This window comes from Saccopteryx bilineata, chromosome 8 (assembly GCF_036850765.1).
Source record: "Saccopteryx bilineata isolate mSacBil1 chromosome 8, mSacBil1_pri_phased_curated, whole genome shotgun sequence".
Taxonomy (NCBI): Eukaryota; Metazoa; Chordata; class Mammalia; order Chiroptera; family Emballonuridae; genus Saccopteryx; species Saccopteryx bilineata.
In genome coordinates, this window is record NC_089497.1 from 97,387,728 (window position 1) to 97,459,816 (window position 72,089).

General features: G+C 38.1%; 1 protein-coding gene across 5 annotated transcripts; it reads right to left on the reverse strand.

The window, feature by feature from the left end:
• Window positions 1-3,393: 3,393 nt before the first annotated feature.
• NMD3 (NMD3 ribosome export adaptor) lies at window positions 3,394-49,849 on the reverse strand. 5 transcript variants are annotated; one of them, XM_066241374.1, is made up of 16 exons: window positions 49,743-49,849; window positions 49,278-49,335; window positions 48,358-48,492; window positions 44,863-44,959; window positions 41,066-41,146; window positions 32,991-33,119; window positions 32,625-32,715; window positions 24,818-24,896; window positions 23,534-23,630; window positions 20,978-21,095; window positions 19,380-19,525; window positions 10,606-10,718; window positions 9,098-9,170; window positions 7,113-7,219; window positions 6,054-6,124; window positions 3,394-5,117 (listed from the first exon to the last, which is right to left on the reverse strand). In XM_066241374.1, the coding sequence occupies exons 2-16, from the start codon at window positions 49,319-49,321 to the stop codon at window positions 4,987-4,989; spliced, it is 1,512 nt and encodes a 503-aa protein (XP_066097471.1). In that variant the 5' UTR covers window positions 49,322-49,335; window positions 49,743-49,849; the 3' UTR covers window positions 3,394-4,986. The 5 variants fall into 5 exon arrangements, with proteins under 5 accessions (XP_066097471.1, XP_066097472.1, XP_066097470.1 ...); XM_066241375.1 differs by having other exon boundaries at window positions 49,278-49,332; window positions 49,743-49,837; XM_066241373.1 differs by having other exon boundaries at window positions 49,278-49,332; window positions 49,702-49,837.
• Window positions 49,850-72,089: the final 22,240 nt, after the last annotated feature.

A 72,089-nucleotide genomic window follows, 5' to 3' on the forward strand; every position in this document is an offset into this window, starting at 1 on the left:
TTAACTCAAAATGGATCAAAGATCTAAACATAAGACCTGAAACAATTAAGTACATAGAAGAAGACATAGGTACTCAACTCATGGACCTGGGTTTTAAAGAGCATTTTATGAATTTGACTCCACAGGCAAGAGAAGTGAAGGCAAAAATTAATGAATGGGACTACATCAGACTAAGAAGTTTTTGCTCAGCAAGAGAAACTGATAACAAAATAAACAGAAAGCCAACTAAATGGGAAATGATATTTTCAAACAACAGCTCAGATAAGGGCCTAATATCCAAAATATACAAAGAACTCATAAAACTCAACAAGAAACAAACAATCCAATAAAAAAATGGGAAGAGGATATGAATAGACACTTCTCCCAGGAAGAAATACAAATGGCCAACAGATATATGAAAAGATGTTCATCTTCTTTAGCTATTAGAGAAATGCAAATCAAAACGGCAATGAGATACCACCTCACACCTGTTCGATTAGCTGTTATTAGCAAGTCAGGTAATAGCAAGTGTTGGAGAGGCTGTGGAGAAAAAGGAACCCTCATACACTGTTGGTGGGAATGTAAAGTAGTACAACCATTATGGAAGAAAGTATGGTGGTTCCTCAAAAAACTGAAAATAGAACTACCTTATGACCCAGCAATCCCTCTACTGGGTATATATCCCCAAAACTCAGAAACATTGATAAGACACATGCAGCCCCATGTTTATTGCAGCATTGTTCACAGTGGCCAGGACATGGAAACAACCACAAAGCCCATCAATAGATGACTGGATAAAGAAGATGTGGCACATATACACTATGGAATACTACTCAGCCATAAGAAATGATGACATCGGAACATTTACAGCAAAATGGTGGGATCTTGATAACATGATACGAAGCAAAATAAGTAAATCAGAAAAAAACAGGAACTGTATTATTCCATACGTAGGTGGGACATAATAGTGAAACTAAGAGACATTGATAAGAGTGTGGTGGTTACGGGGGGGAGGGGGGAATGGGAGAGGGATAGGGGGTGGGGAGGGGCACAAAGAAAACAAGATAGAAGGTGACAGAGGACAATCTGACTTTGGGTGGTGGGTATGCAACATAATTGAACGACAAGATAACCTGGACTTGTTATCTTTGAATATATGTATCCTAATTTATTGATGTCACCCCATTAAAAAAATAAAATTATAAAAAAAAAATAAAAAATAAAAAAACATAAAACTCAGTAATTGGGCCTGACCAGGCGGTGACGCAGTGGATAGTGTCGGACTGGGATGCAGAGGACCCAGGTTCGAGACCCCTAAGCCGCCAGTTTGAGCGCAGGCTCATCTGGTTTGAGCAAAGCTCAGCAGCTTGAGCCCAAGGTCGCTGGCTTGAGCAAGGGGTCATATGCTCTGCTGAAGCCCCCCATCAAGGCACATGAGAAAACAATCACTCCCTTCCTGTCTGTCCGTCCATATCTGTCCCTCTCTGATTCTATCTCTGCCACCAAAAAAAAAACAAAAAAAAACCAAAAAAACAAACCTCAGTAATTGGTCCAAATAAAAGTCTAAAAAGATAAGAGAACCCAATGCAATGCACAATGTTGGATTTATTTTTTTTTATAAAGGACTTTATAGTTGGAACAATTGATAAAATATCAATATGGTTCTCAATTAGATAATAGTGTGTTAATTTCCTAATTTTGACCAGTGCACTATGGTTATATAAAAAAATCCCTTGGAAGAGGAAACACTGACATAATTAGGGTTAATTTTAAATTATTCAGGAAGAAATTAGAGAAAGCAAACAAGGCAAGGGCTCCGTTGGCAAATGCGAATGAAGGGTATCCAGAAATTCTTTGTGCCAATCTTCCAACTTTTGTCTGAAAATGTCAAAATTAAAAATTTATTAATAAAACATCTCTTGGGTTAAAATACAGATAATCTAAAAAATAAAATTAGGTTTGAGCGTCGGCCCTGGGCAATGAAGATAGCTTGGTTGGTCCATGCACATCAGCCTCAGGCACTAAAAATAAAAATAGCTCAGTTGATTCCAGCATCAGCCCCAGACAGAGGTTGCCGGGGAAGATCAGTTAGAGTACATGTGGGAGTCTGTCTCACAATCTCCCTTCTTCTTACTTAATAAAGTAAATAAATAAATAAAATACAATGAACACATTTACATTTAGTAAAATTAAGAGCCTAGACCAGTGGTAGTCAACCTGGTCCCTACCGCCCACTAGTGGGCATTCCAGCTTTCATGGTGGGCGGTAGCGGAGCAACCAAAGTATTAATAAAAAGATAGATTTAACTATAGTAAGTTGTTTTACAAAGATTTATTCTTCCAAACTTAGCAAAAATCCGACATAAAGTACTTGGTAAGTAATTATTATTATATGCTTTAACTTGCTGTAACTCTGCTTTATAAATTTTATAAAGTAAAGTTACTTCCCTACTTTATAAATCACCATTACTGTGGAACTGGTGGGCAGTTAAAAAATGTTACTACTAACAGAGATACAGAAATGGGTGGTAGGTATAAAAAGGTTGACTACCCCTGGTCTAGAACAAGCACTGCCATGGACTCAGTACTGATGAGATAGGTGTATCCCGCAGACAGCTTCAAGTCCTGGGTTCTGCTGTGGCAAAGAATTAGCTTGATGCTGTTACACATATGAATTACACAAGCAACAATCTCCCCACCTGTTTCCTTGTTCTTTGACCTTTATCTATAAAACAGCAGCTTTGAGTGCAGATTTTGCTTCAAAGACAACTGACCTTACTGACTTAGAAATTATTCAAATTTATAAATTGGGTTATAAATCAGCTTCCTATTTGATTACTGCCAGCATTCTCAAATTGTATGAACAAGAGTATTTTGCAACCCATAAGCCTAAAAACTATACTTAAATGGTAGATTTATGAGGGCTGTGTAATTGTGCAACTCTTGACTACCAGCTTTTAAGTGATAGGAGGGGAGATAGACTCTACCATGTACCCAGCCCAGGATCCACCCAGTGGCTGACCCATGAACCAAACAAGCCACTGGCTGCGGGAAGGAAATAGAGAAGGGGAAGAGAAGCAAATGGTCACTTCTCACATGTGCCATGACTGGGAATAGAACCCAGGACGTCCACACACTGGGCCAATGCTCTACTGAGCTGACCAGCCAGGGCCTAACAGCTTTTCTCTTAGCTACATTCCTGCCTCTGCCACAGCCTTATTTTAACCAATAAGTTTCATTACTCAGAAGACATAACATCTAAAAGAGTAAGACTAAATAAGGTTAATGGGAAACTAATTTTCAGTGGGAAAAGCATATGACAAGTACTTAAAAACCATAATTTTAGTTTGAAAAACTGCATGAGATACTCGGTCATTTAAATGTGACACTGATGCAGTCACCTCAAGGACACAGAAAAGAGAGAAAATGTTTTTATTTTCATGCTTTTTAAAAGTCTTGACATAAAACAAGTAAACACAGACTACAAGTGAAAACTTTAAATATGTAGACAGAAGAGGAGCAAAATAGAAATTTCAAGCCTTTATTCATAACTTCAGAATTAAGAAGTCCAATTTTAAAAAAGGAAAATCCATTCAGCACTTACTCAGTATCTTTATTTAGTGGTATACCTACAATTTTTAAATTGGTTCTTATTTCTGAAATACTTAAGAAGTATCATCTTGCTTATAAAAATAGGATCTTACTATTTTATTCCCAGAACACTTTAAAACCCAAGCTAACTCCTTTCTTTCAAGGATGTGGAAGGCATTCCTCCACTCATATCTAAGCATGAAGATCATTTTTATTACTTCACCATCTATATGCTGGATTGTAACATTCTTTGTGATGGTTATTGTAAGGTATTTTTCCCCGCTGAGAAGGAAGAAACGGGCCAGAGCCGCAAAGTGTGGAATAATAAACGGCTTTATTGAGTATAGAGCGCACAACCCGCCCGGCAAGGTTCCGTGGCCCCGAGGAAAGAAAGATGGAGGCTAGGGAAGTTGCATGGATTAAACCGCATGGGAGATATTTAAAGGGTCCCTCTAGGGAAGTGGAGCTACTATGACGTGGTGAAATTTCTCTGGCTGGCAGACGATCGCTTCTTTCCAAATGGTTCCTGGGAAGCTTCCTTTGGCGGGCTTGATTGTGGGCGGTCCTAGCCAAAGTGGGCGGGTCTGAGTCCCTACGTCACCATCCCTCTATCCACCGACCTTACATTTATGTGTTCAATATCAGAAACTTATATAAAGAAAAATCTTTCCCTTCAATTTGTAAACCAAAAATTTTAAAGCAACATCCTTGCATTGATAGGAAGACATTTTTATGACATAAGCAGCTACTGCCCTAACCTGCTGACACAGGCAAAAGTTACAAATTGTTATTTAACCTTTAAATAATTAGTCCATGTTTACTACAAATCCAAATAATTTAAATATATATATTTTCTTCTGCAATAAAAATTAAGATAAACCCCAATATATCAACTTTTAAAAATGTTAATTAAAGAAATTAACTTTCCTCCTGAATGCCCAGTGATAAACTGACCTCCAATTTCCCTACCCAAGGACATAAAACTAATCTAAAGTAGATCCAAGTGCATAAAAAGTTCATATTAAAAATGACTCTTCACATGCTTTTACTAAAGCAATCAGTACACAAAGAATGTGAAGGCTTCTTTTATGCTTGCAGGGTTAGATAACTTCCAAGGAATCACAACTTTTAAATCCAGAGCTAATGTTACGTGAAAATACGTTTCACAAGAAAAGCAAACCAATAAAAGCCTACATATAAAATGGTCTAAATATCAATAATAACAGTAGTCTGATCTTTTATCTAAAATCTCAAAGTTATCAATCTTTTCGATACTTTTAGTGAGCAATCAAAACAGTCATATTTATTCAGATTGAAAACTAAATTTCTCCTCTATGAGGCATAGTGGAATAGAAAAGGTTATTTTGTCCAATGCCCTGAGCCTACAGATGTGGAAACCATCTACAACATGATCTCATTATGTCATCATCGATCCACCTTCTTCACCAGTGGCATCTTGAGAAACGTGAAGGTCTTCGAGCATCTCAGCCAGACTGATTCGAGGTGTTCCTTCATCATCTGTGTCATTTTCCACAGGAATGGCTGAATCTAAGAAAAAATATAAGGAGAATTTCAAATACATACAAATCCAAAAAATGCAAATTTCTGCCCCCACCATCATTATTGTTATTTAACCATATTTATCCACAGATCTTTTATTGTATCTAGAACAGGCATTTAACCATTCATTGAATGACTGAACTGCATAAATATATGAACAAATATCTACTAGTGTAGGGGTCAACAACTTGAGGGATCATACCAGGATATAAATAGTATCAAATGTGGTATAACAGACATTTAAACAAGTTTTTCTGTTTTGCAAGTATTTTTAAAAAATAAATGTTTAACTAGAAGAGTTTTAAAAACACACAATAAAAGTCATTTATGAAATCAAAGTTTAAGATACCAGAATAATCACTGTGGGAGAATATATCTATATACAGGGTGAGACAAAATTAGGTTTTCAGTTGTTTGTATGGAAAATAATACAATAATTAATAAAGAATCATACAAGAATTGTATTTTGCAGGCCCTGGCCGGTTGGCTCAGTGGTAGAGCGTCGGCCTGGCGTGCAGAAGTCCCGGGTTTGATTCCCGGCCAGGGCACACAGGAGAAGCGCCCATCTGCTTCTCCACCCCTCCCCCTCTCCTTCCTCTCTGTCTCTTTCTTCCCCTCCCGCAGCAAGGCTCCATTGGAGCAAGGATGGCCCAGGCGCTGCGGATGGCTCCTTGGCCTCTGCCCCAGGCCCTGGAGTGGCTCTGGTCGCAACAGAGCGACGCCCCAGAGGGGCAGAGCATCACCCCCTGGTGGGCATGCCGGGTGGATCCCAGTCAGGCATATGCGGGAGTCTGTCTGACTGTCTCTCCCCATTTCCAGCTTCAGAAAAATACAAAAAAAAAATTGTATTTTGCATACTCACAGCTGTAAACCTAGTTTTGCCCCACCCTATACAAAAGATAACTTAAACACTCAAACACCAACCTCTGTAAATGTTTACATTTTTTCTAATTGCCTCATCTTCTTCAAGATCTTCAAGGAAATCTTGGTATTGCCTACAAAAGCATAAAGAAACATTTAAATACTGCATCTTTACTAAGTATGACATTATCTTTTCTTCATTTTCAGTACTGCAAGATGTGTTAGAAGTATTAAAATATTTAAAATATCTGGTTGTCAAGTATGCATGTTAAATACTCTAAGTTTTTTCTTTCAAAATTACATGATAAAAACATACAACTGAACATAAGGTAAAGTTAATTTTAATATAACACAATGAGAAAGCTCCTTCCCAATTTACTTCTCCCAGAAAAGTCCTATGGCCAAGTTGAAATACTTATATTTTTAAGAACACAGGTAAATTACTCAAATGTGTCCTTATAATATCAAATTAATTTAACATTACATATTTAATACATACTCATTTTAAATTACATTGAGATATTTTAGAAATACGATGTTCATGAAAGAAAAATAAATTGTAAAATGAATAAATAATCTTAAACAATACAAATCTTTTAAGATCATCATGATCTCCTATTATGACCCAGTTGGAAATATCTACTCATATTTAATGGGGCAATTTTATTTAAACTCTTTATTTTTTCAGACATCATTGTCTTTATCATCATTAAGGCCACTTTTCAAATCATCTAGAACACAGTATCTCCATTTCTCCTTAAATTGTTTGAAAAATAGCATATTTGATATCAATAAGCTATTCTCTTTTTATCCTAAGTACTCATTTGCTATTTGTAATATCCACAACATAATTACTTATTATATTTTGACTTTTCAAATAAAGTGTTTACAATAACACTGGAACTGTCAGGTCATTACCTAGAAAATAATAACAAAATTCTGTGTTAAATGTCATTATACTCTGTTATACTGATTCTATCAACACATTGGTAAGAACACAAAATTAATACTGAGCCCAAGAAACAACTGTGTGATGACTGCCTCTTTACAATATAGAAACCATAAAAACCTTATCATAAGGATTTCCTTTAGACACATACAAAGTTTAAAGAAAATTCGGACCTTTCATTATCTGTATCCATGTTTTCTCTCTCTCTTGCAAGCTCTTTCAGTTTCCAGTTTCTACGACGTTGACGTTTGGTACGGTCATAGCTTTTCTTGATTAATACCTAAAAGTAACAAAAGTATTTGCAAAGTTACCATGTAAACAAGGTAACACCTGAAATCCAATAAAGCTAAAAAATGAAAAGTTATGGAAATGTCAGGAAGTCACCAAACTGATGCTAGTAGTTACATGTTAGGGAAAGGAGTAGGGAGGGATCAAAAGGTAGTATCAAGAGAATGTCTATTGTTCTCCATGTACTGTATTTATTATTTCACGAGAATGCATCCAGCCAGCATTTGTGTAATTGATAAAATTTACTAACTGAAATTTTTCTGTGATTGAAAATTTTTTTCTTTATACCTAAAACTTCAGGTTTCTGGTGTGTTTTTTTACACTATTGTTCAGTTTTTAGCTACCACTCACATAAGTCATTCTGAAACATTATCATAGACACTTTTTCTCCCTTTTGTTCCACTAATAAGTGGGAACAAAATATACTTATAGAACTATATATATACTTTTTTCACAATTGTATGCCCTAGAACAGTTTAATAAATTTCGGAATGAATGAAAAATATAATACAAAATCTCATAACATCATGATTTCCTGTTATGACCTAGTTAGAAATACCTACTTAGACTTTCTATTTCCTAATTTATTAACTAACAAAAGCACAACTGGTAGTAAGGAGTCCTTATACCATGACTTTATTTTTGCCCAGAGCTAAGAAGATCAATGTTTATTTTACAAGATTAGGAAGCAGGAGATAAGGTCTTTTTGACATTTGACATTCACTGTTGCTGAGTCTTACAAGCTCAAGTTAGAATTTAACAGGTTTTTTCAAAAGTCAGAGTCTTTCTCTAAGACTTGCTATTTGAAGATTTACAACTGTAATTATTTTAACTTTTTTCATTAAGAGAAGCAAGGAGACAGAGAGACAGACTCCTGTATATGCCCCAATAGGGATTCACCTGGCAACTCTGTCTGGGGCTGATGCTCTGCCCACCTGGGTCCACTGCTCCACTGCTCAGCAACCAAGCTATTTTTAATGTCTGAGGCGAGGCAATGGAGCCATCCTCAGTGCCTCAAAGCATTAGAGCCATGGCTACAGGAGGGCAAAAGTGAATGAGAGAGTGAGGGAGAGCGGGAAGGGAGGAAAAACAGATGTTTGCTTCTCCTGTGTGCCGTGACAGGGAATCAAACCCAGTACTTCCACACGTTGGGCCAATGCTCTACTGCTGAGCCAACTGGCCAGGGATCAATTATAATCAAACTAAAAAAGTTTAATTCTCAGTGTCTTCTTAACTGAACAATAAATGAAATACTGAGACTATAAAAATGAACCGGAATAAACTGTAAAGATCATTAATTTTAGCTGTAATTTCCCCCCCCCTCCACAGATAGTCCCAAGCATTTTAAAAGAATGTGAAAATGTGATTATAAGAGCAAAAAAAAAAAAAAACCTCTTTAAATCTTGTATTTTTTCCACTAATAAAAATAATTTAAACAACAATTTTCTATCTTTTTCATCTCATGGCAAACATAAACTAATTAAAATACTGCAACACACCAAAAATATACATTTTTGCCAATCTGACAAAAAAAAAGTATAATTTTAATTTCTTCACATCAAACAGTTACTGTTGTATTGGCTTTGTCATTTTTTATTTGACAATCTATGCTAAAAGAAGTCAATGCCCATGGCTACTCAGGTACTACTACAATACATGTTTTAAAACACATAGTTTTAAACCAGTACACTGGTTGAAAACCGATTTAAAATGAAGGCCTTTGTTATTATACTTTTATGTGCAATTTCAAAAAAACTCTCTAAATTGACTTGTTATTTTAAAAACTGAACTTGTGCATCTCACCCATAAGAGTTATATCAATCCTGTTTAACACAAGAAAAAAACAAAAAGAAAAAATCCGAAGCCTTACCACATCTGGGACTCTATCTGGGTTCATTTTGTTGACATGCTCATCATTTAAGTTGCAGTTTGCTAAATCAAACCTGAAATGAAAATAATGAAACATTTAATGGCAATAACCTATTCTTTTATTTTATAGATGATCACCTAAAAGTTCCTCTTAAGATCAAACATTTAATATGAATTCCTATATCAAAAGTTTTATAGCCTGACCTGTGGTGGCGCAGTGGATAAAGCGTCAACCTGGAAATACTGAGGTTGCCGGTTCAAAACCCTGGGCTTGCCTGGTCAAGGCACATATGGGAGTTGATGCTTCTTGCTCCTCCCCTCTCCTCTCTCTCTCTTCCCTCTCTATAATGAATAAAATATTAAAAAAAAAATAATTTTACAGTTCACAGTGAACTTCTACAGATTACATACTAAAGATAACAATGCACTCTATCTCTGAGTCTCACATATCCATTACTGTCTACTTCATTACATATTTGTAAAGAAGCAAAACAGACTTATAGGATTCCGTTAGATGGTTCCATTATTTTACAACAAAACAATTCAAAACAACATGCTCATTCTCTAGTAAAAAAAACTAAAACCCTAAGAGCAAAAGTAGTAATGTTTAAGGCTCTGCAGAATAGACTGCCCTATGCCTATAAAAACCCTTTACATACATGGCTGCCATTTTTTTATTGACTTTAGAGAGAGGAGAAAGGGGGGAAAGGAGGAGGAAGCAGCAGATCACAGCAGTTGCTTCTCAAATATGCCCTGACCAGACAAGCCAGGGGTTTTGAACTAGCAACCTCAGCATTCCAGGCTGATGCATTATCCACTGTGTCACCACAAGTCAGACTATAGATGCCATTTTTAAAAAGTGAAATATTTGAGGCCCTGGCTGGCAGGCTCAGTGGTAGAGCATCGGCCCGGCTTGTAAAAGTCCCGGGTTTGATTCCTGACCACGGCACACAGGAGAAGTGCCCACCTTCTTCTCCACCCCTCCCCCTCTCCTTTCTCTATAGCTATCTTTTCCCCTCCCGTAGCCAAGGCTCCACTGGCCCCGGCACTGAGGATGGCTCCAGTTGCAATGGAGCAACACCCTAGATGGGCAGAGCATCGCCCCCTAGTGGGCATGCCGGGTGGATCCCGGTTGGGCTCAAGTGGGAGTCTCTATGCCTCCTCACTTCAGAAAATTATTAAAAAAAAAAAAAAAAAAGTTCAATATCTGAGCAGTAACACCCCCCTACACCATTACAAATACAATCTAATCAAACAACTTCAGAGTTCAGTTACTCAAAATCTTGGAACAAATGATGCTTTAAGATGATGGCCATAATGGAGTATGGGTTTCTGTGCAATCTACAGTTTAATTTACTTAGTAATAGTAAAATGAGCTACAAGGCTCTCGAGAACCCTTAAATTCTTTTCTGAATAAACAACTTTAGTATTTTAGATAGCTTTGCTGGCTCCTGAAAAAAAACTGCAATACTAATTGACAGTTTTAAAATACTATAAAGTAATACAAACCCCAACACCAGGTCTCCGGGATTCAGAAGATGTCCCAAATGGGTGCGACAAAAATATTGTTTATCTGTATTCATTTCAGATGTTTTCTGTACCCAGACTTCCCCAAGGGTATGCTTAACAGGAAAGAAAATGGAACTCAAAACTCATTTCATAGGCACTTAAATACAATACTGACTTTGTTTTAATTTTCATTAAAAAAAAAAAGATTATTTTATTTTTTCAGATTTCTGAAACACTGTAAAAAAGTTAACAAATTACTTAATTATGAGTATAGAAAAACTCACAAGGAATTCATAAAATAAATATTTTTGTTAAGATTTTAGTCAAGCCTTTTATAAAATATTACCAATGTCACCTAAAACAGACATCTGTAGAATTTCTGTAAGAAATATTTTCACAGGCTGATGGGCCAATACAGACTGAGCAAAAAACATGTTGCAGAAACAACATCCCAAGTTTGAAATATTAAACTAGAAAACCATTCAAGTCCCCTTCCAACAGAAAATTTTACAAGCAATTGTAATTGACATTCAGACTACCAGACTGAATTAACTGCAGCATATACCAATAGCCTTTATTAACAAAAGCAGACCCATTGAGATCAAGAGCAATACTAAAATTTGCCTTGACTGGATAGATGACTTGGTTGGTTAGAGCACCTTCCTGAAACACAGAGGTTATGGGTTTGATCCTGGCTCAGGGCACATGCTGGAAAAGATCAATGTTCCTGTCTCTCTCTTTCCCTGAATCAATAAAATAAACATTAAAAAAAAAGCAATACTAAGAGTTATGGATAGGACTACGGAAGATCAAAGAAATAAAAAGTAAAGGTAAAAGGAGAAGAAATGAAAAAAAAAGTGAATTACCAGAAAGAGACTAAATCCTATGTAACAGGACACACTTTTTGGATAACTTAAATCGCATCTATTCATAAGAGACTTACAAATCTATTTTAGTTAAGTATTTTGAAAACCAAAAATATATAGTATCTCGTTTTATGTATACCTAAGAGAAAGTGGTATTCTTCTACGTTTATTATAAATGATGTTTGCTCTTTACCATATTTTTTTTATTTTAAATAAAAATGTGAAAATTAATTTGTCTTCTATCTCCATTGGTTTCCCAAATTATCAGAAGTTATTTTGTCTCAAAACACAGTATCACCTCTGTGTAAATAAGGACCATTAGTTTACAAAATGGGGATCTCTAAACACCAATTCATAGTAAAGGAAATCACACTCATAGCTTTGAAGAAATGCCTGATTTCAGATATGGGGTAATAAATATACAAATGTGATTCTGGAACATCTAAACATTGTGATGTACCAGAAACTAAGGATGCTTTCAAACACTGGGAAAGTCATGTCAAAAGGACAAAGGAATAGACCTCTATCTATTAAAGAAATTGAATCAACAAATAATAACCTTTCAAACAGAAAGCACCAGGTCCAGATGGATTCCCTGATAACCAAACATTTAAGGAAGATATTATATTAAATCTCTATAATCTCTTCCAGAAGAGAGAAGACAGAATACTTCCTACCACATTTACATGGACAATATTACCCTAATACCAAAACCAGGCCTTCATGGACATTACCAGGCAAGCAGACTGGTGCGCTCTTATGAGCATGGATGCAAAAATCTTCAACAAAATATTAAAAAATTGTACACTATGACCAAGTGAGATTTAACCCAATGTATGTAAAACCAGTTCAATATGCAAAAATCAATTAAGGTAATCCATCAATCACTTCAAATAAATCCAACACACTAATCATGTTAAAAATTAAAAACTCTTACAAAGTAGGAACAGAAGGAAACTTCTTCAACTTGACAGACAAAAAACAGCTAATATTATACCTAATGGTGAGAAACTTGAAGATTTCCCACCAAGATCAAATACAAGCCAAGGATGACCCCTCTTACCACTGTTTCTTTTTTCCTGTATATTTTTTCTGAAGTGAGAAGCGGAGAGGCAGAGAGACAGACTCCTGCATGCGCCTGACCGGGATTCACCAGGAAAGCCCACTAGGGAGTGATGCTCTGCCATCTGGGGTGTTACTCCATTGTAACTGGAGCCATTATTTTTAGCGCCTGAGGCAGAGGCCATGAAGCCACCCTCAGCACCCAGGCCAACTTTGCTCCCACAGAGCCTTGGCTTGTGGGGGGGGGGGGGGGGGGGGAGGGAGGAAGGAAATGGGGAGGGTGGAGAACCAGATGGGCACTTCTCCTGTGTGCCCTGGCCAGGAATCAAACCCGGGACTTCCACAAGTGGACCGATGCTCTACTGCTGAGCCAACCAGCCAGGGCCCAGTTGTTTTTTGTTTTCTTTTTATTAATTTTACTTTATTGTGTTAACATGGATTCAAGTGTTCCACTCAATATAACACCCTTATCCCTACCACCGTGTTCCCCATTATACCCCCTCTGGCCCCTCTCCCTGACTCCCTCCGCCTTCCCTGTAGCATTTGCTTTCTTATTTTCTGTATCTCTGTGTTATGTATAATATATTTAATTTCACTAATCCCTTCACCTTTTCTAATCCCATCCCTCTGACTGCTGTCCCTCTGGTCCCTGTGACCCTGCCTCTGCCTCTAGTCTATTCCTCAGTTCACTTTGTTCTATATAAGTGAGATCATATGATATTTGTCTTTCTCTGCCTGGCTTATTTTACTTAGCATAATAATCTCCAGGTCCATCCATGCTGTCACAAAAGGGAAGATTTCCTTCTTTTCACAGCTACATAGTATTCCATCATGTATAAGTACCACTGCTTTTTTTTTTTTTTTTTTTTTGTATTTTTCTGGAGCTGGAAACGTGGAGAGACAGTCAGACAGACTCCCGCATGCGCCCGACCGGGATCCACCCGGCACGCCCAGCAGGGGCGATGCTCTGCTCACCAGGGGGCGATGCTCCGCCCCTCCGGGGCGTCGCTCTGCCACGACCAGAGCCACTCCAGCGCCTGGGGCAGAGGCCAAGGAGCCATCCCCAGCGCCCGGGCCATCTTTGCTCCAATGGAGCCTTGGCTGCGGGAGGGGAAGAGAGAGACAGAGAGGAAGGAGGGGGTGGGGGGAGGAGAAGCAAATGGGTGCTTCTCCTATGTGCCCTGGCCAGGAATCGAACCCAGGTCCCCTGCACGCCAGGCCAACACTCTACCGCTGAGCCAACCGGCCAGGGCCAGTACTACTGCTTTTTAATCCACTCTTCAACTGACTGACAGATCTTGGCTATTGTAAACAATGCTGCCATAAACATGGGGGAATATTTCTTCTTTTGAATCAGTGATTTGGTATTCTTAGAATATATTCCTAAAAGTGGGATAGCTGGGTCAAAAGGCAGTTCCATTTTTAATTTTTTGAGGAAACACCATACTGTTTACTACAGTGGCTACTGAAGTCCTCTTACCACTGTTTTTCAGTATCCTACTAGAAATCCTAGTCAATACAAAAAAAAAAATAGAAATGAAAATGAAAGATATATAGATTGGGAAGATAAAAATAAAATTATCTTTGTTTGCAAATAACATATGACTATGTATGTAGAAAACCTGAATGAACAAAGAAACTCCTAGAATACAGTGAGTTTACAGGAAACAAGTTATAACTGAAAGTCAAACACTTTTCTACATACCAAAATGAACAAGTGGAATTTGAAATTAGAAACACAGTATCAGAGATTCCAAGATGGCAACAAAACAGGTGGACGTTACAACTGCCACATGCCAGGACCAAACTGGATTATAACCTAGTTTAAAAACAATCATCCTGAAAAAAAAACTTTGGACTAAATAAAAAGGAGTCTGTAACAAAGGAGCACAGAAGCCACATCAAGACTGGTAGGAAGGGCAGAGACACGGAAAGGGCTGCCCCGCTCCCAGGATCAAGTGGCAGCTGAGGGTCTGGAGGAACTCTCACTTTGGGGAGGGTCGCCCTGAGAGGTGTGGCTCAAGCAAGAGGTTACTCGGTTTGCTGAGGGCCCACAGTCAAGGCACATATGAGAAAGCAATCAATGAACAACTAAGGTGTCGCAACGAAAAACTGATGATTGATGCTTCTCATCTCTCTCCGTTCCTGTCTGTCTGTCCCTATCTATCCCTCTCTCTGACTCTCTCTCGTCTCTGTAAAAAAAGAAAAAAAGAAATTGAAACACTTATCAAAAAACTCCCAACAAACAAAAGTCCTGAACAGTATGGCTTCAAAGGTGAATTTTACCAACTATTCAAAGAAGAACTAACACTTCTTCTTCTCAAGGTGTTTCAAAAAATTCAAGAGGAGGGAAGACTTCCAAGCTTGTTTTATGAGGCAAGCGTTATCCTCATTCCAAAATCAGGTAAAGACACTACAAAAAAAAAAGATATATATATAGGCCAAAAGCCCTGATGAACATAGATGCTAAAATTCTCAAAAAAACATTAGCAAACGAGATCCAACAGTACATTAAAAAAGTCATACAACATGATTCAACGAGATAATTCCAGGGAGACAAGGCTAGTACAATAATCCCAAATCAATCAACGTGATTCATCACATAAACAAAAGGAAGGTTAAATATCACATGATTATATCAAAGATGCAAAAAAAGCATTTGATAAAATCCAGCACCCATTTATGATCAAAATTCAGCAAAGTGGGAATACAGGGAACATACCTCAACATGATACAGTCCATCTATGACAAACCCACAGCCAACATCATACTCAATGGGCAAAAATTAAAAGCAATCCCCTTAAGATCAGGAACAAGGCAGAGGTGCCTCCTTTCACCACTCTTACTCAACATAGTTCTGAAAGTCCTAGCCACAGCAATCAGACAAAAAAAAGAAATAAAAGGTATCCAAATTGGAAAAGAAGTAAAACTATCATTATTTGCTGATGACATGATACTGTACATAGAAAACTCAGTCAAAAAACTACTAGACCTGATAAATAAATTTGGCTAAATGGCAAGATATAAAATTTATATTCAGAAATCAGTGGCATTTTCTTATACCAACATTATGAGAAACAAAAGAAACAAAACCCTTCACAATTGCAAAAAATATATACACATATATATAAAAACGTAAGAATAAATTTAACCAAGGAGGTAAAAGACTTGTACTCGGAAAATTATAAGACATTGAAAAAAGAAATCAAGGAAGATACAAACAAGTGGAAATATATACCATGTTCATGGATAGTAAGAATAAATATCATTAAAATGTCTATATTACCCAAAGGAATCTATAAATTCAATGCAATTCCTATTAAAATACAAACGCATACTTCAAAGATATAGAACAAATATTCCAGAAATTTATATGGAACCAAAAAAAGAACATGAATAGCCTCAGCAATCTTGAAAATGAAGAATAAAGTGGGAGGTATCACACTTTCTGATATCAAGTTATACTACAAGGCCATTGTACTCAAAACAGCCTGGTACTGGCATAAGAACAGGCATATAGATCAATTGAACAGAACAGAGAACCCAGAAATAAACCCACTCCTTTATGGTCAATTGATCTTTGACAAAGGAGGTAAGAGTATACAGTGGAGTAAAGACAGTCTCTTTAATAAATGGTGTTGGGATAATTGGACAGGTACTTGTAAAATATATGAAACTAGACCACCAACTCACACAATTCACAAAAATAAACTCAAAATGGATAAAAGACTTATATAAGTCACAAAACTATAAACATCTTGGAAGAAAACATAAGGAGTAAACTCTCTGGTAACTCTTGTAACAGTATTTTGTGCCATTTTATTTCCACAGGCAAGTGAAATAAAGGACAAGATAAACAAATGGGACCACATCAAATGAAAATGCTTTTGCACAGCAAAAAACACCATTAACAAAATTAAAAAGACAACTCACACAAAGGGAGTACATATTTGCCAATAGGTCTGATAAGGGGTTAATAACAAAAATTTATAAAGAACTTCTAAAACTCAACACCAGGAAGATAATTCAATCAAAAAATAGGCAAAAGAAATGAATAGACACTTCTCCAAAGAGGACATACAGATGGCCAATAGGCATATGAAAAAATGCTCAACATCACTAATCTTCAGAGAAATGCAAATTAAAATCACAATGAGCTATCCCCTCACAACTGTCAGAATGGCGCTCATCAACAAAACAACACATAATAAGTGCTGGCAAGGATGTGGAGAAAAGGGAACCCTCCTGCACTGCTGGTGGAAATGCAGACTGGTATAGCCACTGTGGAGAACAGTATGGAGATTCCTCAAAAAATTAAAAACAAAACTGCCTTTTGACCCAGCTATACCACTTTTAGGAATATATCCTAAGAATACCAAATCACTGATTCAAAAGAAGATATGCACCCCCATGTTTATTGCAGCATTGCTTACAATAGCCAAGATCTGGAAACAGCCCAAGTGTCCTTCAGTGGACGAGAAGATTAAAAAGAAGTGGTAGACCCTGGCCAGTTGGCTCAGTGGTAGAGCGTCGGCCTGGCGTGCAGGAGTCCCAGGTTTGATTACTGGCCAAGGCACATAGGAGAAGCGCCCATCTGCTTCTCCACCCCTCCCCCTCTCCTTCCTCTCTGTCTCTCTCTTCCCCTCCCACAGCCAAGGCTCCATTGGAGCAAAGTTGGCCTGGGTGCTGAGGATGGCTCCGTGGCCTCTGCCTCAGGCGATAGAATGGCTCTGGTTGCAACAGAGCAATGCCTCAGATAGGCAGAGCATCACCCCCAGGTGGGCATGCCGGGTGGATCCCGGTCGGGCGCATGTGGGAGTCTGTCTGACTGCCTCCCCGTTTCCAACTTCAGAAAAATACAAAAAAAAGGAAAAAAAAAAAGTAGTGGTAAATATACACAATGGAATTCTACAGGGCTATGAAAAAGAGGGAAATCTTACCTTATGAGATGCTATGGATAACCCTGGAGATTATCGTGCTAAGTAAAATAAGCCAGGCAGAGAAAGAAAAATATCTAATGATCTTTCTTGTATGTGGAATCTAATGAACAAAGTGAACTGAGGAATGGAACAGAGACTGAGACGAGTCAGAGAGCAGAGGGACAGCTGTCAGAGGGAAGGGGGATGAGGGGATGGGATCAGAGAAGGTGAAGGGATTAGTGAAGTTATATATACATAACACATAGATACAGAAATCAGGACAGCAAATTCCAGAGAGAAGGGGGGAGTGAGGGTGAGGAGGGAAAGGAGGTGTAATGGAAGACACGGTGGTGGGGTGTGAGAGTGTTAATTGAGTGGTACATTTGAATCCATGTTATCACAATAAATTAAAATAAAATTTTTTTTTAATTTTTCAAAAAGGTTAAAAAAAAATTACCATTTATATTAGCACCCCCAAAAATGAAACTTAGGTATAAGAACTTTATGAGAAAAACTACAACATTCTGATAAACCAAATCAAAAGAAAACTATATAAATGTAGAGAATACCCATGTACATGTCTAGGAAGTCTGATAGGAGGATATTAATAATGGAAGAGGCTATGTATGCATGTGTAGAGGCAGGGGTATATGGGAAATTTCTTACCTCTTCTTAATTTGCTAAAACTGCTCAGAAATTGTAAAAAAGTCACTAAAATAAATTTTATAAGCCTGACCAGGTGGTGGTTCAGTGCACAGAGCAAGGACCTGGGACGCTGAGGAGCCAGGTTCTAAACCCCAAGGTTGCTGGCTTGAGTGCAGGCTCACCAGTTTGAGAGCAGGGTCGCCAGCTTGAATGTGGGATCACAGACATGAGCACATAGTTACTGGCTTGATTGAGCAAGGGGTCACTGGCTCGGCTGGAGTCTCACGGTCAAGGCACATATGAGAAAGCAATCAATGAAACTCTTCTGAAGGAGTTTCCACTGGCTAAATTTTGGGTAATTTGAGAAAGAGGGAGGAAAGCAGGGAGGGAGAGAGGGAGGAAGGGAGGCCAGCTCGTAATAAGGGGAAAATATCATAATATTACAATAGAGAGATCAGGCTATCAGTGAAATAGCCAAATGTTACCTGTCTGTTGATATACTACAGAAAGTACACAGCATCATCACTGAAATGTTGTGGTCAACAATAATTAACATAAATTTGAGCAAGGCTTTAGATCTACTTTCCAGTTTTAAGGTTAAGAGATTAAGTAGCAAGTTAAATGATATCTTGAGGAAACAATGAGAAAGATCCACAACATAAATGCCCTGGTTGCCTTCAGAGGTTGGTATCATGAAAAATAAGGGAGGGAGCTATTAGTAAATAAAAGATTTAAGACATATAACATTCACATTCAATGTATGGTCCCTAAATAGATACTAGGTTTAAACAATCCATAAAAAGTACAGTGGGACAAAAGAGAAAATTTTAATATAAAAGATAATGTTTATATTGTATGTATGATAATACTTTGATTAGGTAAAAAATATCATCATATCTCAGAAATGTAAACTGATATATTCAGTATGTAGTGATAATACAGCTTATATTTGATTCAAATGTTTGAAAACTTTTAACAAGTCAAAAAAGGTTAGCTTGTTACTTGGTCCTTCTGTACAAAAGCAAGAAAATGCTTTTCCATAATAATAAACATTTTAAAAAATGTTTTCACATTAAACAAAAAAATAAACTTCCCAGATAGTGTAAGTCTGATAATTTTCACCACAATGACCGTATGTTACAAACAAGCAACACACAAACATGAAAGGTATCTGTAAGCTAGTGTGGTGCTAGTTTTATTTGTAAACACCATCTTAGAATTACCAGGACCAAAACAGTAAATTGGAAAAGAAAAAAAAAAAGGTGTGCAGTATAGAACATACCTTTTTTGATATTATTCCAGCACCTGCTTTGCGTTTTAGGTCTCGAACGATGCTGCAATCCATCACTATAAATTCTTCCAGCTGTTTGGGATGGCATAAACTGCTGAAAGGGTGACCCCAGAAAGTGCTCCCATCAATATCTGCAACTAAGAATAAACACAGACTATTAAAGAACAAGAGAAATGAAGTATTTTGTAAGTCAACAAACATAAAAAGAAGAAAAAATTTAATATATACAAACTGGGATACATCAGACCAACAGAAACCACTGTGGCAACTCAGGCTCTAGAGCGAGCACTTATTACTATAAATCAACCCAACCTTCTCACAGCACAAAAGAAATATCAGGTGTCAAATATATATATATATTTTTGAAAAATTTTTCCATTGATTTGAGAGAGAGAGAGAGAGAGAGAGAGAGAGAGAAGAGCATCAACTCGTTTCACTCAGTTGTTCCATTTCATTGTGTACTTAGGCTTCTCATATGTGCCCTGATCAAGGCTTGAACCCACCACCTCTGGAACACCAATCTGATGCTTTACCCACTGTACCACCCAGCCAGGGCCTGAAATATATCTTAAGTATACTGCTTACAAAAATTAGGGAATATTTCAAAATGAATATGAAGCGACAAAAAAAAAAGCATTTGATTTTTTTTTAATTAAATAAGAATATCAGAAAAGCAAACAAGTCAAAGAAAGTTGTTTGTGCAAATGAGATACAAAACCAACTTTTATTTCATTGGTGAAAATGCACTGTGCAAAAGGACTGGAGTATCTGCACCTTTCCTGATTCCCTCATTTTTGTGAGCAGTCATTAGAACACCATAGAGCTAAGTGCCTTTAATACAAATTTAAATCCAATTAGTTGTATAGCAGTTTCCTGTGCTGGCACTTTATTTTAGAAACATCAGTCATCTTAGGTACTTAGTTTACGGAAAATAAAGTTTTATCTAACAGGCAGTCGTCCCAATTTTGTAAAAAAAAAAAAAAGACCTCTGACTGATGAATTATAATCTAACAGAAAAGGATGGTAAATGACTTCCTAGAAAATAGCAAAATAAAGCCATTTTATAAAAGAAAACTTATATTACAGGAAATAAAAAGTAAAAACGATCAAGAAATAGGAAATGCAAACAAGTACTGAGAAGACACCTATCAATACAGGGTCTTCTTTAAAAAATAGTTTTTATCAAGGGAATGTTAAAATTATGTATAGCAATGATAAAAGTAGTTAAAATTCACTTTAAACTAAATGTTCTACTGGATTATAAAGAGTTAAATATCCCAAACTTTAAAATATTTGCCATACACTGAAATTTGGCAGCATACTTAAATATTAGTCACAAAAGTAAAATGAGATAGTCAATTGCAGTAAATAAATGGCATAAAGCTAGTAAATTTTTAAAAGTTCACAGAAGTAAAAAAGTTTCTTCAAGTAAAAAATACAAGAGTAACTTATCAAAAGCTTAAAAAATTAGTGTTTTATAAGAACTAGCTTTTCATAACAATATTATTGAAAATGTTTGATGCAATTAATAACAAAGTATTACCACTTGCCAGACAGAACAGTCAAGGCAAACAGTTCCTAAAATTTACCTTGTAGGGTGTTTGGGTCTATGAGATGGATGGTGCTGGTTACGCGTATACACACACAAATCTGGTTCACATTTCCCAGGCTTTGTGCCAATTTTGGAGACAGACAAACAACATTATCCTAGGTACAAGAACTAACATTTAGAGTGAAGCAAACCCTACAGAACAGTCTCCAAAAAACACTCACCAAAGTTACCCTGATCTGTGTTCATCTGACCAGACCAAAACATTAAATTTTTAATTCTATGTATCAACAAAGGGTCTAAACAAAATCATCTTTAGAAAACAGAAAATAAGCTATAACTTCTTAAAATGGGGATATTTGTCTTAATAAAAATTCTTAAAAAATTTTTCCATATCTTATTCACCAAGCTATTGTGTATTTCAATTTTATTGAAGTGTGAATGCTTATTATTCTATGTTAATAGTGTACACTCTAAGCAAAGTATAAGGTCTATCGGAAAGTTCTGTCCATTTTTGGAATAAAACAAAATACAAATTTTTCTTACTGTCAATAAATTTTATTAAGTAATATAATTGCCATTATTATTAATGATTTCTTGCCAGCATGAGGGCAATTTGTATATCCCATTTTTGAAAAATGTTTTATCTTTTGATGCGAAAAATTGAACCAGTGCTTGTTTGATATTTTCTTCATTTTTGAATTTGTTGCCCTTCAAAAAATTTTGTAAGGACAAAAACCAGTGATAGTCGGAGGGTGCTAAGTCCGGGGAATATGGTGGATGCGACAGACATGCTTCTGTAGCATTTCTTCCTTGTTGAAATTTGTAAAAATTACAGTGGCGTAAATGAACTTTATCAGTAGCCATGGGTACACTATCGCTTCACACATAAGACTGTGAATCAACTCTGTTTTAGTTAATTTGTTATGTCAGTATGTATACATTAAGTGATAAAAATAGAGAGGCACACATGCACCAAATAAACGTGCTTACGTGTCGAAACTTGTTGTGATAGAAATGGACAGAACTTTCCGGTAGACCTTATATTAAACATCAGAAAAAGAGTGACTTTCTAAATCTACTTGTGACTTCTTTCAATCTCCATTAAAAACAAATTTCAGGAGAGCCACATTTCTCTTTCCTGGGTATATGTAACAATATATACTCAAATGTTCAATGCCCCCAAGAGCATACCTCTATGTGTACATTGGAAATACAACCAATAATGGGGTTATCTGTTTTTAAACGGTATTAAAATATAGTATAAAAGAATCTGAATTCTATTTTAAGCTGTATTTATTTGCAATCATAGGCTTCTCCACTGAAAGGACATTCTGTCCAGTCCCTTCTTTAACTTAGTCAAGAGTCTCCCAAGGATTAAAGATACTCCTTTACACAGTGTATGCATCCAGTTACTTGCATGAATCACTCAGAAGCACTTAATATGCAAAGTCTTAAATATTCCCTAACACCTAGATTTATATTTGCCAGGCTCTGTGCCAGTTAAATGTTCAGTTTTATACCAGGAATTTTAAAATATGCCCCTCAGGCCGAATTTATTCCATACCCATTTTTATAGTTTTGCTGGGACACATCCTCAGCCATTCATTTATCTATGGCTATTTTGTGCCACAGCAAAAGAATTGAGTAGTTGCACCAGAGACTATATGGCTTGAAAGTTGAAAATATTTACTACCTGGCCCTTTAGAGAAAACTCTGCTGACTGTGCTTTAAGCCATCATTTCACCACTGATACTGTACTACATCATAAAAAGTGGTAACAGCTTTAAAGCTTAAGAGTCAAAGACCTAGGTACAAATCATTTTCTAGTTATGTAACTTTGATCAAGTCATCTAACATCCCCAAGTTTCAATTTCCTTATCTTCAAAATGATAATATAATTTACTCCAGCTATTGTGAGACATAAAGAAATGAAATATACTCAAGTACTTGGATATTAATAACTTATACAGAAGGCTCACAATAAATTATGGCACTTATCAGTGATTTAAATATCAACATATAAGTTCCTATATGACAGAGACCTTTAGATGCATAAACCATAACCCACAGCCTTCTATAGAGTAGATCCTCAACTAGTCATTAAATTTTAATCCATTTAGGTTTTTCAAGCAGTCTTACCTAGCACAATTAAATGAAATGATAACCTACACTTTAAGTGTTGTTCAGATTATGTTTTTAAATCACAGAAATGACTGTAGGTCTCATTTCCACAATACTGTTTTCATCATGCCAAAATCCAGTTCAAAAGTGGTTCACTGATATTTATTTTAATGTCATTTCCTGTATTCAAAGTTTCATAGAACTGTCATGTGTCCACATTTTAAGAAATATGGACATTAAAAAACTGAAACAAGCCTTTTAATTAGTATACCAAAATAAAGGTGCCAACTTTAAACATAATTACTTTTTAACATCTTTTTAACATGGCTGAGTATATTAGAAATCATTTAAGAAAGTTATTCTACATTTTTAACCAAGCCCAGAAGAAAACCAGGAGCTAATAATTACATATAAACCAATTAATTGCTTGTACTCTTTTATAGACATGGATTAATTAAATATGAAAAAGTACCTTGCATATAGGAACAATTTCCACAGAAAAAGTGCTCTTGTAATTGTATGTGTTATTATGGATATCCTGAGAGATCAGTCTCTGTGAGGCTTTGTATCTATTAAGAGAAAAAGTTGACAGTAATAAAAAGACAAATGCCTTATTTGTAGTCTTGGAATATCAATTTTCATCAAATCAAATCATCACTGTCAAAAGTATGAAAAAGCTTCCTGTTGTCTACTATGATAAATCTAATTTCATCCACTTAAATTACAAGCCTTTGCCAATATGACTACAACCTATTTTCAACTTTATCTACTAAAGACTTCTAAAACATGCCCTTGGTTCAAACCAATCTTATATACAGCATCCTTTAAAAGCTAAACTAAGGCCCTAGCCAGACAGCTTGGTTGGCTGGGTGTTGTCTTGAAGAGCAGAGGTTGCTGGTTCAATCCCCAGTCAGAGAACATACAGGAACAGCTCCTTTCTCTCTGTGTCTCTCTCCTTGCCTCTCTCAAATATATGAATGAATGAATACTAAACTAATACCCCCAAGTCTTTATTCACACTAATCTCATTTTTTCAATATAAACTGTACCTTTTTTTTTTTTTTTACAGGGACAGAGAGAGAGTCAGAAAGAGGACTAGACAGGGACACAGACAGGAACAGAGAGATGAGAAGCATCAATCATCAGTTTTTCGTTGTGACACCTTAGTTGTTCATTGATTGCTTTCTCATATGTGCCTTGACCACGAGCCTTCAGCAGACCGAGTAACCCCTTGCTCGAGCCAGCGGCCTTGGGTCAAAGCTGGTGAGTTTTTTGCTCAAGCCAGATGAGCCTGTGCTCAAGATGGTGACCTCAGGGTCTCGAACCTGGGTCCTTCCACATCCCAGTCTGACACTCTATCGACTGCGCCACTGCCTGGTCTAAACCATACCTTTGAAAATTTCCCATTTTAGGAGCTTAAGTCCTTCCTCGTCTATAAAGTTTCTAACCAAAGCCCTCTACCCCCATCTTTCTTTTCTCTTATTTAAAAGAATTCAATCAATGATCTGGCACTACTGTGCTTATCATCACAAAGTGAGGTCTACATCCCTCAAGTGATTCTTACATGCTCTTAGGCTAATACTTCCCTTCCCTTAAAGAGACTAAAACCAATAGATGTTTACTAATTGTGTAAGTATTCCTACTACAATTTTAAATATTTTAACACAAGAGAGTTGTCTCAGTCTGAAGGATGTATGTTACCTAGATCTACTTCCAGCTCCTTGGACATAATCTTACATTTAGGTTCAGAACATACCTACAGGGAACTGTACATTGAAGAAATTCTACCATCTTCTGTGCATGCTGCTTTGAAGAATAATAGAAATCCAAACCATCTTTAAAAAAAAAAAAAGCCACATGAAAACAATTCTGCATAATGAGATTTTCCTCTACTAACTATGTAACAAATTATCAAATTAAAATATCAAATTATCATAAAATATAGCCACAACAACTAAAGATATATCACTTAAGACTTGTTTAACAAAATCAGACAAATGCGAACAAAAGAAAAAAGATTCACAATTTTAATGTCAAACAAATAATATTCAAAGTCAAGGGGGAGAGGAGGGAAAAACACTAAACAGAACTTAGAAGGTCATTTTATGTAATAAGTGGAACAATGTATGAAGAAGACAATAAAAATGAACTGAGATGCAGAAACAAAACCTATTAAAAAGAAGAAATTAACAAATGTTAATACATGCACAATCAATGTGGGTGACTAGTGTAACACCACCAAAACCAAAATAACCACACTGACCAAAAATAAGGATTCATAGAACTTTAATAACCATTAAAATTAATTCAATTGAGATTACAGAACACGGTCCCAAGAAAAAAAAACCATACAATTTTTAAAAATTCAAAGATTCAAAAAAAACTTCAATAATTTCCAAACAGTAGAAATTACTGCAGACATTATCCTATCACAATGCAACAGCATTAAAAATCAGCAACAAAAGCATAACTAAAACCAAAACTGTCTGCTAAGGAATGTTTAGAAATATTCTTCCACACAACTCTGCTAACTAGTAAAATAAAATAACTCACAATGGGCAAAACTATTTTAAGGATAAACAAATTTATTGGGAACATTACACTTCCCAATTTTAAAACTCAGTAACTTTAAGTAATCAAGACAGTGTGATACAACCTGAGAATAAATTTATGGAACAGATTCGAGAATCCAGAAATAAACCTTTACATTTAGAGACAACAGATCTTTGTTGACAAAGGATTCGTGGCAATTCACTGGGAAAAAAATAATCTTTACCCTGGGAAATCAGGATATTCACACAAAAAAGATGAATTTAGACCCTTCTCTCATACCAATACACAAAAAGTAACTCAAAAGGGTTATTAACTCAAAGCCTAAATATAAGAGCTAAAACAATAAAACATTTAAAAGAAATACAGAAGAAAATCTTGATTAGATATGAGTTCTTAAACATAACACCAAAACCACAAAAAGATAAAAGAAAATATGGCAAACTGGACTTGAAAATTTAAAACTTCTGCAATCCCAAAGATACCATTAAGTATAGACCTCATACTTCTTGATTTCAAAATATATTATAAAGCTACAGAAATCAAAACAGTATGGCACAGACAAAAAGACAGTCATATAGACCAGAGTTTTCTGTCAGAAATTTCTTTCTGGTCCACGAAAGAATTAACCACCCTGATGTTGTACGAAGATTACAGACCCAACGATCTTAGTCAAATTCCCTTATGCTCAGGTTGATTTTGGTCTTAGTGGTCCCCTAAACAATTCTATTTTCATAGGTTCCCAAGTGTAAAAAGGTTGAAAACCACTACACCAATGCAACATAACAGAGAGCCTAGATATCAAACCACACATTTACAGTGAACTAATTTTAAACAAAGGGGCCAAGAATATACAGTGGTGAAAGAAAAGTCTCTTCAATAAATGATACTGGGAAAACTGGATACCCATATGCATAAGAGTGAAACAGAATGTTGTCTTAAACCACATACACAAATAAACTAAACACAACTTAAGACCTGAAACTATAAAATTCCTAGAAGAAAACATAGGAAAACCTTCATAACTGGTTTTAGCAACGACTTCAAGCATACGACACCAAAAGCAAAGGCAACAAAAACAGTTGGGACTACATCAAACTAAGAAGCTTCTGAACAGCAAAAAAGAAAAAAAACATGGTGGAAAGACAATTTACAAAATAGAAGAAAAAGTTACAAACCATTTATCAGAAAAGGGTTAATCTCCAAAATATATTAGGAAGTCCTACTACTCAATAGAATAGCAAAAAAACAAATAAACCCACTAAAATGTGGGCAGAGGAACTGGACATTTCTCTAAAGCCAAGTATATGAAAAATGCTCAGTGTGACTAATAAGCAAAATGCAAATCAAAACCACAATGAGATACAAAAAAGTAACCCACAATGAGAAATAAAATTATTACTGTTAACAGATAATTGTTTATCTAGAAAATCAAGATTATCAACTGTAAAACTTAGTGATATTAAGAAATTTCAGAAAAAGCAATATATAAAATCAATAGCTTTCTACTACATTAGCAATTATGTATTAGAAAATATAACAAAAAAGCTGCTATCTGCACTAACAAATAGTACAGAACAGCTCAACACACCAGTAAGAACATTCAAAATCTTCGTGAAGAACACTATGAAATGCCACTGAAGTACAGAAAAGAACTAATTCTTTTTTGTAAATGTCATTATGCATCAAACACAGTTTTGTGCTTTACACAGATTATTTAATTCTTACAATACTACTATGAGGAAGGTGCTATTTATCCTATTTTATTGATGGAAAAACTGAGGCTCTGAGTAGTTAAATAACTTGCCTAAGGTAAGACAGCAAAACCTGGTAGGACAGAGACTCAAACCCACAAAATATGGTTCTAGAATCCATGCTTTTACTATCAACAAAGTTTTACCCCCTCCCCCCAAAAAAATTGCAACATTTTGGAAAAAAAGATTAGTAAGGGGCAACAGAATTTATATTCTCTGGTAGAAGCAGTGAAACAAAATTAAGAAGTGAGCCATGTATATAAAGGAATTTAGCTTATATAAGAATAAGGAGATACTTCAGATCAGCAAGGAAAAGACAGATTATTTGGTAGGTAGATGAGGTCAGGTTGAAAACCCAAAAGTAAAGTAAAAACTATAGCTTTTTTTTTTTTAAATAATCTTGGGAGTATAGAAGACGTTCGTCTGTAAAACAGAAAAGTCATATGCCATAGCTGTATAATTAAAAAAGAAAAAGAAAATGATAAAAGCCATTACACTACAAAAAGTACCAGCTCTCTTAGCCTCATGCTCAAACACAAGTTCTCAAATGCATGCTTTCTCTATGTATATATACATAATCCTGAATAACAGACAAAATAAATGAGGAAAAACAAATATATGAAGGACAATTCACATTAAACAAATCAATAATACACAAATAAAAATGTTAACCTGCATTAGTAATGAAGGAAATGCAAATTAAAACAAGATGCCATTATTTTCTCCATTAAAACAAAAATTAGAAACGCTAATACAATCTTATGTGGTGCTGGCAAGGTTGGGAAAAATGGAAACTCTCATAAGTGATGGGACAATAAACTGGAACTATTTTGGAAGACAATCCAACAATACATACAAAAATTTTGCATTAGTAAACTCATCTATTAATTTCAACTCTTGAACTCAATTCCACAGAAAAACCACTAAATATGGACAAACATGAGGACTTTTATTTCAATGCTGTTTGCTGCAGCAAAAAAAAAAAAAAAAAAAAAAAGAGTATCTTGTAAGCCAGGGGTCTCAAACTCAACTCAGCATGTGGGCCGCAGAGCAAGATCACAGCCGTTCGGCGGGCCGCACTAGGTCTACAAAAGGCAACTGTTACGCAACACTTTTCTCACTGCAGTTGAAAACAAAAAAAAATCAGTACAACAAGCACAATCATACATGCAGTTTACTCAGTGTCACAAAACGACCAGAAACTGTAGTTCCCATCACAACTGCTGTTAACTAAGCTAATATCTAGCTAGGATGCTAGAGAAATGAAAAATACAAGTAGGCCCCTAGGCTTACTTAATTTTATCCAAAATATTTTGAACTTCGTGGATTAGTCTGCGGGCCGCACAAAATTGTTCGGCGGGCCGCGAGTTTGAGACCCCTGTTATAAGCCAACTAATAGGAATTAATTAAATAAACACTAATGAACACACACATAATGAATTATAAATAATGAAACAGGATTATATGCAATGACATGGAAAGATTTCCAAACATGTAACATAACACGTTAGGTCACAGAAGACTACAGAATGATCCTACACAAGGGAAACCAGTGTCATCACAATGTACTAAATACAGAGCACATACTGTACTATCTTAAGGCACTACCTCTGGGAATAACATGTGGATAAAAGGGACATAGAGCCTGACCAGGCGGTGGCGCAGTGGATAAGCGTTGGACTGGGATGCGAAGGACCCAGGTTCAAGACCCCCAGGTCGCCAGTTTGAGCGTGGGCTCATCTGGTTTGAGCAAAAGCTCACCAGCTTGGACCCAAGGGTCGCTGGCTCGAGCAAGGGGTTACCCAGTCTGCTGAAGGCCCACAGTCAAGGCACATATGAGAAAGCAATCAGTGAACAGCTAGGGTGTTGCAGCAAAAAACTGATGATTGATGCTTCTCATCTCTCTCCGTTCCTGTCTGTCTGTCCCTATCTATCCCTCTGTCTCTGAAAAAATTTAAAAAAAATTTTTTTTTAAAAAAGGGACATAGAGGTCCTTTATTCAGATATACTTCCAAGTTTGAATTATTATTATGATGATTATGATGATGATTTTAAAAACAAAGTTACAGGGTTTTTTTTTTGTTTTTTGTTTGTTTTTTTTTTGAGAGAGAGAGAGGAGGAGAACAGACAGGGACAAGCAGAGAGAAAGGGAGAGAGATGAGAAGTATCAACTCATTGTGGCACCTTAGTTGTTCATTGATTGCTTTCTCTCATATGTCCCTTGACTGGGGGCTCCAGCGGAGCCAGTGACCACCTGCTCCAGCCAGGAACCTTGGGTTCAAGCCAGTGACCTTGGTTTTCAAGCCAGGCACCTTGGAGCTCAAGCCCACAACGATGGGGTCATGTTTATGATCCCATGACAAACCAGTAATCCTTCTGCTCAAGCTGGTGAGCCCCGCTCAAGCTGGCAACCTTGGGGTTTCAAATCTGGGTTCTCAGTGTCCCAGGCCAAAGATCTATAGACTGCACCACCGTCTGTTCAGGCCAAAACATTTTTTTTTTTTTAATTTTATTATTTATTTTTTTTTGTGGCAGAGACAGAGTCAGAGAGAGGAACAAGTAGGGACAGACAGGAAGGGAGAGAGATGAGAAACATCAATTCTTCATTGCAGCTCCTTAGTTATTCATTGATTGATTTCTCATATGTGCCTTGACCAGGGGGCTACAGCAGACTGAGTGACCCCTTGTTCGAGCCAGCAAACTTGGGCTCAAGCTGGTGAGCCTTGCTCAAACCAGATGATCCCGCGCTCAAGCTGGCGACCTCAGGGTCTTGAACCTGGGTCTTCCACATCCCACTCTGACACTATCCACTGCGCCACCGCCTGGTCAGGCAGGCCAAAACATTTAAATCAAACTAAGAACCACTGGGGGGGGGGGGGGGATTAAATTTCCCTGGATAAAAATAAAAGTGTTACACCCACAACATTTTTGGTTTTGAAAGTGACTGCAAAATTAGGTACCAAAATGTAGCCAGGTCTTTTGTTACAAAAAAATTCTGTATAAGGCTAATTCTGCTAATTCTGCATGATGAACAACAGTAACCTTTTGCTTCCTTAGCTAGAATATTTGGATCTCCTTATTCATAAAACAGTTACTTAAAACAAAGTTACTCAGAACAAAGGTGTATTTTTCCTCTGGTTAGCCACAAATAGCCAGGCACTACAGAATGTTAAACAAGCAGCAAGGTTGTCTCACAGCTTCTACCACAGTATATCAAATATACTTTAAAATATGTGCCCCCTTATTTATTTTTTTTCAAAACTTGATTGACAGTAAGAGTATGCATTCTGGAACCAGATTTTGTGGGTTTGAATCCTAACCTACAGTAAGTATTTACTAAATTGTGTTTCACCGATTTAGACTGTTAACCTTATGGTCTACCAGTAATGCACTCAGGTCAGATACAAAGCTAAAAAGAGTTTCTTCAGGTGTAATAACAAATACTCCTATTTCCCTCCATTTAAGACCAAGACCATACCTCTAAGAACTTTTCTCAAGACATACATGGTAAATGATTAAGAGATGAATAAGTCACAGTAGAAATTACCATTTTAAAACAAGGAGTATAATGTAAGAATTTGGTCATTCCTTCAAAAACAGTTATGTCTAAGCCAGTACTTTAGAGACTAGATAAACAATGTACATGTCCACCAGTAGCAAGAACCATCTAAAAATATTAACTGTTAGCAAGAGATTTAAGAGTTTGCTAAAAAATATTTATGTCTGCCTGACTGGTGGTGGTGGCAGTAGATTGAGCAGCAGCCTGGTTTGAAAACCCAAGGTCACAGGCTAGAATGCAGACTTGTCAGCTTGAGCACAAGATCATCAACATGATCCCAAGGTCACTGGCTTGAACCCAAGATCATTGGCTTGAACAAGAGGTCACTGGCTCAACTTAAGCCCCTGGTCAAAGTACATATGAGAAGCAATCAATAAACTAAAGCAACTACAAGTTGATGCTACTCAACTCTCTCCTCCCCACCTCTCTCCCTTCCTGTCACCCTCTCTCTCAATAAATAGAGTATTTATGTTTTATATTATTAACCATTTGAGTTGTACAAACATTCATGTACGTCCTCATGCCTCCTGACCCTCCAGAGTACGAGCATAACAAAAAATTTTCTTTTAAAAATGTGTAAGGCAACATTACAAAAAGACAAATGTATGTTCTTCTTGTTTCCATAAATTGGTTATCAAACAAACATGATTTTAAGTTAATAAAACTGTAACTGAAGTAATTTTATTTTTTGGAAAAAATTCATTCCTGGGAGTCAGCAAGCATAAAAAAAACTCACTACTCAAAGGGTTAAATAGTCACCCATCATCTAGTTGTAGAAGTAAGCTATATTATCAACAGCAAGTGCTAAGAATATGCCCTAAAGAGCCATTATAAAATAATGCAAAAATTTTAAATTCCATCTTCAAGAAATCTAATTATACCATTTGTATATCATTATTTATTATCAGTTATTCTGATTTAATATACCCATAATAAATGCCTCTAGGAATATAAAAAACAAAATATTACAGAACTTAAGAGATCTCAAATATAACTTTCTTCCAATCAGAAACTGATCTCTACATAAAACAAGTTTTTGATGAATTTTCTATCATAGCACTTTATATTCCATTAATGTAGTTACTAAATTACTAATCTGCTAACTACTTAGTATATATTAAAAAAGGGTTTTTTTATTATTTTTTAGAGAGAGAGGAAGGGAGAGCAGGAAGAAAAGAGGGGAAGACAAAAGAGGGGGAGAGGGGGAGGGAGGGGGAGAGAGAGGGAGAGAGCAGAGGAGTGAAGGGGAGAGAGAGGAGGAGTGAAAGGGAGAGAGGAGGAAGGGAGGTGGGGAGGGCAACAGGGAGGGAGGGGGAAGAGAAATATCATTTGCTATTCAGCTTAGTTACGTATTCATTGATTGGTTCTTATATGTACCCAGACAGGGGATCAAACCTGCAACCTTGGTGTATCCAGACGATGCCCCAATCAACTACTCAGTGTATATTCAAATTAAAATAGAAAAAATGTAAAATTCAATTTCTCAGTTGCATTAGCCACATTTCAAGTATCCAACAGCCACATATGGCTCATGGCTACCATACTGGACAGTGCAGATAAAGAACTAAGACTTTTTTCTTCCTAACAAAGTTCTTTTGAACAGTACTATTCTAGATATTATCAGAAAAGATGAAAGACTCCTTAGGTCAGCTGAAATAAAATACTGACATCATTTCAAATGCTTTTACATTTTAACTCACCATGAATCTCTTTGATACGAAGTGTATTCTGATGCATTCCATATTTCAAAATTAACTGTTCCAGATAGTAGAAAGTTTTTTTGTACAAAGTCTAAACATAAATGCATTATTAGATTAATAGATGAAATGCAATACAAGCCACTACAGATATAGCACACTGATTTTTAAAACTAAAATAATCTTCAAAGATGATCTAAAATGTGATAGTAATCTATTTCTAAAGATGAATGCTCCAGGGACGTAGGCTATCCCTGGTGCACAAAAGATTTGGAAAAAGGGACAAAAAAGGAGGTTTTATTAGCTATTTATGACTGACAAAGACGAAATACAAGCTGAGGGATTCACTCAGCATCTTTCTCTCATTACCTTTTGCCTAACTTGGACCACAGCCTTCCAGAAATCCTTAGCTTCTACCCTGTGGCAATCTCCACACATCTGGGGCTGAACCACATAATCCACCACAAACACTTGCTGAAGGATGGCACCATTCATTACCTGATTAAAAAAAAAAAAAAATCACTCCCTTCATTCTCTCCTGTTAAACATTTTTCTTAAAAGAAGACACTTTAATATTTAAGTCAGGAGTGACGTCACGGAAATGGCGCCGTGAGCAGCGCGTCCGACAGATCTCCCCAAAATAACAACAAATTTATCAACTAGAAACAGAAAAATTTATCCTCGGAGCATTCCGGAGTTCCACACAAACTGAAAGGGAAAGGACTGTTATCACTTGAATCTGAGAGAGAGGGTGTGGAGGAAGCTACCCCAGGGACGTTCATTCAAGCCACGGAGGGAGTGCGCCTGTGGAGAGTCAGCCCACACTCAGGAGCGGCGAGCAGCCGCCGGCGCGCGCCTGGTCCGGTTGCAGAGCGAGCACCGCTAAGGTTCCCAGCGGCCCGAGCACTGCGAGTGAGAGTCCCCAGCCACCGGTGCCCGGAGCACCCCATTCGCGCGCGTGCCCTGGGCATTCCACGCACCCAGAGCGCCATACTGGCCTGCACACCCACGGTGCGCCCCAGCCGCCAGCAGCGGGGCAAGCGGGAGAGGCGCCAAGGCGGTCTTCCCTACTTGGGAGATTCTCTCCGTGGGTGGGGCACCTCACCCAGCCATTCAGCTAACAATCAAGCGTTGGGGGAGGGGCGCGCAGGCACCTGAAATACCTTCGGGAGCACAGCTGCAGACCCAATCACTGAAATTAGCTTAACCCATGAAATCTGCGCACCCTCGGTTCTAATTGATAAGATCTCTCTCAGTTCAGCGATCCAAGACAAGAGGCGTGATATTTTTTAGTGCCTCTCGCTAAAGGGGCGGGGGCAACTTCTGATTGATAGAGCCTCCATATTCAGAGATAAACGCTAACAAGAGGGACTTGGCAGATAATAAGATCTATACTACACTAGTCGCAAGCAGAGACTAGTGCCTCTTCTTCCCTGCAAAAACAGGCTACAAAGTGTGGAAAGCCTGGGTTGAGTGGTCCAACTGAATGCTAGGCACGGAACAGTCACCTTGACAACAATTGACTCCCACCCCCGCCTGATTACACTGGAGGCTCTGACTGCCAGAGCCTTTCCCAAAGCCTTGCACTGAGTGGGGATAGAGTGGGGATTTCCCAGCTCTTTGAGCCTCTTACTCCCCAGGCAGAAGCAGTGGCAGCCTTATAGCTGGATCACCAGGCTGCTAATTCAGGAAGGGGGAACTAGGAGAGAGACTCCAGGAAAGAAAACTCTCTCATCGTTGGACCCTGCAAACGCCAACAAGCCTTGACTACCAGCAAGACTAAAGCCAATTATATGAGATTGCCATAGAATCCCATCAACTGCAAATCCCTACCTAAGTGTGACACAGGGGCAGAGCCTGGGGTACAGAGTCATCGACCAGGAAGAGGGAGAGAAAAGAAAAAGGAAGAAGTTAACCTCTCAAAATCAAGAAAAATCCACAGACTTTATAACTTGTTCCACTAATTTTTTTGTTGTTGTTGTTTGTTTCTTCTATCTTATTGCCTTTATTATTATTATTTCTATTTCCTCCACCTCGGTCCTCCTATTCTCTGCCCATCTTATGCTTTCCTTTTCTTGAACTACACTACCCATGAGTGTTACATTTTATTTCTCTTCTTCATCCTCACCCTCCTGTAAGGTTATACTTCAAAACACTTAACTATCACTCTTTCCTCTTTTGTTTTTTTTTGTTTTGCTTTATTTTGTTTTTTCTCTTCCTTTTTTTTTTTCTTCCTTCGTTTTTCTCTTTTTCTTATTTTTTCCTATCTATTCGTTTTTTCTTTTCTCGTTTTACTTTCCTTCCACTTAATCCTCAATCACGAACAAATTAGTTAATTTGGGACTCAAGGTTTTTTTTTTTTTGGCTTTATTTTTCTTTTTCGCTTTTGTTTTTGTTTTTTTGTTTGTTTATTTTTGTGGCATTTTGGGTACTTTTTACGTTGCTTTTTAACTCACTAGCATTCCTCCCAACCCAAGCTCTCCATTGTATTTAGTCTTCACTCCACTTAATACAACAGATTTTTACTTATTATTTTTACTTTTTTCTTCTTTATTATTCTTTTTTTTCCTCTTTTTTTCTGGTTCCCTCTGATCCCTCTAATAGGAAGGCCTATTAGATTATCATCAGATTTCTCAGCAGAAACTCTACAAGCTAGAAGAGAGTGGACCCCAATATTTAAAGCCCTGAAAGAGAGGAACTTTCAGCAAAGAATACTATACCCATCAAAGCTATCCTTCAAGTACGAAGGAGATATAAAAACATTCACAAATACAGAAAAGATGAGAGAATTTATCAGCAGAAAGCCCCCACTCCAGGAAATACTAAAGGGGGTTTTCCAACCAGATTCAAAGAACAAAAGAAAACAACACCACAAGTAACAGCTCCACCAAGAACACAATAAAACCAAACTTAAACTGTGACAACAAAGGAAAAAAAGGGGGGAGAGGATGGAGATTAACAGTAGCAAAGGACGATGAAGTACAGAAATACTCATAAGATAGGGTACTACAATGAATATGGTAGGTACCCTTTTCATTACTTAATGGTAACCACCCTTGAAAAAACCACCACAAAAACACTTGACTTAAAGGTAGCAACAGAGGAAAGAAGTATGGAACACAAACAAACAAAAACAAATGATAGAAAAACAAAAGAGAAGAATCAAACAAGATATAAAACTAACAGAAAGCAATTTATAAAATGGCAGTAGGGAACCCACAAGTGTCAATAATTACACTAAATGTAAATGGATTAAATGTACCAATAAAAAGACACAGAATAGCAGAATGGATTAAAAAAGAAAATCCAACTATATGCTGCCTACAAGAAACACATCTAAGCAACAAGGATAAAAACAAATTCAAAGTGAAAGGCTGGAAAACAATACTCCAAGCAAACAACACCCAAAAAAAAGCAGGTGTAGCAATACTCATATCTAATAATGCTGACTACAAGATAGAAAAAGTACTCAGAGACAAAAATGGTCATTTCATAATGATTAAGGGGAAGTTGAATCAAGAAGACATAACAATCCTTAATATATATGCACCAAACCAAGGAGCACCAAAATATATAAGACAGCTACTTATTGACCTTAAAACAAAAACTGACAAAAATACAATCATACTTGGAGACCTCAATACACCGCTGACGGCTCTAGATCGGTCATCCAAACAGAGAATCAATAAAGATAAAGTGTCCTTAAACGAAATACTAGAACACCTGGATATGATAGACATCTACAGGACACTTCATCCCAAAGTGACAGAGTATACATTTTTCTCTAGTGTACATGGAACATTCTCAAGAATTGACCATATGTTGGGCCACAAAGACAATATCAGCAAATTTAGAAAAATTGAAATTGTACCAAGCATATTTTCTGATCATAAAGCCCTGAAACTAGAATTCAACTGCAAAAAAGAGGGGGAAAAACCCACAAAAATGTGGAAACTAAACAACATACTTCTAAAAAATGAATGGGTCAAAGAAGAAATAAGCGCAGAGATCAAAAGATATATACAGACAAATGAAAATGAAAATACGACATATCAGAATCTCTGGGATGCAGCAAAAGCAGTAATAAGAGGAAAGTTCATATCACTTCAGGCCTATATGAACAAACAAGAGAGAGCCCAAGTAAACCACTTAACTTCACACCTTAAGGAACTAGAAAAAGACGAACAAAGACAACCCAAAACCAGCCAAAGAAAGGAGATAATAAAAATCAGAGCAGAAATAAATGAAATAGAGAACAGAAAAACTATAGAAAAAAATCAATAAAACAAGGAGCTGGTTCTTTGAAAAGATCAACAAAATTGACAAACCCTTGGCAAGACTCACCAAGGAAAAAAGGCATAGGACTCAAATAAATAAAATCCAAAATGAAAGAGGAGAGATCACCACAGACATCATAGATATACAAAGAATTATTGTAGAATACTATGAAAAATTATATGCCACCAAATACAACAATCTAGAAGAAATGGATAAATTCCTAGAACAATACAACCTTCCTAGACTGAGTCATGAAGAAGCAGAAAGCCTAAACAGACCAATCAGCAGGGAGGAAATAGAAAAAACTATTAAAAACCTCCCCAAAAATAAAAGTCCAGGCCCAGACGGTTATACTAGTGAATTCTATCAAACATTCAAAGACTTGGTTCCTATTCTACTCAAAGTCTTCCAAAAAATTGAAGAAGAAGCAATACTTCCAAACACATTCTATGAGGCCAACATAACCCTCATACCAAAACCTGGCAAGGATGGCACAAAGAAAGAAAACTACAGACCAATATCTCTAATGAATATAGATGCTAAAATACTAAACAAAATACTGGCAAACCGAATACAACAACATATTAAAAAAATAATACATCATGATCAAGTGGGATTCATCCCAGAATCTCAAGGATGGTTCAACATACGTAAAACGGTTAACGTAATACACCATATCAACAAAACAAAGAACAAAAACCACATGATCTTATCAATAGATGCAGAAAAGGCTTTTGATAAAATACAACACAATTTTATGTTTAAGACTCTCAACAAAATGGGTATAGAAGGAAAATATCTCAACATGATAAAGGCCATATATGATAAACCATCAGCCAACATCCTATTAAACGGCATAAAACTGAGGACTTTCTACCTTAAATCAGGAACAAGACAGCGTTGTCCACTCTCTCCACTCTTATTTAACGTGGTGCTAGAAGTTCTGGCCAGAGCCATCAGACAAGACAAAGAAATAAAAGGCATCCATATCAGAAAAGAAGAAGTAAAGGTATCACTTTTTGCTGATGATATGATCCTATACATCGAAAACCCGAAGGACTCCACGAAAAGATTATTAGAAACAATAAACCAATACAGTAAGGTCACAGGATACAAAATTAACATACAAAAGTCCATAGCCTTTCTATATGCCAACAATGAAATATTAGAAAACGAACTCAAAAAAATAATCCCCTTCACGATTGCAACAAAAAAAATAAAATACCTAGGAATAAACATAACAAAGAACGTAAAGGACCTATATAATGAAAATTACAAAGCATTGTTAAGGGAAATCGAAAAAGATACAATGAGATGGAAAAATATTCCTTGTTCTTGGATAGGAAGAATAAATATAATCAAAATGGCCATATTACCCAAAGCAATATACAAATTTAATGCAATTCCCATCAAAATTCCTATGAGATTTTTTAAAGAAATGGAACAAAAAATCATCAGATTTATATAGAACTATAAAAAACCCCGAATAGCCAAAACAATCCTAAGGAAAAAGAATGAAGCTGGGGGCATTACAATACCTGACTTTAAACTATATTATAGGGCCACGATAATCAAAACAGCATGGTATTGGCAGAAAAATAGACACTCAGACCAATGGAACAGAATAGAAAGCCCAGAAATAAAACCATTATGGTCAAATAATCTTTGATAAAGGGGCCAACAACACACAATGGAGAAAAGAAAGCCTCTTCAACAAATGGTGTTGGGAAAAGTGGAAAGCCACATGCAAAAGAATGAAACTCGACTACAGCCTGTCCCTGTGTACTAAAATTAATTCAAAATGGATCAAAGACCTAAATATAAGACCTGAACAATAAAGTACATAGAAGACGACATAGGTACTAAAATCATGGGCCTGGGTTTTAAAGAACATTTTATGAACTTGACTCCAATGGCAAGAGAATTGAAGGTAAAGATAAATGAATGGGACTACATCAGAATAAAAAGTTTTTGCTCAGCAAGAGAAACTGATATCAAAATAGACAGCCAACTAAATGGGAAATGATATTTTCAAACAACAGCTCAGATAAGGGCCTAATATCCAAAATTTACAAAGAACTCATAAAACTCAACAACAAACAAACAAACAATCGCATAAAAAAATGGGAAGAGGACATGAACAGACACTTCTCCCAGGAAGAGATACAAATGGTCAACAGATATATGAAAAGATGCTCAGCTTCATTAGTTATTAGAGAAATGCAAATCAAAACTACAATGAGATACCACCTCACCCCTGTTAGATTAGCTATTATCAACAAGACGGGTAATAGCAAATGTTGGAGAGGCTGTGGAGAAAAAGGAACCCTCATTCACTGTTGGTGGGACTGTAAAGTAGTACACCCATTATGGAGGAAAGTATGGTGGTTCCTCATACAACTGCAAATAGAACTACCTTATGACCCAGCAATCCCTCTACTGGGTATATACCCCAAAACCTCAGAAACATTGATACGTAAAGACACGTGTAGCCCCATGTTCATTGCAGCACTATTCACAGTGGCCAAGACATGGAAACAACCAAAAAGCCCTTCAATAGAAGACTGGATAAAGAAGATGTGGCACATATACACTATGGAATACTACTCAGCCATAAGAAATGATGACATCAGATCATTTACAGCAAAATGGTGGGATCTTGATAACATTATATGGAGTGAAATAAGTAAATCAGAAAAAAACAAGAACTACATGATTCCATACATTGGTGGAACATAAAAACGAGACTAAGAGACATGGACAAGAGTGTGGTGGTTACCAGTGGTGGGGGGAGGGAGGACATGGGAGGGAGGGAGGGAGAGAGTTAGGGGAAGGGGGAGGGGCACAGAGTACTAGATAGAGGGTTACGGAGGACAATCTGACTTTGGGCGAGGGGTATGCAACATAATTTAATGACAAAATAACCTAGACATGTTTTCTTTGAACATATGTACCCTGATTTATTAATGTCATCCCATTACCATTAAAAATTTATTAAAAAAAAAAAATATTTAAGTCAAAATCTTTTTCCATGAATGCTTTGAGAATATCAACAATAAATCAGTTAAATTTAAAGTCATAAGCATAAATTACACTACTTCAAGAAAGACACATAGGTTTAATTCATAGGATTTACTGTATTAACATTTCAAATATACCTTTAATCGAAGTGGTTGTGAGAATTTTTTTGCAGAATTTTATATCTATATACACTTGGGTATATGTATCTGTATAAAATTCATCCTTAGCAGAAAAAAAAAGACAAAATAAATAAATAAAACATTCTTAATTTAATTGTTTTCAAACATAGCCAATCATCTGAAATCACTTGGGAAGATTTTTAAACATACACGTTCCTGGGTCTCACATTCATTTGTGTCCACTTTGATTCAGTTACTGGAGTCACAATGATCAGCCAAATATTAGAAGCAGTGCCTTAGCTCATGTTTTACTCCAACCTTTTTCCTAATAAAAATAACTTTGAAAAGATTATCTCAGCCCACTAATCATAAGCAATGGCTGCAATTATTAGTGACCTGATGATCTGTTCACATGGTCCAAAAGAAAACAAAGGGTTAAAATCAAGAGTGTATTCATGACCTGTGGTGGCACAGTGGATAAAGCACTGACCTAGAACGCTGAGGTCACCGGTTCAAAACCCTGGGCTTGCCTGGTCAAATAACATATATGGGGAGTTGATGCTTCCTGCCCCTTCCCCCACTCTCTCTATATCTCCCTTTCTCTCTCTCTCTCTCTAAAAATGAATAAAATCTAAAAAGAAGCATTTAAAAAAAAAGAGTGTATTCATGTCCTTTTAAGCTGTTCAAATCAAGAAGTAACTTATCAATAGCCTCTTCCTTTAAACTATACTGCTTACAAAAATTAGGGAATATTTCAAAATGCACTTTCAAGATCAGGGAACTTGCAGACACTCCAGTTCCAGCCTTTTGTATAGTGCACTTTCACCAATGAAATAAAAGTTGGTTTTGCATCTCATTTGCATAATCAAACAACTTTCTTTGACTTGTTGTTTGCTGTTCTGTTCTTATTTAATTTAAAAAAATCAAATGCTTTTTTAAAATCACTTCATATTCATTTTGAAATATCCCCTGATTTTTGTGAGAAGTGTACATAAACTTTAACCATGCTGAGATTATGTAGCTTACCTCCTTCTGAATAGTTAGTTTAACTTTAAGTCTCTTAGAATGGGGCTCAGTCCAAACGAAGCCTGCATCTACAAGTCGGACCTTCAACAAAACACAAACAGAAAGAAATGTAAGTTCCTACCCGAGAAGACAAACATGAAAGAATAATTCATTAATAAATAAATTTCATACTGTTTAAGGAATCTGGGATTAGCATCACTACCTAACATAACCAGTAAAAAAATAAACAATTATCATGAAAGGTACAGCAACAAAAACAGCAAATAAAAGGACAATCTAATGACTTCATTAATGCAATTGACACAATTCAAGTAAAAATTAAAATACTTGCACAGGAAGGAAAAAACCTTTTTTCTAAAATAGGTATACTGTGTTTTAGACGAGATCGGGCGCGTTCAGGGTGGTATGGCTGTAGACAGGTATACTGGGTTTTAAATAGAAATTATACTTTTTAGATGACAGCAAAGATGTTGTGACCTCATCTTTGGGCATGTAGATCAGTGATTTTCAACTCTTTTGGCGGATTGGCACAATATTTCTGGCAGAAGAGCGGTTAAAGACCACTGATCAAAATAATACCATTTCTCTGACACAAAGAAGAGATTTAACAGGGAAAATATGAGGCATTTGGTTTCAGACATTTGAGTTAAAGAAGATTTATCTATGAGATATCCAAGTGAAGATGTTCAGTAGATAATAAGACATATATTTAGTCTGGAGCTCTAATGGAGAAATCTGAGCTCTATAAAAATGATTTAGGAGATATCAGTGGGCAGGCAATAATTTAATCAAGCCCTATCTGGTCTAGCAATGGGTAGTGTAGCTTCAGCACTACAGAGTAGAACTCTCCTCACACAACTAGCTCCACATGAAAACAAACCCTAGTCAGGCCACACAGGTTCAGCAGGTGAAAGGCAGCTTCTATTCTTCAGTCTCCATCTACAGGGCTCAAGAGGAAGCCCCATGGGCACTAAGACTACCTTTCCCTCAGCCTCCAACCTCCATCTGCAGGAATGGGTTCCTTGACCTCTACTTCATTTCCCAACACAGTCTCATCAAACTATCCTCAGACAACCAGGACCATTCAACTTTATTGGGCCCTTTATCCTTCTTTACCATAGTCCCAAACACCTCAGTCACCCCTCATCTTCCAAACTCCATATGGTCAACACATTCCCTATTTGTGCCATCTAACACTCTGGAACTCAACATACACTAACAAAACCTCCTGAATCCTCCATCTCTCTACTGAACATTCTCTTCACCTTCTAGAAATCTTGACTATATACATTGTTCCCTCTGCAGCTAATTAAAATAATAACTGATATTTTTCTTTCTTTCTGTTACTTGACTAGAAGATAGGTGTCCTCCTTGCTCTTAAATTACCAATTCCAAATCATTCTTTCTGCCTCCTCCTTAAATACAGCCAGCTTTGAATCTGAAGTCTTTGGACTATATACCACCCCTCTCTCTTGTTAGTCATCTGTTAATCTCTGGGTCACCTGCTTTCGTTTCTCAAAGATTTTAGATCCTGGCTCAGTCACTCTCTTCAACAATATTAATACTTGATGATTTCAATATCCTCACAGATAATCCCCCAAACACCTATCCTCTCCATTCTTTTTGAGTTCCTCTTCCCCAAAGATCTTGTCCTGCTTCTTAATCATATACCCTTTTACTCCTGACAACTAAATCCTGCCATCCTGGGCCCCAATCTCAATTCCAAATATCCATTTCCCTAAGTATCATCTCTTACCTTTCCAACTCATTGTCTCCAGTTACTGGACACCACAAATCCTTTAATTTACTGAAACCTACAAACTATTCATCCTATCCCACCTTTTCACTATCCATTATCCTTCCCTATCTACTCACTTCTACCCTGTCTCAGCTTAATTTCAAGATCAAATCACTCATTTCCATGCACACACTCAATTTCCTTGGTTCCTCTCTCACTTAAACTAAGACATTTGGCTAAATCATAACCAATGCTCTACCTGCTCTATGCCTTATTTATGCAGATGATGGGGCTACAGAAACACAAACCACACTAGTCTTTAAATTTATACTTTAAGTGTAATTCTTATCATACAGTATCATTCTGGTACATTCTTCCTCTCTGAGAGATCTATTTCATATCTTCCCCTCTATTCAAACACTTAATAGATTTCCCCTCATAACTATTGCTCATGCATCTGTTTTCTCAAATAAAAAAAGATTAGAAGAGATTTTCCAGAAGTTCCCACATGCCAACACCTTCTCTTCTGTTACCACACATGAACTGTCCCTACTGCTATCAAAACCAACCTCTATAATGCCCCAGAAGAGAGCAGACCTTTGTTTTGTTCCCTGAAATATTCTAGGCTCCCAAAATGGGCCTGGCAGAGAGTAAGCACCAAATATTTGTTGTATTCTTCCACTAATCTGCAATATCCTATCACTTTCCTACTTCTTAAAGGCATCTCCCAGTCAATTATTGTCTCTGCAGTTTTACAGATTTTTTCCTCTGTACTCTATTATTCCAGGACAACTAATAAATATACTGAGATGTGTCCTTACTCCTTCTTTCCCACTGCCCTTTGTAGCAAATTAAAAAACAAAAGAGTAAAACCAGTATTTACAAGGCTTGATCTACTGTGACTTTTCATAACTCATCTTGCTTCAATCCCAACTGTTTTTCCCCTGCCAACTCCACTCTAAAAATAGATATGCTCCAGCCTCTACACTTGTTTTCTCTACCCATAATGCTCTTCCACAAATTTCGGCACAACTCAGTCCCTACTGCCTTTATTGTTTATTCAAATGTCACCTTATCAGTGATTTTAAACTGCAACTCTTCCCTGTGAAGTTCTTATCCCCTCCCTTCCTGGTTTTCTCCTTCACAGAATTTATACCATTTAATACATTATATAATATATCGACTTATTTTGTTCATTGCTACTCCACACTTTCCCCTCCAACTAGAATAAAAGTTTCCTAAGATAGAGATTTCTGTCTCTCTCATTTACGGCCATATCACCAATACCGAAAGCAGACTAGCCCACAGCTGACACTTACAAACATATCCTGAATGAACTAATAAATTATTAAGGCTCACCAGACATTTGACAAAAGCCTGAAGTATGAAAGCAAGAAGAGCAAGTTACATAAAAAACTGATTCGGGGGGGGGGGCAAATCTGGTAATAAAAACAAATGTTTTAAAATAAAATTATTATCAAACACTTAGAAAAATACAAGAGCAGGATGCATCAAGACTCTGTAACTTGAAAATATTACTGCTGGGAGAAAAGAAACAATACAAAGACAAGAAGATAAAACTGTCAGGAACACAGGAAAAAAAAGACAAAACAATACAAAAGAAAGATTTAAAACAAAAAAGTTTAGCAATGGTTTTATACAAATATTTTCCTAAAAAATTATTGCATTTAAGAGGTTCTCAAGAAATGACACTTTTGATTCTATATTAAGACTTTTAAAATAAACACTTTCATTTCCATAAAAAAAATATGTAACTTTAAAAATTAAACAGCATTTGTAGTAGAGTGCTAACCAATAATAACATTTAACAGTTACTTTTGAAAAACCTACTTATACAAGGATTTCCTGAAAATGAGAGATTTAAAAGATATTCCTACATGAGAAAGCAATCAATGAATACCTAAGGAGACTAAGGAGCCGCAACAAAGAACTGATGCTTCTCATCTCTCTCCCTTCCTGACTGTCCCTATCTGGCCCTCTGTCACAAAATTAAAAAAAAGATATTCCTACAAAATATCATTTTAGCTCTTTGACCTACCTTACTCAAAGGGGCTTTGATTTTTTTCAAACACAAAGCAAGAAGTTCCCTGGATTCTAATGCACATTGTATCCAAGTTCCTGGTGTCTGAAAATATCTGAAAGAGAAGATAATAAAATCCAGCATCTCTCAAAAAAAACCAAAAATTTTCATCTGTATATGTAGACATAACACTGATTTTTAACCATATATAATAACCCACAGTTGATCTGAAGCACTTAACCCAAATATATTTTAACAATCCTGCAAAACTTTCAATTAGACCAGTAGCTTTAGTTAAAAAGGTAAAATTCTGGGTATTTGTGAAAGCCAATCTAAAATAACCTATTAAAGAGGTCATATTACTTCAAGCACCAGTAAGAATTCCAGTGAGGATGACAAAATGACCAAAAGTTCCTTGAATCAATGTTCTGAAAAATCAGGTAAATATAATCTTTTTTAATATATATTTTTTATTCATTGTATCTATTACTTTTTTTTTTTTTTTTTTTTTACACAGAGAGAGTCAGAGAGAGGGATAGACAGGGACAGAGAGATGAGAAGCATCAATCATTAGTTTTTTGTTGCAACACCTTAGTTGTTCATTGATTGCTTTCTCATATGTGTGTTGGCCGTGGGCCTTCAGCAGACTGAGTAACCCCTTTCTCAAGCCAGCGACCTTGGGTCCAAGCTGGTGAGCTTTTTGCTCAAACAGATGAGCCCGTGCTCAAGCTGGCGACCTTGGGGTCTCAAACCTGGGTCTCGGCATCCCAGTCCGACGCGCTATCCACTGCGCCACCGCCTGGTCAGGCAGGTAAATATCATCTTAAAATGGCATTAAAATGATTTATAATGTATATCTATAATGCTTGAGAACTGCTTATTTCTCACACAAAAAAATAAATCCGTACCTCAAGCTATGTACCAAAATAGTTGACTATCAATCTATTTCAAGTCCTTTTCTGAATTGTAATTGTAAAATTCAAGTTTTAAAATCTTACATAAAACCTGACTAAATTAGCATTGAAATTGCTTATGTATGTGTTTTAAGTTTTGTAGCCCAGCCCACCCAGAACTTAGAACAATACTTAGGCACACAGTTAAGTGTTCAATAAATGCTTTTAAACACATACATAATACATCTAAATATGTTATGTAAATGCTGTTTTATATAATATTTTTAAAGATTTACTCAAGTAGAGCGTCGGCCTAGCGTGCGGAGGACCCGGGTTTGATTCCCGGCCAGGGCACACAGGAGAAGCGCCCATTTGCTTCTCCACCCCTCCGCCGCGCTTTCCTCTCTGTCTCTCTCTTCCCCTCCCGCAGCCAAGGCTCCATTGGAGCAAAGATGGCCCGGGCGCTGGGCATGGCTCTGTGGCCTCTGCCTCAGGCGCTAGAGTGGCTCTGGTCGCAACATGGCGACGCCCAGGATGGGCAGAGCATCGCCCCCTGGTGGGCAGAGCGTCGCCCCTGGTGGGCGTGCCGGGTGGATCCCGGTTGGGCGCATGCGGGAGTCTGTCTGACTGTCTCTCCCTGTTTCCAGCTTCAGAAAAAAAAAAAATGAAAAAGAAAATTTTTTTTTTTAAAGATTTACTCAAAAATGTTATACAAGTCCCTTTGTTATAACCATGCTTTTGGAGTTTTATATATCATCCAATAAAGCCCCTTCATTCTGGTGATGATACTAAGGCTTAGAGAAGATAATTGTCCAAGAGTTTCAAAAAGCTAATTTGTGAAAAAACTAAGCTTCTTTGTCCAGTGCTTTTTTCATTCCACCTTGCTTTTAAGAATAGCAAATACTGTTCCCCGGCTGGATAGCTTAGCTGGTGAGTGTCTTGTCCCAACATGCCAAGTTGCAGGTTCAATGCCTGGTCAGGGCACATATAAGAATCAACTAGTAACAGCATGAAAAAGTGGGACAAATTGATGTGTGTGTGCCTCTCTCTAATATTTATAATAGATTCAGCCTCACACTTGCAAAGCTTACAAACTATAAACCCCCCTGAAATAGTACAAACTTTCATGTGTTTATATAATGCACGTTTTATATGTACATATATATTTACATGTTTTTGTTTAAATTCTCAAAGGGATTAAAAAACTCTTCCTCCTCCAAAGAAGTTATGAATTACTATAACCCTAACCTATTTGGGAAATCATAAGCATGTACTTTTTTTTTCTTTTTTGTAACAGAGACAGAGAGACAGACAGATAGGGACAGACAGACAGGAAGGGAGAGAGATGAGAAGCATCAGGTCTTCCTTGTAGCACCTCAGTTGTTCATTGACTGCTTTCTCATATGTGCCTTGATGGGGGGGGGGTGCTATGGTAGAATGAGTGACCCCTTGCTCAAGCAAGCAACCTTGGGCTCTAGGTGGCAAGCCTGTGCTCAAGCTGACGACCTCAGGGTTTTGAACCTGGGTCCTCCACGTCCCAGTCTGAACACTCTATCCACTGCACCACCACCTGGTCAGGCTATACAGTTTCAAGAGGCAGTTTCGGCCCTGGCCAGTTGGCACAGTGGTAGAGCATCAGTCCAGCATGCGGAAGTCCTGGGTTCAATTTCCGGCCAGGGCACACAGGAGAAGCGCCCATCTGCTTCTCCACCCCTCCCCCTCTCCTTCCTCTCTGTCTCTCTCTTCCCCTCCCACAGCCAAGGCTCCATTGGAGCAAAGTTGACCCGGGCACTGAGGATGGCTCTATGGCCTCTGCCTCAGGCACTAGAATGGCTCTGGCTGAAACTGAGTGATACCCCAGATGGGCAGAGCATCGCCCCCTGATGGGCATGCCGGGTGGATCCCGGTCCGGCGCATGCGGGAGTCTGACTGCCATCCCTCTTCTCACTTCAGAAAAAAAAAAAATTAAAAAAAAAAAAAAGGCAGTTTTGTGTTACTTTAATGGTCTACTAGACGGATACATGTGATTTATGGTAACAATTGAAGTTAATAAAGAAATAAAACATTACTTTTCAGAAAGTCTCCTGCCTTCACATACAGTTTTTATTTCAGACCATTCCAAACTATGATTTACTGAGCATTTTTCCTCATTAACTACAGTCATCTTAGTTACATGAGAACATTCACAGATGTAATTTTTAAAATATACTGCTAAATTACTTAAAACATAATGTGCTTTTTAAAAATCATATATAGTTTCTAGTGACTAAAGGGAAAAATAACTCTCATGGTAATAACAGTACGTCCTTAATAAACTGTTCTCACACATACAAACATCAACTTGTTATCTATTAACTCTATACATCAAACCTATTAATCTCTTAAAAGAAAAAGAATAAATTTAAATACCTTTTCACTACCTTTACCAGATTAGCAGGGTAAACTAAAAAGTATACTACAAAACTGCAAATTCTAAAATCTTTGGCAACACAGACAAACAAAAATCAAATCTCAATTATGTGCACTTTATTCACGTATTTCTGTAATCCTGGCATATCCCAGGTGCTCTCCTATTTGTAAAATCCCAACTGTAAGCAGGATGAATGGTTCCAAACCATACCTTTGGCATTGTTTGCAGAAAGCTATAGAGACTTGTTTCGGAATGCCTTGGCTGATGTCTACTTTACTTCGCAAACAGGCCACACAAGTGTTGGCAGGATTTGGACTGATTACGACACCACATTCGCAGCACAAGCTTCAAGAAATAAAGCATAAAATTCAGACTAATTTTATAAATGCACTGGTTAAATTTAAAAACTGTCAACAAACCAACAAACAAAAGTCTTCAGTTAGGGCAATCGTATCTCTGTACTCAAAGCAGCAAATTAAGAAAAAAAGCAAATTTCAAAGTGGCAATAAATAACACGTGGGCATACTGAGGAAGAAAAACAAAGACAGCCAAAATTCCAAAATGCCTCTAAATTATGTGGCTGATGCCCAAAGGGTCTAGAGAGTTTAATTATTTCTAAGAGTAATCAGAGAGCATTAGTCTACAAGTTATTTTTATAAAGCCTCCGGATAGCTCGGGGACTGCCGAAATGCAAACACCTCCCCAGAGCGGCAGGTTTTTAAAGGATAAAGAGCGCCCAGTCTAGTGACTCGTGTAACTGATGGGGGAGTCGTGGTCTAGGTGTCTGAGAACCTCTGCCGTCGTGGCCACGGGGCTGCTGAGTGCTACATATGTGGCTGACATGACTGAGGAACTGAGTCTTTAATTCTATGTCATCTCAATTACTGCAGATTTAAATAGCTAGCCACACGTGGCCAAGGGTACGGTACTGGGCAGCGCCGACCTGCAAGTCTGGATGATGAAGAAGGTAACAACGCAAATGTTTGCAGTAACAAACTCTCCAAAAATGAATTCCGTTTTCTCAGGAAATAAGGCGTTTCGTTTTTTTCTCCCTCAAAATTAAAAAAGGATAAAAGTCCCCCAGGTTAAGTTTCAGAGTTAATGGAAGGGGAGGAGACGGGGAGACTCACACGTGCCCCGGGGAGCCGTGGGCGGCCTCGGACGTGTACTCCATCGGGCGGGCGCCTGCTGAACAGAAAACAGGGCGTCGGTGGTCGTCGGTGCCGCCGCCTCTCCCGTAAGTAGGGCAGCCGGCGGGCGCCTGAGGGGAAGGAACGCAAACGCCGCTCTGCCCGCGGACCCGGCACAGGGGACCTCACCGTCGGAGTGGCGCGGACTCTGAGGCCCCCGGACCGGCCGCAAAGCGGACCTCCGGCAGCACCGGCAAGGCTCCGGGCGTCTCCGCACACCCCGGGCCTCGGGTCCGAGCTGCCGGAGTCCCCAGCCGGCGTCCCCGTGCCCGCGGGCCCTCCACCCGACCCGCGCCCGCCCCACGGGGACTCGGCACACGCGGCCCACAGGCGGCCAGAGGCCAGCCTGCCTCTCCGCACGTACCCATGCGCGACAGCAACTCCGGTCTCGCCCCCAGAACCTACTTAGTGTCCCCACGCAGGACCAAGACTTCCGACAAGCTGCAACAAAACCGTCTACTACAACTCAGCACAACGGCCCCACAGCCGGCTTCATGAAGTGAAGATCTCGCGAGAGATCCAAATCTCGCGGCCGAGAGTGGATAGTTAAAGGGCGGGGCGGCCACGGTGACCAGGGGCGGGGTCGGAGACCCCGCAGCTGGGAAAGACGAGCTGCTTCTTGTCAGCCTGGACTGCCTGAGACTTAACTGGCTTTCCAACTCTCCTGGGTCCTCGTCTTTACGGATTTTCTCCGATTAGAGCAGGGGTCAGGGAACCTATGGCTTGTGAGCCAGATGTGGCTCTTTTGATGGCTGCATCTGGCTCACAGACAAATCTTTAATAAAAAAAAAATAACGTTAAAAATATAAAACGTTCTCATGTATTACAATCCATTCATTTCCTACCACTCATGTTCATGGTTGTGGGTGGCTAGAGCCAATCACAGCTGTCCTGCGAAACAACACCAAATTTTTATTGGATAATGCATAACGTCATTGTATGGCTCTCACGGAATTACATTTTAAAATATGTGGCGTTCATGGCTCTCTCAGCCAAAAAGGTTCCCGACCCCTGAACTAGAGGCTCGTCCACTTTTCAGATATCCTGATTGGGAGCTAGCTTCTTGGTGAAATGATTATATAAAGGTTATTTGTAAACCGGATCACTTTATATGAAGATATTAAACTCTGTGGTGGGCAATGTATTTGTTTTGTTCTCCATCATGTGCCTAATGCCTGCCACATTCTAAATGCTCAAATGGTTAACAGGTGAAAGAAAAAAAATATAAGGCATAATTACTTGTGAAGAAGTCTGTTATTTTTAGGCCACTCTAATTATCAGAATGTGCTTCCTGATACTGCACTTAATATTTCCTTTTAATTTTGTACCTTGAGCATAGGGCAGCACCGGCATAAGCCAGGTTATTTTATAGTAAGTGATCAAAGAAGGACTTTCATCATTTCTTGCCCAGGGTACTCAAATAGTCTCTCATTCATTTTCCTACTGCCAGACTCCAATCCATCCTTTTGTTGTAAGGTACCAAAAAGCTGAAAATTGATATTGATATTCTAGGAAGAAAGGTCAGGTTTTCCTGTCTTGTCCCTCCTTCAGGAAGGGGAGGGAGAAGAATGTAGAAGTTTCTGGCTTGCAGGAACAATGGGTTATTTAGTTTTAAATCTAAAATAAAGGTTAACCTAGAAACTTCTCTTTCAATAGGAGGCAGAATTTACATACCACCTTGCATTGACTGTAGTTCCTCCCTTTCCTGGAATCTTGAGGGTAAAATACCTCTAGGCTAGTGAGGGAAGATGAACCCTAAAAGATTTGTAAACATCTTTGATTGTGTTACCTTGAAAATCTTAATGTTTCTGTGTATCCCCTAAACAAATGTTGTCAGCCTATGCCATGATGTCATGCTCTCCCTCGCCCATGTGTGATCAAGGGTGTATAAGCAGCCCCTGAACTATTTTGGGAGCTCACACACAATTTGGGTCTGTTGCCCTGTGTCAGCCATATGCAGCCAGCATATTTAATAAATCTCCTTTAATAAAACTCTTCAAAACTCATCTTGACTTGGTGTCTCTACGAGAACCCACGAAATTGAGGATTGAGTACTTTATAACACTTTTAAAATGCAAATATGATTTTGTCATACTCCCCTGCTTTCTAACCCTTCGGTGGTCTCTGATCATCTCCTGAATTATTTCCTATTCTTTGCGTAGAAAAAAGACCCTTCACGGCCATGAATGGTTAGCTCAGTTGGTTAAGAGCATAGTTCATAAATGACAAGGTTGTAGGTTTGATCCTCAGTCAGGGCACACAGGGAAAGCAACCAAAGAATGTACAACTGAGAATAACAACAAATGAATGCTTTTCCTTCCTCTTCCCTTTCTCTCCCTTCCTTTCTCTGTCTCTCTAAAAAAATCAATAAAAACTAAGCCCTGGCCAGATAGCTCAGTTGTTAGAGCATCGTCCCAAGCATAGAGGTTGCCGGTTCGATTCCTTGGTCAGGGCACACACAGGAGCAGCTCCATGTTCGTGTCTCTCTCCCTGCCACTCTCAAAAAATAAAAGAAAAAGAAAGAAAGAAAGAAAGAAAGAAAGAAAGAAAGAAAGAAAGAAAGAAGACCTTTCAGAATTTGACCCTGACCAACCATCACATTCCTAAGCACACAGCCCCACTGGAAGGTCCTCATAAGAACTAGGCTACCTTTGCTTATGACCGGGACATTCCACCTTAAAGACTAAGCTTGGGCATCCTTTATTAGTTTCCTATTGCTGCCATAACAAATATTACAAATTTTGTGGCTTAAAACAATTCAAATTTATTATCTTACAGTTCTGGAGGTTACAGGTCTAAAAATACATGCTTCTCCTTTACATATGGTCCTATAACATCTTGATAGAAGGTATATGCCTCTATAGTAACACTAACAACATTAAGTTGGATCCTAAATGTTCTACTCTGTATAGTCCATGGGTTCAAACTCCTGGAGAGCATTCTGGGTTTTGTTCTCAGTATTTGCTGCATCTACCACAGTGCCTGGCACAAAACACACCCTTAGTATATCTTGGTCAATTAATTATCTATTTGATACAACAACTCAGAAGAGACAGTTTTTATCTCATTTTTTTCATGCATGTTGTCATTTCCCTTAAGCCAAATGCCACCAGGAAAACAACTAAGTTAGACTGATTGCATTTATTATTCATTGAAGTGAGTGCAAACAGACCATAAGGAGTATTTTAGTAACAAGAGTTAGAAAAAAAAAAAAAAACTTATTGTAGATTCGGCAGAGTAATTTGGGGAGGGTCTAAGGAAGCAAGGATCTGCTTTAGATAGGATGCTGTCAGAAAGCAGAGGCAATTCAATGAGTGGATAACTCAATAAATCTTATATATAGGAGGAGAGGCAGAAAGACGAAGGTGCAATTGGTAAGGAAGTAGCAGTCACTCACTTTGGCCAAGAGAGGGAGTGAGTGTTTGGTATTTTGTGGGTGGCACAGTGACCTTGTATTTACCTATGCTTAGACAAAATTATGCAGGGACATTGCTTTGTCTCATTTTATCATGGTCTCAGAGTAACCTTGTCTGAGTGGTATTCTGTGAAATTATTTATGCCTAACAGAATAATAATATAGTCTACCTGTGAGTACAGGCCAGCCTCTGAATGTCAGGGGCTGCTCCTTTTTTCTTTCTCAATACACTCCTTCACTTCTCTAGTTGATGTAGCACCAAGTGCCACATAGGGCCAGGCTACTTAGGCACTGAACATACAATGGTGATCAACACAGACATAGTCCCTGCCCTTGTGGAGCTTACATTTCACAGGTGAGGCTGATAGTCCAAAAGATTGTGTAATTCGCTGAGACTTCTGTAGCAAGTAGCAGAACCAGGATCTGAACTGCAGTTTGTCTAACTCTGAACCCATGCCCTCAACACCATACCAAGCTGTCTGCCCTGCTGAAGCTCAGGTTGTCTATTCTTATCCACAGGCTTTTTTTTTAAAGAAACTTGTTCATTTTCCATCAACCTTATTTCCACATTCTGTTTAAGAGCATGTGGAAGAACAGCTTAAAACCACTTAGTGGTTATTCCTAAGTAAGCAAATTTGGATGTCATAAAAAAAGTACTGACTTATTTTAGGGTACTTTTCAGTTAGTTGAACCATGACCTTCCAACTAATTATAAAAAGAAGTAATATGAAGAAATAATCCCAGAAATATTTTTCAGAATATAAGGAAATGAAATTTAGAGATTGAAAGGATCCACCATAACCCTGGCCAGTTGTCTCATGGTAGAGCATCAGCCCAGTGTGTGGATGTCCTGGGTTCAATTCCTGGTCAGGGTACACAGGAGAAGCAACTATAATGCCAGTGGCCATGGCTTTGTAGGTTCACTTGGATTCAGGCAGACAGGAAAGGAACTGTGGAGTCAGAAAATGGTGGGCCATTACAATTATTAGAGTCTTGAAACAGCAGCCAAGCAGGCAGGCAGGGAAAAACACTCCCTCTTTGTCTCAGACTCTCCAGCAAAACAGGTGGGGCCCAAGAAGGGGGGTAGAGACACAGTCCCCTTCCCCAGCAAACAACGGCCCCTTGCAATGGCAGGAAATCTGCAATTTGCAATCTGCAGCCCTGAGGGCAGGTACCCACAGCCTTACATAGACTATACACACATGGCACTGCCCTGTGCTCAAGCGCCAATCAGGCAAAATACAAGCAAACAAGCCTAACACACTTTTTATACATTTGTTTGCTCAACAGCGACCATCTGCTTCTCCCCTCTCTCCCTTCTTCCTCTCTCTTTCCTCTCCTGCAGCCATGGCTTGACTAGTTCAAGTGCATCAGGCCCCAGGTGCTGAGAATGGATCTGTGGAGCCTCTGCCTCAGGTGCTAAAAACAGCTTGGTTGCGAGCATGGTCCCAGATGGGCAGTGTGTTGGCCCCAGATTGAGGTCGCCAGGTAGAGTCCAGTTGGGGCACATGTGAGAGTGTCTCTTTATCTTTCCTACTCTCACTTTAAAAAAAATAAAGAAAGGATCCACCATAGTCTTACTAAAATGGATGAAAATAGGCATGCACTAGAGTTCTTATGCTGAGGCTCAGGATATTGGTGATGAAGGTAAGTAAGATCCTGGAAGCTGCCAGGAAGAAAAGAGCAGGTGACAATACTATAGTATATAGCTGTGCAGTGTTGTCATTGGGGGAAACAGGTTAAAGGGTCCAGATCTGTTTTGTTTCTTACAACTGCATGTGTGAATCTACAATTATCACCAAGTTTTTAACAGATTTTTTAAGATATAGGACACATTTTTCTGTTTAAGGAAAACAGCTCTCTGTGTTTATCTTTTGTAATTTCTTTTCCCAGGCCTTTAACACTTTGGTCTTCATCAATGGTTGACTGATGAAACCCCCACCACCACCACCACCTTACACTTTTCCCCAGTCTCCTTATCGCTAGGAGCAACCATGAGACACAATTTTGGCTAGCAGGTTAAAAGGGGAAATCTATCCAGGAAAACTTCAGCTTTCTTAATACAAAGGCACATGCTCAGTGGGCATACCATTTTCCCTCACTCTGCTCTTTTGCCCTTTTGTCTGCTTCCTGTCTGAAATACAAATGTGATGCCTGGAGCTACAGCAGCCATCTCCTGATCATAAGGCAATAAGCAATAAAAACAAATGCTATCATGCTAAAGCTGGTGTGGCAAAGAACTAGAAAAATCTGTTCACATTATAGTTCTTTTTAAGGTGAGGCAGGGGGAGACACTTAAACTTTTTTGTTTAAGCCACTACTGGCCAGGTTTTCTATTATTTGTAATGGAACACATTTCTAACAGATTCCTCACTCACAGGAGATTCTCAATAGGGATGATATACTTTGCCTTATGAGACTATTGTAAGGATGAAAACATGATAGCTACTGAATATTCTTGGTGTTTTTCAGAAATCAAATTGCTGATGCTGTGTTTTCCTTTCTTCTTTTTCTACAGCACTTTATGTTTCTTATTCTCCTCAGCTTGGCCTGAATTTATATTATAATCAGACTCTTGTCAGTGGCTCTCCTAATTGAATTGGGCTTTTGTTGTAGCTTAGCTCAGAGTTTTTAATGGTCTTCTTAAACCATTCTAAAAAAGGGCAATAGCTTCCTCTTTTGACCTCACAGTACTTACTGTTTGCACTTCTACAACTGCCAACTCATCATGCACTGTCCCATGATACTTCTCACACAGCTGTCACAGAATAATCAATGTTGAGTGCTGGAACGTACATTACAGATCATCTTCTCCAACCATTTCAGTGAATCATAGCCTCACTCCTGGATTTTTCTTACCTCTTCATGGGTTTACATCAGGGGTCCCCAAACTTTTTACACAGGGGACCAGTTCACTATCCCTCAGACCGTTGGAGGGCCGGACTATAAAAAAAACTATGAACAAATCCCTATGCACACTGCACATATCTTATTTTAAAGTAAAAAAAAACAAAACGGGAACAAATATAATATTTAAAATAAAGAACAGTAAATTTAAATCAACAAACTGACCAGTATTTCAATGGGAACTATGGGCCTGCTTTTGGCTAATGAGATGGTCAATATGCTCCTCTCACTGACCACCAATGAAAGAGGTGCCCCTTCTGGAAGTGCGGTGGGGGCCGGATAAATGGCCTCAGAGGGCCGTGTGCAGCCCCGGTGGGGCGTAGTTTGGGGACGCCTGGTTTACAGCTTATTGTCCCAACTAGATCTTAAGTGCCTAGATTCAAAGAACTGTTGACAACTTTTAATTCCATTCAATAAGCCAACTATATTTTTATTTTTTTCATCTGACACATTCCATATTTTCATCTAACAGATTTTTAGTATTATTTTTTTTTTTTCTGAAGCTGGAAACGGGGAGAGACAGTCAGACAGACTCCCGCATGCGCCCCACCGGGATCCACCCGGCACGCCCACCAGGGGCGACGCTCTGCCCCTCTGGGGCGTCGCTCTGCCGTGACCAGAGCCACTCCAGCGCCTGGGGCAGAGGCCAAGGAGCCATCCCCAGCACCCGGGCCATCTTTGCTCCAATGGAGCCTTGGCTGCGGGAGGGGAAGAGAGAGACAGAGAGGAAGGAGGGGGTGGGGGTGGAGAAGCAAATGGGTGCTTCTCCTATGTGCCCTGGCCAGGAATCGAACCCGGGTCCCCCGCACGCCAGGCCGATGCTCTACCACTGAGCCAACCGGCCAGGGCCGAGTCTAACAGATTTTTAATTTGAATTTGAAAACTTTCAGTTGCACTACCTTTCTGCAGAACTTCCTTAATGTTCAATTGGTGATTCAAATGCAAGTGTAATTTTCTTTTAATGCCATTTCTATTGTTTAGGTAACAAGAAAAATATTAGGTAACTGGCTTTGAAGAATACAATCATGTAGCTGTCATTCATCTCTGATATGAACCACATTTGATTTTTGAAGTGTATATAAATAGTTTCCTCATTTTAAAAAAATTTACATCTGCATTTTGAAAGGAACTCGGTCATAATTTTAGTTAATGTACTTGTTCACGTCACTTTTGGAAACACACTTTTGCCTATATAATCTGAGTTTATTTATAACATTCTGAATATATACTGCTTAAATTTATTAACTCAAGATACTGCAGTGAATATAAATTTTTAAAAAATGCCATAAGCTATGTTAATTGGCTGTGCCTGCTTAAAATGTTAACAAAAATAAATAAATAAATAACCTAGTAGGTAAATGAATAGATCTAATAAGCTCCTGTGTGTTATGAGGCTACCCAGGCCTCTAGGCATGCAAATGATCTTACCTATTAACCATAAGCCTCTGAAGGCAAGGACAATACCTTTTATACCTTTGTATCCATTGGGTCTAATACAGTAGAATCTAATAAACATTTGAAAAGTGAATGAATGAATGTATTTCATTTAAGATGACTCATACCTCTCTGAGCTTCTCCAGATTACTAGCACAATGTTTTGCCCAAAGTAGGCAATATTTATTGATTGTATAAGTGTTAAAAAGAGGAAAGGGAAAGTCTCCTTTGTCTTTTTCACTGGGCTACACTATTGTTCTAGGTATCATGGAATACCTATTTCTTAGCCTGCTTACCACAGGCACCTCAGTGTGTCAAGCACTCAGCCAAACTAGATGTGCCTTATAAATCAGCCCTGACCCTTGTCTTTTCTTTGAACCTATAACAATTTTCTAACGAGATACTACCTTTATAAAAAGAATGTTTTCCTTTGATAATGAGGAAAAAGAAATGAAGAAACTAATTTGTATAGATTATGTTCATGTTTTCTCTTTATTTTTTCAGAGACAGAGAAAGTCAGAGAGAGGGATAGATAGGGACAGACAGACAGAAATGGAGAGAGATGAGAAGCATCAATCATCAGTTTTTTGTTGCGACACCTTAGTTGTTCATTGCTTGCTTTCTCATATGTGCCTTGACCAGGGACCTTCAGCAGACTGAGTAACCCCTTGCTCAAGCCAGCAACCTTCGGTTCAAGCTGGTGAGCTTTTTGCTCAAACCAGATGAGCCTGCTCTCAAGCTGGCAACCTCAGGGTCTCGAACATGGGTCCTCCACATCCCAGTCCAATGCTCTATCCACTGCGCCACTGCCTGGTCAGGCTATGTTTTCTCTTCTCCCATTTCATTCATAAAGTAGCTTGTAATACATCAAGAAAGTTTCAAACTGGTGTGCCATACCAAATCCAATATATAAAAAATTTTGACAGCCTAACAACCTTTTAAAAATTGAATTACTGTATTTCCTCATGTATAAGATGTATCCTTTTTAGAAAACTTTGAGGTCTAAAAACTGGGTCATCTTATACAGTGGTGGGAGTTTCATTATCTTGCATTTCCTGCTTTCTCGCACTTGTCTTTGCAGTCATTGTTGTAGATTTTTTTACTTGCATTTCTCACTTTTTCACTCTTGTTGTCTTTGCACTCATTGTTTCGCACTTGTTACTGGTATCTTATGGTAGGTTATGTTTTGTCCCATTCTGCCCAGAAATGGCTCAGAAAAGATTTTTGTACAGTGCTGGATACAAGTTAAAAATGATCTAGTTTGCAAAAGTGAATGGAAATAGGGCTGCTGAACGTAAGTATGGTCGTCTTCCAACTGAGAAATCAATCCAAGACTGGCTACAGGAAGAAGAAACCCTACCGAAAATGCTACAACAGAAAGTCATGAGAGGCAAGTCAGCAAAATGGCCTGATTTAGAGAGGGAACTGAAGATATGGATTGAAGAGCAAAGGACAATTGGAATTCCTGTGTCCACAAAGATGGTTCAGCATGAGGCAAGAACAACTGCTGATGAAAAAGAAGTTACTGATTTCAAAGGACAACACAATTGGTGCTTCAGGTTCATGAAATAAAATGGACTAAGCATGCGTACATGCACCAGACTTGCCCAAAAGATGCCTGAAAGCTATGAGCAGAAGGTCCTTGAATTTCATAGTTTTGTCATTCAATGTTGGAAGACATATCAGTTTGAGTTGGGATAGATCGCAAATATGGATAAAGTCCCCCTTCAATTTGATGCTCCAACTAACAGAATTGTTGATAAGAAGGGGGTGAAAACTGTAACTTTGAAGACAAGTGGACATGAAATGAGCCATTATACAGTTGTTCTAGCTTGTTGTGCTGATGGAACCAAGCTGCCTCTTATGTTAATTATCAAACGCAAAACAATGCCAAAAGGAGACATTCCTTGATTGTCCACGTTCATGACAAGAGTTGGAAGTATCAGGATGGGATGAAGATCTGTTTTGAGAAAGTTTGGAGAAGGAGACCAGGTGGGCTCTTATGCAAACCTGCCCTATTGGTGCTTGATCAGTTCAGGGTACACAGAACAAAAAAACACAAAGAAGATTGCTACAGAACAAACAACAAAACTTGCCATCATACCTGGAGGCTTGAAATCCCAGCTCCAACCACTTCATATCAGCATTAACAAACCCTTTAAAGCTGCCATGACAGATGAATGGAACCAATGGATGAAGTCTTCTGGGGACAATTTGACACCAGCAGGAAGAGTGAAGAAATCAAATATAAGAGAAGTTTGTACCTGAGTGAAAAGATCCTGGGATACTATCAAGATTGAGATCATTGTCAAGCCATTTAAGAAGTATGGAATTTCAAATGCCATAGATGGAACTGACGATGAGGCAATATATGAAGACACTGATTCATCATCAGACACAGATGAGGACCAGCTCATGGATGGGAGTTTTGACAGTGATGAGGAGATGTATAAATTTTATGATGAATAAAACTTGAGTTCAATAACTTCATGTAATACATATTTTTTCAAATGTCCAGGCCCAAAATTAAGGTGTGTCTTATACATAGTGAAGTATGGTAATTGCTCTACTACATTTTATTCTTAGTGACAAGAAAGAGAAATTGACTCCAGCTGAGTTAGCAAAAAGGAATTTGTGGATATCCTCTTGGTCAATCCCAGAATCCAAAGGAGGGTGGAGACCAGACTCAGGGCCATGCAACCAAGAACACCACCCAAAATCACAAAGCAGATCAATTCACCTATTCAAGATCACACTTTCACAGCTATGTGTACCTCAGACATGGCTACTCTTGCTGACACCAAAGTCCCAGTTTCCCTGGGAACTCAACCATGTGACCAGCATAGAGTTTCCTATAATCCTTGCTTCTTTGCATCACTAACTCAGAAGTTGATGGCAGGCTCCTTTAATCAGCATAGACTAGATTATGTGGGTGGATGAAAGAAATTGGGCAGTAACTAGTAAGGAGAAAGAGTTGAGCCACTGCCTGCTATTGTCCTGTCCCTTCCTTGCTAATTTTCGAATACTGTATTTCCCCATGTATAAGACACTCCCATGTAGAAGATGCACCTTAATTTTGGGGCCCAAAATTTGAAAAAAAAAAGTATTACATAAAGTTATTGAACTCAAGTTTGTTGTTTGTTTGTTTTTTACAGAGACAGAATCAGAGAGAGGGATAGATAGGAACACACAGACAGGAATGGAGAGAGATGAGAAGCATCAATTATTAGTTTTTCGTTGTGACACCTTAGTTGTTCATTGATTGCTTTCTCATATGTGCCTTGACCACGGGCCTTTAGCAGACTGAGTGACCCCTTGCTCAAGTCAGTGACCTTGGGTCCAAGCTGCTCAAACCAGATGAGCTCATACTCAAGCTGGCGGCGACCTTGGGGTCTCGAACCTGGGTCTTCCGCATCCCAGTCCGACACTCTATCCACTGTGCCACCGCCTAGTCAGGCTGAACTCAGGTTTTATTCATCATAAAATTCACACAACTCCTCATCACTGTCAAAACTCCCATCCATGAGCTTGTCCTCATCTGTGCCAGATGACGAATCACTGTCTTCATATACTGCCTCATCCTCAGTTACACCTGTGGCATGGAAATGCCACAAACACTATATAAGATGCACCCAGTTTTAGACCCCAAATTTTTCGAAAAAAGGTGCATCTTATACATGGTGAAATACAGTACCTTTCTCCTACTTCCCACCTTTGCCTCCTCTGAGTTTAGAATCCCGAAACAAATTTAGTAATTTGCACATTCATTGACAAAATTACCACAGTTGGAAGCACTAAGTTAAGAAGTCTAATAGCTGGCTGTTCTTGGTAAATATTTATTAGGTCATTTTTAGATAGTAGTAATGCATTCAATTAATATTTATAAACATAAAATAGAAAGCCCTAAATGGTCTAATGGTTATGATTGCACTTTTCAAGTAGTCCTTTGAAATTCAGAATAAGCTCCTAAATAGAGTCTGTGAGTGCCTGAAGAAACCAATTAAAATCTTAATCCTTATATGAAGTGATTTGCTTTGCCTGGTTTATTGTGCAGGCCCACTGTTTCTTGGTCCATCAGCTGCACTGAAGACTATGGCCCCTTTCCAATAACTTTTTTTTTCTTTCCAATAACTTTTAATCCATGTAACAGAGTGAGCAATCAAACAACTCAGTGAAAATTTACTTGAGTTCAACAATTTCTTGGATATACTCATTAATTTTCTCAAAAAGCTTCCCAGAGGCTAAGTAGTGGTCCAAAATATGGTATTTTTTTATGAGTTGCTTGGCATGTAGTCACAGCCTTAATTTCACATACAAGGAAATGCTTTTAGCTGCAAGTAGTTTAACTACTGTTCAGAACACAACAAACTCATCCTCTAAAATCCTAGCAATTAGTTTATTGCCGAAATTTAGAGGTTTTTAAAAAACCCATCCATGGCAGTAAAAATTATAAACAATAAAGAATTTTTGCATGTGCTACATTGCAAAAGACTAAATCGTCAGATTTAGATTCAGTTTATATTTACTGAGCATAAACTATGTGTCAAAAACACTTTCCAAGGCAAGGTTACAAACATGATCTTAACTGTCACTACAAACACATGAGATAGATTTAATCCCCAAAACACAAAATTTGTGATTTTTTTTAACAGAAATCGCAAAGCTTGTACATAGCAAAAGCAGGGTTTGAGCCTGGCTTCACCAAATCAATTCTCTGTCTCAGCATAATGATCCAGTAAGTGTAAGAGTTTCAGCATGAAGCAGTAGGTAAAATAGACCAAGCTCTATGCAGAGATGAATAATAATGAGCAATTATTTCCAGGTTAAAATATTATGAAGTAAGCTAATGCTGAACCCAACTTGCTGGGATTTCATTGAGACATTGCAATTTGGCATCCTATCATTCAAAACTGGGCTGAAGGGAAGGACATGACCAAAGCAAACGGGTGTTTCACCTGTTGAAAGGCTGCCTCCAAATGATGAAGGATGGCTAGATATAAGTTTTCTCATATCTCAATGCACAGATTTGGAAGGCAAAAGCAAGTAAAAAAAATAAATAAAACAAAACTACATATTAAATAATGATGCAGAAATGTTATCTTGTGATGCCTAGTGATTACATACTTGAACAGTCTATGGCTGAGGCAGATATTTTGCAATTTCTTTTTCCTTCCTCATTTTCATGATTCCTTGTCAACATAGGTAGGTCTAAACTTGGAGATGAGGCCCAAGAGCTCGTCTAAGGTACATTAGCATGACTCCTAGCACCATCTGGGTAACAGATCCTCGCTCTAGCTCCATTGCACAGAATTCAGGACTATATCTGGGCCAAGCTGTTTTAGCTTGGAGAGTTTAAGAGTAATGAATGAGGAGTTCTTTTAGGTGTATCAGTACAGTGTACTCCTGCAAACCTAACACATCACATGACTCTGAGATAGAGGAGGTACACCTGACCAGGGTGCAGTCGTCTCCATCATGTACCCAAGCAAGACCATGTCCTGAACTGCATTATCACTCTGTATGTAAGTCTGTGTTTGAAGGGGTAGCTGAACTTTGAAGGCTTGATGGGAGCTTTATTTACTCAGATGTACCATCCCCAGCTGTATATGTGCTGGGGTGGCCCTTTACAGGAATCCTCAAGTAGAAGCACTTCGCTCTGTTAAAAGGAAATGGGAGCTGCTACCTGCTCTGACTTGATGCTGCACCTGTAAATATGTAAACCTTGTTTGATGTATCCCAGTGACGTCTTCATGTGGTTGGCTAGTCAATCTGAGGCTATTATTTACATTCATCAGTCACTGTGCATGCAGAGCCAAATGTCTAAAATAATACCAAGACCTTTATTGCTTTTCAAAGGAGATAGGCAGATTTGTTGCAAAACTGATGCTTAGTGATGGATCTCATCCTTGATGAAGATGTGAGGCTCACAGGAATCTTCAAGAAATAATTTTCTTTCTATCACAGCTACCTAAAATGATCACTCTTTTGGACATATCACATATTCTTTAAAGTTCTACTAAATATCTCACAGAGAAAGGAAAGTCTAGAACAAAACAGGCATAAAAATTTATAAAATGTACAATGTGCTGTAGCAGTAAAGCTTCTAGGAGGGTCTTAGTGTAACAACAGTCTATTGTCCTTTTGTATATAACATTTTCATGTGCTATATAAGGGGAAAACCTTCAAAAGTCATTGATATTAATTTGAAGATCTAGGAATATAATTGTATAGGAATTAATCATCTCTGGAAAATATTTTCATCTGCAACATATAATGTCAAATTAACTTCTCAGCATGGACAAGAGTGTGGTGGTTACCAGGGGTGAGGGAAGGGAGGACATGGGAGGGAGGGAGGGAGAGAGTTAGGGGGAGGGGGAGGGGCACAGAGAACTAGATAGAGGGTGGCGGAGGACAATCTGACTTTGGGCGAGGGGTACGCAACATAATTTAATGACAAAATAACCTAGACATGTTTTCTTTGAATATATGTACCCTGATTTATTAATGTCATCCCATTACCATTAATAAAAATTTATTAAAAAAAATTAACTTCTCAGTAGAAAGCATCTCCTTGCTTTCCGTTGTGTTTATGGTTGATGGAGTCCTCTCTCCATTTCCAGCATTCATTTAATCATCTACTCATATCTTTCACTAAGAAGCACTCCTTTCCTTTTCATTTTTTCAACTTGCAGCTGTTCCTCCTCTGTTGATCTAGGCCATTGGAAAAAATGAACAAAAGACATTATTATGTCTTTGACCACCTTTAAAAAAGTGATTTCACTCACCATTAAAGTCATACTATTAAAGAGCATGTAGACTTTTTTCGGTTACATTACTCTCTGACATAATTTAGCTTCATACAGAGTCTAGATATATTTAAGATTAATACAGCCTGACCAGGCAGTGGCTCAGTGGATAGAGTGTCAGAATGGGATGAGGAGGACCCAGGTTTGCAACCCCAAGGATCCCTGCACATCAACACAGAAATTAAAAAAGAAAAAAAACCTCATTACTGGGTAATCACAACAGAGTAGTACATGCACATAGACAGCCTGTGAGTAACTATAATATCAGAATGAAATTTCACACAAACTAGTTAAGTAGACATGAAGCCAGTAGGCATGGCCATCATCACAGCCACCTGGCCCATGCAGGTTTGCATTGAATTTGGACAGATGGTAATGAAACAACAGAGCCAAAAACTTGTGGTCCATCATCTTTAATCCTAGCTTGCACCCATCGGGCAAGTAAAAACACACACTGGGCTCAAAAACCCACTCACTTCATGCTCACAAAGCTACTGACTTATCCGAGTTTCCTAGAATCAAAGATTTCTACCTCACTAGCCTTATCCACCTGTTGGGCAGATAAAATGTATTATGCTCATTTTGTTAAAGATAACAGGAGGAGGCCATCGCCCAGGTGATATTAATGTGTGTTGGGGTGGGCTAAAGGCAGGCAGAATCCTTTAGCCTGGGGCTTGGTTTTGGGATTAAGCCTTTCCTACCCTTTTTGATGTAGGTCGGTACAATCCTATCATGCCTCAGAGGGTGACTTTGTATTAGAGACTTCCCTGTTTTGTATATTGGATTAAGGGTTTGGATTTCTACACTATAAAATGGGGACGGAATGAGAGTTTGGCCTCTTGGTTCCTGGGATGATTAGCATGAGAGAGTAGAGCCAGCAGCGGAAGGAGGCCATGTGGAGGAGGCCAGGAGAAGCAGCTAAGATGGCGGAGTGCTGAGTGAGATGCCAGTTTGTGTAGAGTTTGTATCTGGGATAAGGAAGGAGATGGGGAACAGAGGAGAATAAGTCTGGTGAGCTAGAAACCTTTGATTCTAGGAAACTCGGATAAGTCAGTAGCTTTGTGAGCACTGGATGTGACTGGGTTTTGGAGCCCAGTGTGTGTTTTTACTTGCCCGCCGGGTGCAAGCTAGAATTAAAGACTATGGCCCACCAGTTTGTGGCTCCGTTGTTTCTTTACCGACTGTCCGAATCCAATGCGAACCTGCATGGGCTGGGCTGCTGTGATAGTGGCCATAGCCGTGGCTTTTGGCTTTACACCACCTCTGTTCCCCATCTCCTTCTCTCTGCACAAACTCTGCACAAACTGGCTTCTCCTTCAACACGCCACCATCTTGGCTGCTTCTCCTGGTCTCCTCCACATGGCCTTTCTCTGCTTTCCTCTCTAATGCTAATCTCAGGAACCGAAAGAGAGCAAGCTCTTGGTCTGCACCACTTTATAGTGTAGAAACCAAAACCTTTAATCCAATATACAAACAAGGAAGTCTCTGATACAAAGTCACTTATCTGAAGCATAATGGGATTCCTCATGAGAGTGCACCACCCCACATCAAAAAGGGTAGGAAAGGCTTAGTCTTAAAACTAAGCCCCAGGCTACAAGGATCCTGCCTGCTTACAGCCTGTCCCCCACACACAATGCAAACTATAAGTGAGCAAACATATATATCATATTTACAAACTTATTTGACCAACAGTAGAGCAGAAGAAAGAATAATGGAACTCTCTTATCCCCTTGAGAGACAAACAAATAGTGACTCCAGTGTTATGGGTGTAGACAGTTCAAAGGCACATGAAGCATGGAACATGGAGACATCTCTGCAAAGGGAAACAAGAAATGGGGTCATCTAGCCTGTTGATCAAATTGTTATAAAGTACCTGTTGGGAAGATAAAATGTATTATGCTCACTTTGTTAAAGATGGTGCTGCCCACGTGAGGCCGTTGCCCAGGTGATATTAATGTGTGTTGGGGATCATTGTAACCTGGGGCTTGGTTTTGGGATTAAGCCTTTCCCACCCTGTTTGATGTGGGGTGGTACAATCCAATCATGCCTCAGAGAAGTGACTTTGTATTAGAGACTTCCCTATTTTGTATATTGGATTAAGGGTTTGGATTTCTACACTATAAAATGGGGATGGAGCGGGAGCTTGCGCTCTTGGTTCCTGAGATTATCATAAGAGGCTGCCCGCCGGGTGCAAGCTAGAATTAAAGATGACAGACCATCAGTTCTTGGCTCCATTGTTTCTTTACCGACTGTCCGAATCCAATGCGAACCTGCATGGGCCGGGCTGCTGTGATAGTGGCCCTGGTTGTGGCCACTGCCTTTACAGTACCGCACCCCAGATTCTGAAACGCACTGTACCTCACTTCATCGAGTTCACGTAGAGACACCCAGTCCAGATAAATTTTGAAGAGTTTTATTAAAGGAGGAGATTTGTTAATATGCCAGCCACATATGGCTGACACAGGGCATCAGACCCAAATTGTGCAGTCCCAAAAATAGTTCAGGGGCCGGTTTATATATCCTTGATCACACACGGGTGGGGGAGAGCATGACATCATGGCATGGGCTGACAACATTTGTTTAGAGGATACACAAAAACATTAAGACTTTCAAAGTAACACAATCAAAAATGTTTACAAATCTTTCAGAGTTTATCTTCCCTCACTAGCCTAGACGTATTTTACCCTCAAGATTCCAGGAAGAGGGAGGAACTACAATCAATGCAAGGTGGTATGTAAATTCTGTCTCCCATCTAAAGAGAAGAAGTTTCTAGGTTAACCTTTATTTTAGATTTAAAACTGAATAACCTATTATTCTTGCAAGCCAGAAACTTCTAAATTCTTCTCCCTCCCATCCCTAAAGGAGGGACAGAACAGGAAAGCCTGATAGGAAAGTCTGACCTTTCCTCTCAGAATTAATATCAATTTTCAGCTTTTTTGGTACCTTACAACAAAATAAGCTTGTAAAATATGATTTTCATGTTTGTTCACTTATAGTTTGCATTGGGGGCTGGGCAGCGCCAGGTATATGTGGTCTGTGAAATTGCAAATTACCTTCCTGTTTGGGAAGGGCCATTGTTTTGCTAATATTTGCTGAAGGAGGAGTCTTTGTGGGCCCAGCTGGTTTTGCAGGGAGAGCAGAGAGAATGAAGAGTGCTGAAGAAGCAAGTTTTTGCAGAGAGAGAAGGTGTGCAGATGGGGAACCAGAGGTGAGGAGCTTTTGTAAGCTCTGCTGAGACTGGTGAAGCCTTTGATTCTAGGAGGAATTGGAGAAGATTCTCCTGGTTGTGGAACTAGAGAATGCATCAGGGCTTTGGGAGCCTTGAATGAAAGAGAAGTGTTTTCCCAGCTTGTTTGTTTGTCATCTGGTGTGAGACTTTAATAAAGGAATGGCCCACCATTTTTTGGTTCCATTATTTCTTTACCATCTGTGCGAATCCAATGTGAACCTGCAAGGCCACTACGGCGGCCCCTGGCCATGCATAGCCCTAGAGAGATTTATTTATGTTCCCAAAAGTTAGAATAGAAACTCAAGGCCTGTTTTTTTTTTTTTTTTCTAAAGAGACCCTTTCGGTGAGTGACGTCATGGAAATGGCGCCGTGAGCAGCGCGTCCGACAGCTCTCCCCTAAATCACAACAAATTTATCAACTAGAAACAGAAAAATTTATCCTCGGAGCATTATGGAGATTAACAGAAGCAAAGGATGATGAAGTGCAGAAATACTTATAAGATAGGGTACTACAATGAATATGGTAGGTACCCTTTTCATTACTTAATGGTAACCACCCTTAAAAAAACCACCACAAAAACACTTGACTTAAAAAAGGTAGCAACAGAGGAAAGAAGTATGGAACACAAACAAACAAAAACAAATGATAGAAAAACAAAAGAGAAGAATCAAACTAGATACAAAACTAACAGAAAGCAATTTATAAAATGGCAGTAGGGAACCCACAAGTGTCAATAATTACACTAAATGTAAATGGATTAAACTTACCAATAAAAAGACACAGAGTAGCAGAATGGATTAAAAAAGAAAATCCAACTATATGCTGCCTACAAGAAACACATCTAAGCAACAAGGATAAAAACAAATTCAAAGTGAAAGGCTGGAAAACAATACTCCAAGCAAACAACACCCAAAAAAAAGCAGGCGTAGCAATACTCATATCTAATAATGCTGACTACAAGACAGAAAAAGTACTCAGAGACAAAAATGGTCATTTCATAATGATTAAGGGGAAGTTGAATCAAGAAGACATAACAATCCTTAATATATATGCACCAAACCAAGGAGCACCAAAATATATAAGACAGCTACTTATTGACCTTAAAACAAAAACTAACAAAAATACAATCATACTTGGAGACCTCAATACACCGCTGACGGCTCTAGATCGGTCATCCAAACAGAGAATCAATAAAGATATAGTGGCCTTAAACGAAATACTAGAACACCTGGATATGATAGACATCTACAGGACACTTCATCCCAAAGCGACAGAGTATACATTTTTCTCTAGTGTACATGGAACATTCTCAAGAATTGACCATATGTTGGGCCACAAAGACAATATCAGCAAATTTAGAAAAATTGAAATTGTACCAAGCATATTTTCTGATCATAAAGCCTTGAAACTAGAATTCAACTGCAAAAAAGAGGGGGAAAAACCCACAAAAATGTGGAAACTAAACAACATACTTCTAAAAAATGAATGGGTCAAAGAAGAAATAAGCGCAGAAATCAAAAGATATATACAGACAAATGAAAATGAAAATACGACATATCAGAATCTCTGGGATGCAGCAAAAGCAGTAATAAGAGGAAAGTTCATATCACTTCAGGCCTATATGAACAAACAAGAGAGAGCCGAAGTAAACCACTTAACTTCACACCTTAAGGAACTAGAAAAAGAAGAACAAAGACAACCCAAAACCAGCCGAAGAAAGGAGATAATAAAAATCAGAGCAGAAATAAATGAATTAGAGAACAGAAAAACTATAGAAAAAATCAATAAAACAAGGAGCTGGTTCTTTGAAAAGATCAACAAAATTGACAAACCCTTGGCAAGACTCACCAAGGAAAAAAGGCACAGGACTCAAATAAATAAAATCCAAAATGAAAGAGGAGAGATCACCACAGACATCATAGATATACAAAGAATTATTGTAGAATACTATGAAAAGTTATATGCCACCAAATACAACAATCTAGAAGAAATGGATAAATTCCTAGAACAATACAACCTTCCTAGACTGAGTCATGAAGAAGCAGAAAGCCTAAACAGACAAATCAGCAGGGAGGAAATAGAAAAAACTATTAAAAATCTCCCCAAAAATAAAAGTCCAGGCCCAGACGGTTATCTAGTGAATTCTATCAAACATTCAAAGAAGACTTGGTTCCTATTCTACTCAAAGTCTTCCAAAAAATTGAAGAAGAAGCAATACTTCCAAACACATTTTATGAGGCCAACATAACCCTCATACCAAAACCTGGCAAGGATGGCACAAAGAAAGAAAACTACAGACCAATATCTCTAATGAATACAGATGCTAAAATACTAAACAAAATACTGGCAAACCGAATACAACAACATATTAAAAAAATAATACATCATGATCAAGTGGGATTCATCCCAGAATCTCAAGGATGGTTCAACATACGCAAAACGGTTAACGTAATACACCATATCAACAAAACAAAGAACAAAAACCACATGATCTTATCAATAGATGCAGAAAAGGCTTTTGATAAAATACAACACAATTTTATGTTTAAGACTCTCAACAAAATGGGTATAGAAGGAAAATATCTCAACATGATAAAGGCCATATATGATAAACCATCAGCCAACATCCTATTAAACGGCATAAAACTGAGGACTTTCCACCTTAAATCAGGAACAAGACAGGGTTGTCCACTCTCTCCACTCTTATTCAACGTGGTGCTAGAAGTTCTGGCCAGAGCAATCAGACAAGACAAAGAAATAAAAGGCATCCATATCAGAAAAGAAGAAGTAAAGCTATCACTTTTTGCTGATGATATGATCCTATACATGGAAAACCCGAAGGACTCCACAAAAAGATTATTAGAAACAATAAACCAATACAGTAAGGTCGCAGGATACAAAATTAACATACAAAAGTCCATAGCCTTTCTATATGCCAACAATGAAATATTAGAAAACGAACTCAAAAAAATAATCCCCTTCACGATTGCAACAAAAAAAATAAAATACCTAGGAATAAACATAACAAAGAACGTAAAGGACCTATATAATGAAAATTACAAAGCATTGTTAAGGGAAATCGAAAAAGATACAATGAGATGGAAAAATATTCCTTGTTCTTGGATAGGAAGAATAAATATAATCAAAATGGCCATATTACCCAAAGCAATATACAAATTTAATGCAATTCCCATCAAAATCCCTATGAGATTTTTTAAAGAAATGGAACAAAAAATCATCAGATTTATATGGAACTATAAAAAACCCCGAATAGCCAAAACAATCCTAAGGAAAAAGAATGAAGCTGGGGGCATTACAATACCTGACTTTAAACTATATTATAGGGCCACGATAATCAAAACAGCATGGTATTGGCAAAAAAATAGACACTCAGACCAATGGAACAGAATAGAAAGCCCAGAAATAAAACCACATATATATGGTCAAATAATCTTTGATAAAGGGGCCAACAACACACAATGGAGAAAAGAAAGCCTCTTCAACAAATGGTGTTGGGAAAACTGGAAAGCCACATGCAAAAGAATGAAACTCAACTACAGCCTGTCCCCGTGTACTAAAATTAATTCAAAATGGATCAAAGACCTAAATATAAGACCTGAAACAATAAAGTACATAGAAGAAGACATAGGTACTAAAATCATGGACCTGGGTTTTAAAGAACATTTTATGAACTTGACTCCAATGGCAAGAGAAGTGAAGGCAAAGATAAATGAATGGGACTACGTCAGAATTAAAAGTTTTTGCTCAGCAAGAGAAACTGATATCAAAATAAACAGACAGCCAACTATATGGGAACTGATATTTTCAAACGACAGCTCAAATAAGGGCCTAATATCCAAAATTTACAAAGAACTCATAAAACTCAACAACAAACAAACAAACAATCGCATAAAAAAATGGGAAGAGGACATGAACAGACACTTCTCCCAGGAAGAGATACAAATGGCCAACAGATATATGAAAAGATGCTCAGCTTCATTAGTTATTAGAGAAATGCAAATCAAAACTACAATGAGATACCACCTCACCCCTGTTAGATTAGCTATTATCAACAAGACGGGTAATAGCAAATGTTGGAGAGGTTGTGGAGAAAAGGGAACTCTCATCTACTGTTGGTGGGACTGTAAAGTAGTACAACCATTATGGAGGAAAGTATGGTGGTTCCTCAAAAAACTGCAAATAGAACTACCTTTTGACCCAGCAATCCCTCTACTGGGTATATACCCCAAAACCTCAGAAACATTGATACGTGAAGACACATGTAGCCCCATGTTCATTGCAGCACTGTTCACAGTGGCCAAGACATGGAAACAACCAAAAAGCCCTTCAATAGAAGACTGGATAAAGAAGATGTGGCACATATACACTATGGAATACTACTCAGCCATAAGAAATGATGACATCAGATCATTTACAGCAAAATGGTGGGATCTTGATAACATTATAAGGAGTGAAATAAGTAAATCAGAAAAAAACAAGAACTACATGATTCCATACATTGGTGGAACATAAAAATGAGACTAAGAGACATGGACAAGAGTGTGGTGGTTACCAAGGGTGGGGGGGAGGGAGGACATGGGAGGGAGGGAGGGAGAGAGTTGGGGGAGGGGGAGGGGCACAGAGAACTAGATGGAGGGTGACGGAGGACAATCTGACTTTGGGCGAGGGGTTTGCAACATAATTTGATGACAAAATAACCTAGACATGTTTTCTTTGAATATATGTACCCTGATTTATTAATGTCATCCCATTACCATTAATAAAAATTTATTAAAAAAAATAAAATAAAATAAAGAGACCCTTTCAAAGGAAAGAAAAAGGGAAATGTTTCTTTCCCTTTATAGACAGAAAAAAATTTTTTATTTATCTTTACACATATGCAGCAGCTTTTTGGACTTGTGGAATGATGTGTATGAAGGGTGGGGTTGCATGATAGTTG

Excerpts from the sequence above, each read along its gene's own strand:
- NMD3 (XM_066241372.1), bottom strand. Across the intron at positions 9,171-10,605 it reads CCCGGAGACCTGGTGTTGGG|GTTTGATTTAGCAAACTGCA; the intron begins GTTTGTATTACT and ends TTTTCATTTCAG. Across the intron at positions 6,125-7,112 it reads ATGGATACAGATAATGAAAG|GCAATACCAAGATTTCCTTG; the intron begins GTCCGAATTTTC and ends ATGCTTTTGTAG.